The following is a 72,089-nucleotide window of genomic DNA, read 5'->3' on the forward strand; positions in this document are numbered from 1 at the left end:
TGTTTTCTTCCAAATTTGTGTGAGGCAAATTTTTGAGAGTAGAGTGATTCTTCTCTTGCTATTTAGTTTGTAGTTTGTTATTTTCGAAGGTATTTCGGAGTTACAAATATTCAAATTTCTTTCCCGTTCATTGGTGTTTCTAGAGGTTCTTCTTCTAGGGGTTTCGTAGGGAGCCGCTCAATCATTGGCGTTTTTGGTTACAGGTTAACCAAGGGTTCCATAGGGCAAATCTATCCTTTTATTATTATTATTATTATTATTATTATTATTATTTAACTAATTATATTTATTCTCGTTTTATTTCTAATTTATGTTTCTCTTGTGTCTAGATCCGGGATTTCCGCATCAAAATACCCCAAATTGCTTAATCTTGATAATTCTAATGTTTTACTTTTTGTTTCGTTGTAAATTTGCTTCCAATTTATTTTTAAAAAAATTAAATCGAAAGTAAGAGAATATCAAAATCTTTTATTCCTAAAACTTGTATTACATGGAGAAAAAAAGAAGATCAAATGTTGTACTCTTTATTTTGATGAGGTAGATTAAATCTTAAATCTAAGGTTTAGGTTTATTCATTTTGATCTAAGGTTAAAAACAATTTGGTTCTAAATGTTCTTATTTTAAGAGTTCTCAAGATAGTGCCACCATTAAATACATAAATATTTTCTAATAAAAAAAGTGAGCATTTGATATATTGACAATGCACTTTTTTTAATTCCATAGGTAGAGTTACAAATTTGTCACGTATCTAATTTCTTTTATATATTTATCTTTTACAAATTCTTTACTATACCGTACAGACACTTCTCATCATCCCAACCTACTTGTGGAATTTTTAAAATTCACTAGCAGTGTACCAAATCTTTTCTCTAAAAAAAAGGGAAATTTTTTGTCATTCTATTAATGACTTAATTGGTTAGTTATTAATAAGGACAGTAGTAGGTTGATTATTTGCTATTTTAGCAAAAATTGAATTTGTAAATTTTTTGGTAGCAAATAGCAATTAAGAATGCCTAAGAGAAACTATCATTTACATGCATAATACATATTGAATCATGAAGAAAGATACTCCAAAGGTGCGCGGGTGAATTTGCAAACTGATTCAGTATCAAATCATGGCTGTGAGCCAATTTCGCCATATTGTCCGCCAACTAGTTAACCACTCTATAAATGTGATTGAAGGAAACCTCTTAAGGCCTGCCACACAACGATTTTACATCTCAAACCAGTTGCAGACTCACAGGCTACTATTGCACCCTTGCTTTACTGTGACCAGTTGCACTGCCATGGTGCTGCCACATTCCATCTCAAGACAAAGGATACCTAAGCTCTACGCCACAGTGAGTCACCTGAAAACTCCCCATAGCTCTACTTCGAGTATGGAGCAAGAACCTAAGAACCAAGAACAACCCAACATCCAATTCCCAAACCGATCTCGCAGTAGGGATGGCAACGGGGCGGGGTGAAATTTTGCATGCCTCGACCCTGACCTAAAACTTAACCTATAACACCCCTATCCCGTCTCTATCACCGAATTAAGGTTATGGAATGTCACATTAAATAATGAAATAATTAACAACTAAAAACTTCTCAATATCAATTTAAATATAAACAATCAATTCATTTATTAAACAAGGCAAACATTCACTTAAAGAACTTAAACTGAGTTTAAAAGCCTAAATGTGAATTTCAAATACTTAATAGAATAAAATTTTAAATTTTAAGTAATTAGTGAAAATCCGTAATTGGTATTGATACTGAAACGATACCTTTATGAAAACCGGTACCAAATTACTATATTATTTTCATGTCAAAACCATGAGTATCGATATTTTATAAACAAGTATCGATACTTAAATAAAAATCAATATCATTTTGGCATTTTGTTTTTCTTAACACTTTTTCACAAAGCCAGGTATCGATGCCGAATGCCAAAATATCGATACCTCAGTTCAAAAAGGTAAAAATTTCAACTTTAAAAGTTTATTTCAAGCCAAACCACTTCTAGATACTACCACACAATTAAAATACATTCAAGGACACCAAAAACATGTCAAAATCATTCATCCTAAGTCTAACCAAAATACCATCAATAGGCACCACAATTTATACACTAAAATAACTCAAATTCAATATCACAGGTTCACATATTAAGCATATACCAAACATACCAAATAACCAATTTATTAACCTTCCATTCTACTATAGATTACCTACTTTCAAAAGGGCATGCATAAGTATCCAACATCATATATTTACACCATCATTTACAAACCAACAACTAATGACATTTAAACACAAATAGCTTGGCACGAACTCAAAACAAACCAAGTTGCCAAGATAACATTTAAGCCCTGTTACATGCCATTTATAACCATTAGCCAAAGTAATTAAAAACTACCAAAATGATGGATGGATAGTGTGATTGAGCTCTGACGAGATTCCAACCGATTGAGCTTTTCGATGATTTACAAAACAAAGAAAACAACTACATAAGCAACAAGTGCGCTTAGTAAGCTTGTATAAATGAAAATTAAACTTACTGAACATAATTCGATTAAACCAAACATAATTTCATTATATCATGAGCAAATTTTCCTTTCCTAAATACACCACCTCACAAGGTTAGTAGGTATATAGATAAGCATATAAATCCAACCAATTTGTGAAACATAACTCAATAAGCATTCAATATACATATCATCCATCATGTGTTCAAATAATACTCTTTCCATTTCAAGTATAAATACCAACATTTTCCATTTCATCTTATAATAACATAAATCTTTTCGTATACATACATACTCGGTTAAAACATTAATCACTCGTTGAACCAAATAGAATATCATTAGATACTTGGGAAATGCTCACACGAGCTATGAAATGGGTTTGCTCACATGAGCTGTGGGTCAAGATGATAAGCTACACGATGCTACTTACACGAGCTATGGAGAATCCACAACAAATGCAGGACCTCAACCATCGGTAGGACATCCAAGACCAACACCCGAAATTGTATAACTCCTAATGACATGTCATTTGTATCCTAAGTATTTGTACGATTCAAATGAGATATTTATTCATCCAAAACCTTTCATTTCTATCCATTATACCATTTCAATATACTTTCAAGAACTGTACATTTCCAAATATAACTTTTAATTTGATTAAATTTGCCATAATACCATAATATCACAAATTTTCAATTTAAACTATACATATCATTAATTTTCATTAACATTTCATCCAAATTAACAAATAAAATATTTAATCTTTATACGAACTTACTTGTCGCAAAAGCAACTTCTAACATGAACCAACGACTACTCCAATACTTTAGCCTTTCTGCGATTTGTGTCCGCTTAAGTTGTTTCTTGATCTAGATAAATATTTTTATTCAATTAATCTAATTCTAACACTTAAAATAATTAATTTAATCCTATATCTCATTTTTACTATAAATTTATAAAATTACCCCTAAAAATTTAACTTTGTACAATTTAGTCCTTAAACCCAAAACTCACAAATTAACACCATCAATGAAAAACCAAGCTAGCCAATTTTTCCTAAGGTCCAATACAACCCATTTCTTTCATCAATTCACCCTATTTTCATTAGATTTCACTATTTTCTCAAATAAGTCCCTAAACATTAAAATCATCAAAAATCACTTAACAAAATACTTATATTTAACTACCAACCTTAGTAATCTATCAACTAAATTCACAAACACTTCCAATTTATTCATGGAAAGTCCCTAAAATTTTAATAATTTTACGAATTGACCCCTGAGTTAGCTAGATTAAGCTAAAATGATAATAAAACATAAAAATCATTAAAAATGGAACTCAAAAACATATCATGCAAAGAAGAACACCATAGCCGAAAGCTTCACTTTTCACTTCTCTATGATGGTTTTCGGTTTGTAAAACAAAAAGAAAAGGAAGAAGATGAAGATGATACTATTTTTATCATCTTTTAATTTAATTTCAAATTACTTATTTACTAAATTAACCTTTTAAAATCATTAAAATTACATCAAAACCAATCCATATTTATCCACTAACTAAGGACATAGTATTTTTACCCATTAAGCCCATTAATTTTCCTTTCCATATCTATATAACTCATTTAACTAATAAGCATCAACTTTTATATTTTTACAATTTAATCATTAACTATTTAAACCTTAAAATTTGTTAGCCAAATTTTAATATAACCTTATAAATAATCGTAAATATTAAATAAATAATATTTACTAACTCGTTTGTCGGAATTGTGGTCCCGAAATCACTATTTCTAGCACTACTAAAAACGGGATGTTACATAACCAATCTGCCTCGACCCAAACTCTTAAGAAAAAATCCACCTCGAAGCCAAAATTAAATATATAGGAGACTTGACTCCGACCTGACCTAGCTTGAATTTAATATGATTTTTTTATTTTGAAGCAAGTAAGATTTTTTTTAGTTTAGCCTTAAACCTTAATATATTCATATATTTATTTAGTGACAGAAAAAACTTAATATATATACATCTATTAGGGGTATTTTTGTAAATATATTAAGGTAGATTTACCTCAAACCTGACCCCAACCCGATCCGAGTATTTTTTTAATTTCACCCGACTTGAACCCAATTTTTCAAAAAAAAAAAATCCAACCCTAACAAATCGGGTCAAAACCCATCAGATTTGAGCTTTTTTTTTTTATCATATTTATCTTGTAGCACACCGCCAATAATCCGCCTATCCCGCATCTCCTCTCATCAAACCATCACAAGTCAGCTTAACCCAACCATCCTTTAATGGCGCCCAGACCAACTCCTTTGATGCCCTTCAACCCTACTTTTCATTATACAACTGAGCCCCTTGTACATGCCTTGCACACAACATTATTTGAGAGTGAAACTTTATAATGAAAGTATATCAAGAAAATGAAATTTTGCTTGACCTGAAGTGTTCAACAAAGACAATTGTTCACATAATGACAATATAGATGATTATTATTGAGCATCCAATATAATCGAAATTATTTAGTATAATTTTTCATGTAGATTAAAGATCTTGAAAAGGAATACAAATGGTCATACAATAAAGATGGTTTTGAAGTATTGTTTCGTTTTTTTTTGTAGAAGAAATCTGTTTCTTTATATGTATTATGTTGGCAATAGTGAATGATACAAAACATCATATTTTATAAAGTTGTTAGTGATATCTAAAGCATGATAATAGAATAGAATTTTATTATTTTACCTTTAAATAAAAATTGGTACACATCAACAAAATTTATTATATTTGTTGAAGATTTATGTTAGTTTGAAAGATCAACTCAAAATCACCAAGAGGGGGTGAATTGACCTTTAAGAAAATGGTGAAAACAACGAATGAATGAGCAACAAAACAATGATTTATAGTGGTTCAACCCTAATTACCTACTCTATTACCTCAACTTTCCACAAAGGATTTTCTCAAATTCACTAATTTGATAACCTTTGAGGACAATGTTTTACCTTATAATCTCCCTTAAGATTTCTACGCAAAATCTTAAAATTGCAACTCCCTTAAGGTTTCTACCCAAACCTTAAGACTTAAACCTCTCAAAGAGTAAATACAAATAGCAAACTAAAAAGTAATCCTTACAAGATCAGAATGTTTGCCAATTAAACACACATAAACAATAATACACTTGAGCTAAATAATAACAATGAAAGCTCACAAGTGTGTACAAGAAAAATGTATGAAAGAATTAAGCACTAAGATTGTATTGGTTGATCTTTTGACTTGATGATCTCTCTTATTGTTGTAGGACCTTTGGAAGATGATATTTATACCATCTAATTCATTTCCAATAGTTGTGATTGTTGGAACCATGAATAGATTCATTGTGGATGAAAGCACTAGATCATTAAATTCACTTGCAACAAAGGGTATCAATACTTTTTCTATGAGTATCGATACTATTAGCATTTAATGCCTGATTCAATGACCGTTAAAGTTAGTTTACAATGATATTAAAGATAATTTACGATACATGGTAAAAGGTATCGATACTAAACTTTTTGTAATTGATTGATAACATAATATCAATTTGGTATCGATTTTAGAATGAGTATCGATATTTTGAAAACTATCAATACTTATAGACTTGTTTTAAAACAATTTTAACTTGATTGAAAATGTTTAACTCAATTGAAACCATTTTTACTTGATTTTATCATTTTGCTAATTTTTTTCAACATTAATTTTATTCAAAAACATTTTAATTTGTTATATCAAAACATGTTATCAAATAAAGCTAGGTATAACAATTTAAAATTGCTAAATAGTATTTAATGTATTCAAATTGAGTTATAAAATGTTCAAATGAGAGGAGTAAATGCATATGATACTTTTTTTTTCTTGAAGAGGTTTTATTTCATTGGACTTTTCCCACAAGGTTTTTATGAGATAAGTTTGCTAAAAGCGTATGGACATGAATAGTGTATTGTTTTTTTTATTACGATTTTTCCTAATAAAGTTTTAACAATATATATTTATTAATGGACATCCAACAAGAAAGGTTATAAATAATATTTTATTATGGATGTCCATAACTTTTGAAGTGATAACCTCTAATGGAGTAACCTTAAAGGATATATGAGATTAAAACCTATAATTCCAAAGATTTTTTTATAATGTAATTAAATATGTATTTACTCTTTGTAACTTGAGGTTTCTATTATGTCTATAAATAGAGAAATCTAAAAGTTTGTATATATACAAAAAGAAATAAAAAATTCTCTATTTTGCCTTTTTATTGTATTGTTTATTTCTACTGATATTTTCTTTTAAGATATGTTTAGTAGGGTGGGAAAATGAAGAGATAAAGAGAGAATAGAAAAGTAAAAAGAAAATAAACTGAGTATATTTAGTAGAAAAGAAAGTAAGATGGAAAAAAATAGAAGAAATTACCATTTTTCATCTTAACTCATAAAAAACAATACTTTAAAAATGGAATGATGAGGGGAGAGACGATGAGAGAGAAGCGTTTGTTAGTTCAAAATTACGCATTTTTCAAATCTTTTATTTTAATTCCTTTTATATTTCAACTCTACCTAACAATGAATGTTAAGAAAATTGCAAATTTTTCATTTTTCATTTTCTTATCAAGTACTTTATAAAAAGAAAATTTCCATTTTTTATCCTTCTACATTTAATTTTTTATTTTTCCTAACTTTTCTCATTCTACCAAACAAAGCATTCTTTGATTATTTCATAATAAAATATTTTTATGAAAGCCATTTATTATTACACCAAATTGTTTTTTTAATTGTATTTTATACCATTTGGGGGAAAAAAGCAAAAATGTTGAAATATTCAGATAAAATTTCGACCCAGCTTTTCCCCCATTATGCAACGTGGCAGATTTAAGAGGACAGTTCTCCGATGTAAAATCTAGTTTCACTCACAGCAGATAACGACCAGATTGAAAAAAAGGACAAAACCTTGGGTAAAAGGTGAAATTAAAAAAAAAAAGAAAGAAAAGAAAAGAAAACACGCACGAGAGTTATGTAGTTAAATGCCTTTTGCTCATCTCTATGAAATAAAAAAGGCTCTTCTTCGTTGCCGGATATCTGCTTGGGATTTAAATTCCCTGTTCTTTGTTTTCTCGAACATTTCTATTTAAAAATCTGATTTTGATTTATTAATATCAGAAGCAATGTTTTCTTCAAGCAAGATCAAATCCGTCGATTTCTACAGGTTCAGATCTCTCGTTTCTCTTTTTGATTCATCTCATTCTTTTGTTTTATTTTTTTTAAATTTATCTCATGATTGACTCAAAAGAATGGATCTGAGCATTTTTTAGAAAGACTTAAACTAATCTCTTTTTGCTACATTTGGATTGAAATTTCGTTTATTTGTTCGCTGGGAAATGAAAATAAATTGTTGCTTTCTAGCACTGGATTGTATTCGTTTCAATAGTTTTGGAGAAACTCTTGTTTGGTTGCTGAAAGATTGATAGTAATTTGGTGAATGAGCTGAAATTTTTCTTCTTCAATATTGTGTATTCATTTTTCCTATTGAGGTTTAAGCATACCGCATTCACTCCATCTGCTGAAATGCTTAGTTTTTCTTATTCGGAGTTTAAGTAAATTTTATAATGATAATTCTGCTTCTATAAAGTTCCTCTTTTTTATTTCTTTCATTTCTGTACAGGAAGATCCCTAGAGATTTGACAGAGGCATCATTATCTGGTGCAGGGCTATCCATTATAGCAGCACTTGCTATTATGTTTTTATTTGGAATGGTAGGCAGCCTTTCTTTTTACACTCCAACTTAAACTCGATCTGATTTGACGCGCTTGACTTGTAGTTTGTTTGATTTTTTCACCCCGAACAACAGTTATGGTCCAACATTCTTTATTCGTATTAGTTGTTGTCATTTCCTTGCCTTTTCTCTGATGATAATTATCAGATATATTTGTAATTTATTACTTCAAATTTTGCCTTGAAATGAAAGCATTTCTGTTTTCTTCTCCTACACCCATTTTAATCTGTTAAATTTCTTTTGCAGGAATTGAATGATTATTTAACAGTCAGCACGACAACATCTATTGTTGTTGACAATAGTTCTGATGGGGACTTTCTACGCATTGATTTCAACATCAGGTGCATTAATTTTCCGTAGCAATGTTCTCTTGGTTGTAATGTCTTTTCGTAGTTAAAGTCTTAAGCTTTATGTGGTATTACTTGCCATACAATCTTGTTATTGGATCTTGAAGTAAGACTATTTTTGGCATTTTCAGTGTTTGGTATGATTGATCACCCAAAAACCCATAATGACCTCCACCTAGTGATTAGATCAGCGAGAACTCGGTGATCTTTTGTGGCAATGATCTTTGATGACTTGAGTAATTAGATAACTTAGCTGGGTGGTAATTTAATTCCCATCCAAAAGAGGGTAGAACTTTTATCAACAAAGTAATATGTTACTATTACTCAATATGTACAGTTGAAATTTTTCATAATTTTTCATATTAGAAATTTTTAGTTTTCCAAAATGATAGTCATTATATCAATTTCAAAACCTGTGTATGTATATATATTCTGTTTTCTCTTTTTTTTTTTAAATAATATTGTAATGTCATATGCATAGGTGGCAAAATGATTACGAACTGGGAATCCCTCCAATTGTATCATAAAGTCAAAACCAAACAAAAAATGGTCCATGCCCAAAATAATTTGAGCTTGAGAATAATTAAGCCTAAGAAATCCCGAACCAAAAATTAATTGAGCCTGATCTGAACTGAGGCCAACCTGATTTTAAACCCGGATTTAATGCCAAAAATAAGAATGGTTGAATTGTAGTTAATTAATTCTTTTATAAAACAAAATCTTTAATTCTTAACTTTATTATAATATCTTTTTACTGATTTATCTAAGAAATTTAAATTTTAATATATGTATTAAAATAATATTTATATTGAAAATTGTATTTTTGATGTGTAACTTTAACCTCTTAAGTCTTATGTATTGATGAATCTACCATCTAAATAAGTATGTTAAATATTTATTGCTGACAGTTGTTTGTAGCAGTGGTTGGAACTCCTATCAGTCACTTAGATGATACAGGTTTTAACATTGTCATCCCTCTGCCAATATTGTATTAATAAAACAAATATTTATTGTCTAATTGTTAACAATTAGTTTAAAATTAAATCAACATTAAAATAATAAAATAAAAATAAGTAATTGATTTTTAATAAATGATAATTGTTTTTTCTTAGAATTTAAAGAATAAAATGGTGATTATTATTTTTAATTCTTCTAAAAGGGAATTTTTGAATGTAATTCATTGTTCTTAAATTTTAATATGATATATATTTTCTCTCATATATTTGCATATGTAATATGTTTAAATTGTTTGAATTAACATATTAAAAGTCAAGACTATTAACTTATTAGTTAGAAGCTTAAAACAATCATGCTACTATTTTCATATGAGATAATGAAATAAATAAAAAATGTGTAAGAAATGGAAAACTTAATTAGTATGAGATCTATTACATAACACAGATATAGTTATATTACCAATAGTTTACTGGCAAATGAACAATGGGATAACATTAGAAATTCCCCATGTAATAGGCTCCAACCTCTGTTGCAATATTTTTTACTTGACTACCAAATGAACAATAAGATAACATTTCATTGTGGTTCTTACGACACTTTGTGCTGCTTTCGAGCTTTCTATACAGGTTTCTTTCTTTTCAAAAGAAAAAATGTTGCGCTCAAATTGCTACATGTCAGTCAAGATTTATTTGGACATACTTTTGTGGATTTTCTTCAAAAATGTCATAGGTTGATATACTGTCAGTGATCTTAGTATGCATGTGACTTTTCGTTTCTGTAATACCCTTGAACATTGTTTGACCTTTATTTTTGGCTGACTGTTCCAAGTGATCTCCAGTTTTCCAGCGCTATCATGTGAATTTGCATCCGTTGACGTGAGTGACGTCTTGGGAACTGTAAGTTTCTATTGTCAGAAGTCTTCCATTTGCTGAATTTAATTGAACAAGAAAACCCATACTTCTATCTAGCTGTAAATATCTTAAACGGATGGTCCTTACCTTGCTTTGAAGTACTTTAATAGCTGCAAGCTTAGTAATGCACTTCAAATGCCTTCCATAGAAACTTATCTGACAATACTTTTATGCTGAAGAAACTGAAATAGACCGCACCAACTTCACCTGGATATTGTGTTAATATTTGCCTGTCAATATTGTTTTCATACTTCTTTCTTCAAGATGCCTGATTGCTTTTCCTGAAGGGCATTTACCATTATATTTGGTCCATATGACTAAATCTGTGTCTTCTATTTACAGAACAGGTTGAATGTAACAAAAACAATCCGAAAGTTTTCGATAGATCCACATTTAAGACCCACTGGTGCTGAGTTTCATTCCGGACCTCTTCCTCATTACATTAAGCATGGAGATGAAGTTGATGAAGAAACCAATGAAGGTTCTGTAGCATTAAATAGTGCTAGCTTTGACAAGCTTTCACATCAGTAAGTGGATTAATTCAAAGCTTCAAGCCATTTAATTTTGTGTTTATTATGTTCCCGCTATGGACCCTTTTTGCTAAATGCCAATTTTGGTGATACCTATATTTACTTGATTTGATTTTTTTTTTTTTTGAAGGTATCAAATTTTAGTTGTCAATTTTTATGCTCCTTGGTGCTACTGGAGTACTCGCCTGGTAATCTACTATTAGCATGCATGATTTGTCTTGAAGATACCTGCCGAAAGCATTATTTGTTTAGACCTTCAGCTGTGTAAAGTGGTCCCCATACATAACATTATACTGATATAGTTAAATCCTCTACTTTTAGTAATCCTTTTGTGACTTTATGTTCATTTATATTAATATCTCCTTTTTTTAGGATAAGTTTGCATTTTAATAGCCTTCTAATATACATTATAATGTGATATTTTCTCTAGTAGGAAGCTTGTGAGGTCCCGTATCTTAAATAAATGCATATTTGTCTCCATATTCTTAAAAAAATAGCATTTAGACTGAATTAATCCCTTGCTGCTAAGGAGTATGAAATCTTAGGTGGAACTGATAGTAATGATATGCTTTGAGCTGTTATGAGTTATGACTAGTATGTTTGCTCCTTTTTACCACTGAATGCTTGGAGTGGCTTCTTCACTTATCAGTAGCCTCACCATGTTTTTTTGGGTTTCAGAAAGCGTCATGGGAGAAAGCTGCCAAGATAATAAAACAGAGGTCTGAGAATACATCATTTCTCTTCCATGGAACAAATTTATAAATAGTTTCTTGATTTGGCAATGAATTTTGCATCCTTGCATTTTACAGATATGATCCAGAAGTAGATGGGCGTATTCTTCTGGCAAAGGTTGATTGTACTGAAGAAGTTGACTTGTGTAGGAGGTATTTCCTTATTTGATGTTCTATGACATATAAATTAACGCTTTCTTCGTTCGAGAATATCATTATATGTCATTATTTGACCACTAATGACATTGTTGCATTCTGATCTCTTCGATGTTTCAAATACATATCAATATTTATCACTGCATATATTTAAACTGGGCTTTCTTGCTTCTAGTATAGAATTATTTCCCAAATATTGCATCTTTTTCATAGCTTTACCACAAGTTTATTCTTTTCTCTTTCTCTTTTTTTTTTTTTTTTCTTCTTCTATATTAATTACTATTGTACTCACTTGTTCTGTCTTCTTCTTGACACACAGAAATCACATTCAAGGGTACCCATCCATTCGAATTTTTCGTAAAGGCAGTGATGTGAGGTAAAAGAGAGTTTTATTTTACATATCTACTCTATCCTTAATATCAATGACTTGATGTCCCTTCTCAACTTTTCCCCGTTGTTCCTCACTCCGAATTTTTTTTAATGTGGCTTGATACTTGACAATATTATATTTGCCAACAGCTGTTTGATCTGTTAGTAGAGTGTTGGACTTTTAGTTCTAGTTTTCAGGGGTCAAATCCTGGTAACATCAACTATTAATAAAAATATATTGTGTGCCAATTTGTTAAGCTTCCACTTTTCTTTGACCCTTGTTACTTTCTTTTAGGCTATTTAGTGCTGCTGAACTTTATGATATGTGCAATACAGATTCACATTGTTCTCTGACCTGTATATATTTCAGGGAGACCCACGGACACCACGAGCATGAATCTTATTATGGAGATCGTGATACAGACACTCTGGTTAAGGTATGAATAAATTCGTTTTGAATTGGCCATTTGAGTTTATAGATCAGTTACAGAAATCTTACAAGATAAAGATGCATGCATGACCTAATGCAGTTGTCTGTTTCTTCCAGACGATGGAAGATTTGGTTGATTCTATTCCACAGGAGGACAAGAAGATAGCTTTAGAGGATAAATCTAATGTTACAAAAAGACCAGCACCATTGTCGGGAGGATGCAGAATTGAGGGCTACGTGCGTGTAAAGAAGGTTATAATTATTATTTTAGATTAGTTTCTGACCGTTGGACTTATTTTGTTTATAATTAGTTTGTCCAATCAATTATGTTTACCTTGAGATTAATGAGCAGTTGAAAGTATTAAAATTTGAGTTGTACTTTGCAGGTTCCTGGCAACCTTATAATCTCTGCTCGATCAGGATCCCATTCTTTTGATGCTTCTAAAATGAACATGTCTCACGTCATAAGCCATCTTTCATTTGGTAAAACAGTTTCACCTCAGGTTTTGAATGATGTCAAGCGATTAATACCTTACCTTGGTAGGAGCCATGACAAGTTGAATGGTCGGTCATTCATCAATCACCGCGATTTAGATGCAAATGTTACTGTAAGTTTCCTCGTTCTTATGACCCTTTCTGTTCAATTGCTTATTTTACCTTTTAAGTTGGTCTTAACCATGAATGTTTTGTATGCTTCTTAGTCAAAACAATTGATGCTTTTACCTTGTGGCTGATTAAGATAGGTGTAGACGTAGATGTTGATTGACAATAAAGAATATTCTGTTCTAAAAATGTAATCAATTCTCAAATAAGAAATTAAGCTTTCCCGTACGGATTATTGTCATGTGTACAAGCTCATGACTCACAAGCCTCACCTTGCTTGATTGCATTTTCAGATAGAGCACTACCTTCAAGTAGTCAAAACAGAGGTCGTTACAACAAAGTCTTCTCATGACCATAGAATTATCGAGGAATATGAGTACACAGCGCACAGCAGTCTGGCACAGAGTGTGTACATACCTGTTGCGAAGTTTCATTTTGAGTTATCTCCGATGCAGGTTATTCTTTAAACTATATAAACTTATATTTACCTTCCATTCTTGTTTTCCATTAATTTGAGCGGATTTTTCTTCCATTTTTGTACTCAGGTTTTGGTAACAGAAGACTCAAAATCATTTTCACATTTTCTCACCAATGTCTGCGCTATAATTGGTGGTGTTTTCACGGTTAGTATCTTACTAATATCCCCATTAGAACATCATTTTCTTTTTTCGTTTCGAAACTTGCCTTGGATCAGTAAAATCTTCTCTATCAATTGCAGGTTGCTGGGATATTGGATTCAATTTTTCATAATACAATTAGGCTAATGAAAAAAGTAGAAATAGGCAAAAATTATTGATAGGCAGGCAAAAAGGAACTTGTTATTCTGTAGAGTTCTAATTAGTGAAGAGTTTTCCAAGGGAACACAAGTCCAAATGTAGCCCCTTTACATATAAAATGAAGCCCAAGAATTTTATTTCACCTTCATTCTAGTTGCTATAGTCGGAACTCGGAAGCTATGTTATCTGGACTTTCTTTTCCTCCTTAAGTATTTTTGTTTAATATCTATGTTTAAACATATATATCCGGGCATGAAAGTGAATTTTTTTCTCAAAAAATGAAAAATAAGTTTGAAGTATTCAGAATATCCATATCCGATAGGTCCGATGTCTCTCAATTTTGATTTTGAGCAAATTAGCCCTTTTTTTAAAAAAATTGGAGCAATTTAGTCTTTGTAAATTTCGAAGTAAACAATTAAAGACAATTAATCACAGTGTTAATGTTTTTTATTAATTATATATAATTTTGATTGGTATAATTCACTAGTTTAGCTCACAATATTTATATATTGTGTGTAAACGTTGACAAAATATATACATATTGTGGGTTAAATTTGTTAAATTTGTATCAAATGAAAGAATGTGTAAGTATCGTGAGCTAATTTTATTAAATTTGAGATCAAATTGATAAAATGTGTAAATTTTGAGTGTTAAATTTATTATTAAATTTATAAAAGAAAATAGGTACCATGAACGAAGTGATTTATGGTGGGTTTGGATGAGTGATTGGGTGCGGTGCGGTACGTTTAGCTTACTTTTTGTCTCACACTACAGTATTGCTATAGTATCTAATTTTACCGCCACCATTGTTTTTACACTAACCGCATATAAATGCATCGCCCATCCAAACTAACCCTTATTGCTTTGAAAATTTGATGTGAAAATTGAGAGAAATGGGTGAAATATTTTTACCTGTGGGACATTATTTGAATGTAAGGTGGAATGTGAGTATTGGGGGGTCTCTCTGGCAGCAGAACTTAGATTGAATTGTGACAATGGTGTGACTTATTTCGGCTAGTCAAGCACATTTACCTTGTGAGATATCATTCATTTTTATTGGAAAGTTTATATATTATAGTTGAGCTGGATAGTATCTTAGTGTAGAATTACTGGTATTATACTGCTAATGATTTTTTTTTTATGGAGGGGGTTAAAAGAAAAATAAAATATAGAGATGGAGACAAGAAAGCTGGTAAACCAAATCCACAGTATACAAATCCATTTATTTTGTATCACACCAACTCTATACAAAGTATCACATTCTTCCTTGATTATTTTAACAATCAATTTTCAAGAAAAAACCCAGTTGAACCCAGTGAACAGTATCTGATGAAAATCAAACAAAGAAGTGTTTTTTTTTTTCTAAAAATTCAAGAAAAAAAGAGGAAACAAATGGAATTCATAATTTAAATCTTTCAGAATCCTAAAAGAAGAGTTGAAGCTGCAAATACTGCTCCCATAGAAGCGGTAACACTCATGAATACTGCAGAAGCTGCATTTGGTGGTTTAGATTCATCACTTGGTGCTGGTGTAGGGTTCTCAACCGTTCCAGCTGGTGGAGACTCACCGGAAGGTGCCGGGGACGGCATTATATCGATTGAACTCGAAGGCGGAGGTGAAGAAGGGTTGGTTTCGTTCGCGGTCGAAGAACGGTTACTTCTATCGGCTAAAACGACCACCTCCAACTTTTCGTTCTTTTCACAGTTGTCTTTGTTTCCACTGATGAAATAGTAAGGCCCTGAATGACTCAAGGAGAAAACAGTGTGTCCATCGGTGTAGCTGGACAGTGGTGATTCCACACTGCAGTTTTTGTAGGCATCTTTATTCACTTGTAGCACTGAATCATCGTTTGGTGTGTAGGTAAACACTGTGCCATTGTCACACACAACAACGAAAGTTAGATGTATGCATGTTTATATGAACTAAACCCGAGTTTTTACAAATCACTTTAAAGTTGACAAGTGACCAAGAACTTACCAAGTGAGTCCCCAATCTGAAATCTGTTTTTTTCTGCCCATTGGTTGTAATTTTCAGCATTGGGGCCATTGTGAAGGCCCCAATTCACTGAGAAATCCCTTGCATAACCCTTCTGAATCATTAGCACCATGAAAGAAAGCCCCAACCCCAATACATTAAAAGCTTTTCTTTGATAATCTGATATCAAAATGGAGTTGGCCATTGCGAACCAAAGACTAATTGTTTCTTTGTACCAAAAAATGATGAAAAATGAAGTCTACAGAAGGGGTTGGCAACAATGGGTGGCAAGACAAGGCTTTTTGTAGGCTAACTTGCATGAAACCTTTACCAACTGTGGCAGAGAAGCTTTTGTGTCTTTTCCATATTCTTAACTTGTTCTTTGGATTTCTTGGCTTCTGGTGCAAAGCATAAATCTTCACCTTATTATAGTTTATAAGGTATCTACGTTACTTTGGATTCATTTAATAAAAATGAAGAGTCGAAATAACATAATGCTAACTCTCCCTTTTGAATCATTTTCATTACTTACTTTATCGAGGGTTTATGCTTTGCTTGATCTTAAACAAAGAATATTCATGTTTTTTTTCCTTGGGCAAAAACATTACCATCATGTATACATTAAGGGAGCTTGCATTCACATTACAGGAAATGTTTTTCCCAAGAACCATTGAATCCTAGTAATTTGTCTGAAGAAATGTATTTAAGCTTTGGGTTTATTTCAAAGTTCCTTCTGCCTCAAGCTATTCTTGAATTTTTAACCATTATGAAGAATTAGAATCAGAAAAAGAAACAATAATTTAAAAAAAAAACTTTAAAAAATGAAGAAAAAAAGAGAGAGAGAGAATCTTTTGAGACAGAGACAGGTATGCACATCTTAAATCTGTTTAAAAACTCAAAAGTATTGCTTCTGTGGAATTCCATTCCACATTTTTCATACGTCTAAAACTTCTCACAAAATTCGAAGTTTCATTCAGATTGTTAACACTAAAATTTTCTGTATATAATATATATATAATCTTTACAGCTAAAAATGATATATTGCATAATATAAAAACAGGTCAGATTTGAGCTTCAGACCCATATTTTAAATAAGTTTTATCTTTTTTGTCTTTTCGGGTCTAAATTTTTTTTTTTGTTTAAATCTTTCAAAACATTGAACAGATGATTTTGTGATTGAACGAATAACCCGACTTTTCAATTCCGCCCTCCTCTGTATATCCATCAACAATGCATCATTTGATTTCCCTGAAGTATCGAAAAGAAGTAATGTGATGGATGGGTTTAGTTCAAAGTGTTATTGAGTTAAAATCATAAAAGAAGACTTGCCAATGATCATGAATGGAAAGGATATGTGATGAGCAAGAAAGCAATGGCAGAGAAGAAGAGGAGAGGCATGGATGAAAGAAGAGTTGCAGCACTTGGTAAACTATCAGGCAACGCACATTCAGCTCCATTGAAGAAGACTTTAGAAGGGAAGCCATCACCTTTTCTTATGTTAATTGCTTCAGGTTTCTTCTTGGTGAATGAAATGACGGATTGTTGTTTCCCAGGCACTTTAGGCTTACTATCACTAGACCCATTTTTTATTTCAATTAAATATTCCAACCCTTTCAAGCCTTGGAAGAAGATGGTGTTCTTAGGGGAAACCAGTTTGGTCCCATTGAATGAATACACATCGTCGTACCCAGAGGCTGCCTTTTTTAATTCAACAGCAGCATACCAGTCTTTAAACTGTGTTTCTCCCCAGTTAAACAGTGTCATACGAGCAGTCCATCCAGCCTTATGATCGGAACTCACATGCCAGTTTATGCTAACCACACAATTATCAGGGCAAGGCATGGCTCTGGGCACCGGTTTTTTCTTCAGTTTTGCATACGCTTTGATCTTTGCCGTCCTGTTTACAGCAGGGAGTAAAAGCGCATCTGGTGGAAGCAACATCGCCCGAGAACTCGGATTGCATTTATCGGTTTGGCTGTCGTCACATCCGCAAGCGCACGTACTGCACGGAACCGCCCCGTTGCTGTAATAAGCCGTGAAGGAAACGCAGCACTTGGCTCTCTTCTTCTCCGGTTTGGTCATATTGCACACGACTTGCCAACTTGCTACCGCGTAGGTTTTGGCGCCGGTTCCGGTGGCTTCGGGGAATGCGGAGGGGTCGACTCGGACGGGAGCACTGCAATGGTAATGAGCACTGACTAAGCTAGTGATGTTCCATCTTTGGGGTGGATACAAGACGGTTTTGGGTGTATCAGGGGGTAGTTTGTACACCCTTAATTGAAATACAGCCCTTGCATTGTTTTCATCCATCACGGGTGACACTAGAGAGCCGTTTTTACAACAATTAGGAATATGGCCAATCTCGGTATCATTAGCTTTTTCAAGTGGCAAATCCGAAATTACAGGCCTTTTCTCACAGTTCATCACTTGACTGAAATCGAAGCCCTTGAGGTATTGGCCGGGTAAGCCGAAAATACAATCGGAGTACTCGATTCTCCGAGTGTAAGCTCCTCTCATGGAATGAATGAACTCGCCTCTCATCCATTCCCAAGTCAAGTTCCAGTTATCAAGCCGACTTAAGGTACCATCATTATCTATGGTTACTTGAGCCTCATAGCTCCCTTCATAAGATTTAAGAACATCATACATCAAGTTCACGTCTCCATATTGCCTAGGCGTGTACTTTCCCTTCGCAGACTGGTTCAGGCTCTTGTACTTTGGGTCCTTGTGGCAACATGTGGTCAAAAATGTACCTGTATAATCAAACAAAACAATTTAACAATCATGAAAATAACCAAAAATAATAAAAAGACTTACGGTATGTAGTAAGCGTAGGACATTTCCAGCCGTCGTTAGCGAGCCTGATGGACTTGGGGAGGGGAATTGCTTTTTCGTTCAATCCAAACATGGTACCGGTGAATTCAATCTCAGTCGACATCTTTGTTAAATCCCCAGCAGTATCAACGGAGGTCTTGAGATCCGTGTTGGGGTACCCTGATAAGGTTGCACCCTTTTCGACCTTCGCCGGAAAATCACCAGCACCGTCGACGAGGATGGCGTTCGTCGCCGACACCAATACCTCTCTGTGTTGAAACCTAATGAACATCTTCCATCCTTTTAACTCTTCTAACCCAGTATTCACTAGGGTAGCCTTGGATTTAAACGACCATGCTTGAGCTGTAACGTTTTTTACGTGGGGTAACTCTTTATTCCGTTCCGTGAATGTATACGTCAAGAATATACCGTTACATTTGTCTTGCCCCGGCGGATTTTTTTCCTTTGGCTCCTCTTCTTCATCATAGTCGTCATAGTCGTCCGGAGCACCGTAACATATCTGATTTCTTAAAGACAGAAATAGAAACGCAAGACATATGAGTTTCATCCATGGCATTTTCATGCCTGCTTTTCCTTAACCTTATCTTATGTTATTTTTTCCCGAGATGGAGGTGGAAACGGAGGGGGGAGCGCCGCGCAGCGACAACGCGGCAAAGAGGAGGGGAATTTCTGAGTGAAACCCTATGAAAATTAGGGATGGAAGGGTTATATGGAAGAAATAAATGGGAGATTAAGTGGAGCAAAATTCTCTTCCTCTAGTTTCAGCGGCTGCTTCGGACAAGATAATTAAATATTATGGTGGTTTCAATTCTTGTAGTAAGAATGTTTTTTAGTTTTTTTTGCTATTTTTACTTGTGGTTGATCAACTATGTCGTTTCTTCGGATTGTCCAAATTCGTTTCTTTTTTTACCCCCCAAAAATTGGGTTTTGATCTTAAATCGGATTAATGTGGTTTTATATTCTTGTTTGTCGAATTCTAATGAACACTGCACCACTCTCTTGCTTGTTGTCTCAACATATCCCATCTTCTTACAAACGTAGGGTTTCGTCTTAAGCTGGGGTTAATCATCTTAAACCCTAAACATTTTATTGTTTGAAGAACCTGTTATCATCTTTCCTTGTGCTCAGCCTATGAATTGCAATGTAATTAATCAAAATTTAATTGTTGATGTAAGAACAAACAAACTCATGAAAACTTTGCATGTATTATTGCTCAAAGAAGGTGGTCAAGAAAGAGAGATTAGGTTATTCCGGATTTTTTCTCCTACGTGGAAATTCAAAATTAATTAATAATAACATGAAAAAGAAAAAAATAGAATAGATTGTGAGTAAAATGAAATTTAAATACATAAATGCATATCATATTAAGAATACTAAATGCACTACTATAATTTATCAAGGTGTTGTGATCAATTTTGAGTTGGTGTCGAGTTAACTTATGACACCAACTCAATCAACAACATTATCAATATTAGAAATTCTATTACAAGCGTATGTGCGTGGAAACCACGTCTATAGAATACAAGGATGCGTTTAAAAATAAAATATAATAAATAATAAAACATATGGTTTGAAACTAATAATAACACATGCAATATGATAGAAAGTATAGATTGCAAATTAATATGAGAACTATTCAAATTAAAAGTGATGATTTATCATCCAATGAATACATTTCCATGGGACATGTTTCTCCCAAGGAGTATGTCCAATATGTTTCTCCCTCTAACAACTTTGTGTGGGGGCAAATAGTTCTGTTTGAAAAGCATCATTCGTGCCTCGAAGTCTACTGTTTATTTCCATACAAGTCTCTGGTTCTATCGTCTCTACTCAAATATCCAACAATCAAAGAGAACTATTTTTGGAGATGGCGACGGAGGCTACTACTGCATTCAAAGTGATAAACCAAGAGTTTGTGAAACTTGACCGATTTGATGGTTCAAACTTTAATTGTTGGAAGGACAAGATGTTGTTCCTTCTTACTGTCTTAAACGTGGCGTACGTTCTGGATCCAAACCTACAACCTGTGGAGGGTCCTGCTCCCAATGCAAAATTCGATGAAATTGTGAAAGTGGCTGAACTCAAGAAGAAACGCGAAGAAGATAATTTCACATGTCGAGGACACATCCTCAACACCTTGTCTGATCGATTGCATCATCTTTACATGTCGATGCAATCCCCTGTAGAAATATAGAAAGCTCTTGAAGAGAAATACAACACCGAGCGACAAGGTACTGATAAATTTTTAATGATGAAGTATTTCGAATTCAAAATGCTAGATAGTATCTTGATCATGGATCAAGTCCATGAATTACAAGTCCTTGTAAGCAGACCTCGTGACTTGAAAGTTTTTATTCTAAAATTGTTACAAGTCGGGGCTACCATCTTGAAGTTGCCCTCGTCTTGGAACAATTATCGGAAGAAACTTCTGCATATGGCAGAGGACTTCATTGTGGAGAAAATACTTAGGCATTTGTGTATTGAAGAGGAAACTCGGAAGCGTGATGTGGTGTATCTTCCCCAAAGTTCTAAAGTAAACCATGTGAGTGAGTCCAACAACTCTCGAAATGGTAAACGAAAGGCCACATCCGAGGCCAAGGAAGTGCAATACAAGAAGAAAAAGCTCGCAATTGTTATAATTGCAATAAGAAATGACACTATATTAAGGATTGCAAACTTCTCAAAAAGAAGCAAGATGCCACAACTTCCAAAGTCAATATGGTGGAAGGCATGGACTTAGTGGCCATGGTTACGGAAGGGATCAAGAGTTTGAAGATTGGTATGATTACTGAACTCAACATAGCCATGATTGATAAGTCTTGTAATTAGTGACTAGAATTCGGAGCTACTGTCCATGTGTGTAATGGCCGACAACACTTCAAGAGTTATGAACTTGTGGCAAACTGTGAAGTGCTTATGGGCAACTATTAATCGGTTAATATGCTCGATCAAGGGACGGTGGAACTCAACTTCACATCTGGAAAGAAATTGACTTTGACCAATATGTTGCATGTTCCCGATGTGAGAAAGAATTTAGTGTCCGCAAGTATTCTGTGTAACAAGGGGTTCAAGATTATTTTGAAATCCGATAAGTTTGTCTTGCTTAAAGGTGATATATATGTAGGAAAAGGATATTGTAACAAGGGTATGTTCAAGTTGAGCATTGATATGAATAAAATTAATTCTTCTGTTTATATTGTTGAATCTTACCTTTGTGGCATGCGCGTTTAGCACATTTTAATTTTAAAACTTTACAATATATGCAAAAGAATGGTTATATAAGTCTAAGTAATGATGAGTTTGTGGATAAATGTGAAATTTGTATTCAATAAAAAATGACTAAGAAGTTGTTTCCTAATAAGTGTGAAAGGAATTCACAAGTGTTAGATTTAATTCATTCGGATGTTTGTGAATTAAATGGAACACTAACAAGAGGTGGAAAACGATATTTTATCACTTTTATAGACGACTTCTCTAGATTTACTTATGTGTATATTATGAGAAATAAAGACGAGGCTTTTGATATGCTTAAACATTTGTTTAGTAAGAAAATCAAAGTGCTTCGTAGTGATAGATGTGGTGAATATTTTTCAAATGAATTTAATGTATTTTGTGAGGAATAGGGTGTGGTACATGAGTGTTCCGCCCCTTATACTCTGCAACAAAATGGTTTGGCGGAAAGAAAGAGCTGTACTTTAGTAGATATAGTTAACTCGATATTGTTAAATGCTAAACTTCCATATAATTTATGGGGTGAAACATTATTGACTGCGTGTTATATGCTTAACAGAATACCATCAAGAAAATTCAAAGTATCTCCATATGAGTTATGGAAGGGTAGGATGCCAAACTTAGATTATTTCAAAGTATGGGGGTGTTTGGCTTGCTATAGAGTTCCCGACCAACGGAGAACAAAGTTAGGTCCTAGAGCCATCAAGGGTGCATTCGTTGGATATGTCTAACACTCTAAGGCTTATCATGCTCATGACTTAGTGTCAAATACGATAATTGAAACAAGAGACGTATTCATAGAAAATAAGATTTTTAATAATTCAACATATTCGAAAAAATAATATCAACCAACGATCTGAAGTGATCAAACCAAAAGAAGTCTTTGTGATAATAAGGATACGGAGCCAAGGAAAAGTCAAAGAGTGAGAAAAGTAAAGGACTTTGGTCCTGATTTCATTTCTTCGCAATCTCTAGCATTCCTTGTTGAAGGAAATAGAGAATCTGTAATTAGGAAGATCCCCATAATGTTTAATGTGGATGGTGATCCACAATCCTATGGTGAAGCCATGAATTCTAGGGATGCAGCATTTTGGAAAGAGGCGATCAATGATAAAATGGATTCAATATTATCCAACAATACTTGGATTCTAGTTTATTTTCCTTAAGGATCGAAGCCTATCGGGTGTAAATGGGTGTTTAAAAGGAAGAATACTCCAACAGGGGGTTCTCCAACCTTTAAGGCTAGGTTGGTGGTTAAAGGATTTAGGCAAAAAGAAGGCCTAGATTATTTTGACACTTATGTACCAGTGGCTAGGATGACCTCCATTCGAATTCTTATAGCACTTGCATCTATCCATAAGTTACATGTACATCAAATGGATGTTAAGACGACTTTTTTAAATGGTGATCTCGAAGAGGAAGTCTACATGGAGCAACCAGGAGGTTTTGTGATTCTTGGGAATGAACATAAGGTGTGTAAATTGATCAAGTCAATATATGGTTTAAAACAAGCGCCTAAACAGTGGCATGAGAAATTTGACTCGATCATCTTGTCATATGGTTTTTGTAATGACCCAAAATTCACGAGCATCGAAAAAGTATATTATCGGGCCTCCGTCTTAGTAAACCGGGTCATAAATAATTATTAGAAGTAACTATGAGTTTAGTTGAGTGCTTAATTAGGTGACTTTAGTTTAATTAAGAGAAATTAAAAAAAATGACTAAATTGAATTAGGGGTAAAATTTGAATTATAGATTAATAGAAAATAAAAGAATTAAAATGGCAATCAAGCCATTAACAAGAAATGAGGTGGCATAAGTGATAAAAATCTTAGATTTTTTATGTTTTAAATATATTAATATATTATATTATATTATAATAATTATATTATATTATTATATATTAAATAAACTAAATAGATGACAAATGTATGGTAAAGATTAAAGACAAGTGGAACAGTAATAATTATATAGGTACACTTGTAATAAAAATAAATATATGCTTAAATAATAAGTAAAAGATTTTATAATATATTACTATTATTATTAGTTATAATAAAAGAAATAAAGTAAAGTAAGTAAAATAAAAGAAAAAGAAACAAAAGAAGAACAGAAAAGAAACAGAGAAAGAGACGAAAATAGGGGAAGAAAAAGGGAAAGAAAAGAAAAGGGGAAAATTGGGATTTTAAAGTTTCAAGTTTAATTGGTAAGCTAAATTTAGCCCTTTTATCTTAATTTTGATGTTTTAGAAGCCTTGGAATAAGGTTTTGATGAAACTAAGTTAATATTTTGAGAATTCATAGGTTTTTAAACATGATTCATGTTGAACAAGTTGTTAAATTAGGGTTTGGTTGATAGAATTTCTAGTTAGAATTGATACAAGAATTAAATTGTAAAATAGATTATAAGTTTTACATAGTTGGGATTAAGTTATAAGAAGTCTTAAATTAGGGTTTAATTATGAATATTGAATAGTTGAGTTAAATATGGCAAGAAATTAAGTAGAAAAGAAGTATGAAATAAGCTAGAAAAGTAAGTGAGCTTAGTTAGAATTAAATTGGGAATAAGTAAGAATTGAATAAAATTTAATTATTTTTATTTTTATAATTTAATGTTGTAATTAATAGTGAAATTAATTATTATTTTCGTAGCTAACAAGGAAAACGAGGCATCGGCACCCAAAGGAAAAGAAAAGATCGTTGAGGAGTAAACGCCTATTCCGAGTTTGTATTACTATAACTTAATCTATTTAATAAATGTTATATTGAAATGATATTCATGGGTCATTTAAGGTAAGGTAAGTAATAACATTTGAAATTAAGTAAGAATATGTGTGAATATTGAATTATATGTGAATTGAAATAATAGATGTTTTGAATTGATTGAATATTTGAAATTGTTGTGGAAATGAATTCGAAATTTGAAAAGTAAAATAATACCCTATTAACTAATCGGACTAGATTGGATACAAATGGCATGCCATAGGATTTGTGATGTGATGAGGAGATTTGTAGTTCGGCCGAGAAGATGATTATGTTATTATATGCTTCGGTTTATCCGAAGAGGCATTTAATGCCTTATTGGTGTGTTTGGGAGGATATGATATACTAGTGTGTTATGGAGGATTTATATTATTCCGGGTGTGTTTAGGTTGGATATTCTGGTGTGTTTGGGTGGAATCCGCGTATCTGTCAGAGTCCGAGCTTTGTTAATAGGGTAAATAATTGAAATGAAAATTTGAAAATGAGATTAATTGATTTGGCACTATTGAAAAGTACGAGAAAGAATGTATGAGTTAAATTATGAATTGAATTAGTATGTGAAATATATATATATATATATATATATATGAATTTAAGATTTATGAAGTGATATATAAATATGTATATTTAGTTTAAATGATTTATAAAGCTTATGGTTGATGTTTGTAATTTTATTATTATTAAATAGTTTGATTTATAGTAATACCACTGAGTATGAAATACTCAGCGTACGGTTGTTTCCGTGCGCAGGTCATTAGAGTTCAAGGTCCAGTTCAGCATCCAGAAAGATCTCGACTCCAACAAGAAAATTTTGGTGATGTACTTCTTTCTTTTGTTTAAATGGCATATACTAGGTGATTGTACATGAGTCGTATACATATATGTAAATATATATATGCTAAATGATCTTAGTTGTAAGTATATGGTTATGATCTTTTGGATGATAATAAAGTTTAAAGTTATAAATTAGTAGACTTAGTATTAAATCTTGAAATGGAATGAAAGATATAAAATCTTTATTTGAAGCATTGGTATTGGTTTGTTTTGGTTTTAAATTTGCAGGGGGTTTTATGTAAAAATAAGCAGAAATACTGTCAAAATTTTTCAAAAAAAAATTGAAATTTTTTTCGGAATGCTCGAACAAGTTTCGTTCTATTTTAATACATGTTTTGGGCTTCGAGTGTAACACCCCTTACCCGAGACCATCGCCGTAATTGAGCACGAGATGTCATCTAACTTAACTTACTAGTTCGGAGCATAAAAATTTGCTTTTAAAATTAATTTTACTGTTCACAACAAAACTGTTCACTTGTGCGACTGTTACTAATTTTAATTATAACTTCAGTTACGAAACTCAAAATTTAAATCTGTAAATTTTCTCTGAAACTAGACTCATATACCTCATTTCCATAAAATTTTCAGAATTTTTGACTTAGTCAATTAGTACAGTTTATTCATTAAACTCTCCCCTATTTCACAGCTCGACAGTTCTGACCTCTTGGCACTAAAAATCAATTATCCCATTTTACAGAATTCATATAATGTTATCATTTATTTCTTTTGAAAATAGACTCACCAAGGAATCTAGACATATAAATTATGACCCATAATTCTTTTTGTACAATTTATAATGATTTCCTAAAGTCAGAACAGGGGGCTTTAAAAACCATTCTGACCCTGTCTCACTCAAATTCAAATATCTCAAAATATAATTTTTCTTTGCCTACAAAGTTTATTTTATGTAAAAATAGACTTGATAAGATTTAATTCTATATCTCATTCACTCTCTAATTCCATTTCTACTATTTTTGGTGATTTTTCAAATTCACGTCACTGCTGCTGTCCAAAAACTGTTTCTTTGTATTAGTTACCATTTAAACATACATAACACCAAAACATATTCTTTACTAACCATTTCAATAGCTAATCTTAGCCGTATCATTTGAACATACTCAAAATGATTAAGACACTATATATGCCATAACTTTAAACATTTTGAAAACACATAATACCGAAATGGCTGTGATAGTGTGATACGAGCTCCGACGATCCCCAATTCGAGTAAGCTCAAAACACTATAAAACAAAGGAAAGGAAGAATGGTGTAAGCTACTAATAGCTTAGTAAGTTACATGTAAACTATAAATACTCATTTAACAATTAACATTTCTCTCATATAACTAATCAAACATTTCTTAGCAATTTCAATCACTTACACATACATAGTCTTACCAATTCACTTGCACATGCATTTATACACTTAACTTTAATCACATATGCTCATTCTTTCAATTGTACCTGCACATACACTTCATTTCATAATCACTTTAACTTATTATTAATCCCGTTGAACACTCAGAATATACACAGATACGTAGAGAATTAGCACATAAGTGCCACACTGATATGTAGCCAAAACTACCACTGATATGTAGCCAAAGCTACCACTGTAATGTAGCCGTAGCTACCACTGAAATGTAACCTAAGCTACCACTGGTCAATAACACTGGAAATGCCACGAGCCTGCTCACACAAGCTGTCAGGTGTCTGCAACACATGCTAGATCACCCAGCACCCGAGACTCACTGTAACACTGTAACACTGGTCTCTAGTGATATGTCACTTGTATCCCATTCTATTCCTAAGTTCAACCGGGAATTTACACTTAACATTTGATTTTAAACACTTTATCACTTGAATAATTCATGAACAATTTTCCTTCCACATTCAATATTAATTCACATATCGAATATAATTCACAATTTATATAAAAATATTGTTATTATTTACACATAACTTACCTCAGATGCAAAACGACTATTTTTGTAAATTAGTCGATAACATTCTCTTTTCCCCGATCACTTCCACTATTTCTTCTTTCTTGATCTATATTAACACAATTTAATGCATTTTATCAACATTCCATTCCAATACAATTCATACACAATATTTTGACAAACTTACATTTTTTTCCCTAACTTTTCAAAAATTCCACTTTTGTCCTAAAGCTCGTAAAAATAAAATTCACTAAATTCTTAAATTTCAAACCTCACTAAATCATATTTCATGCTCATAACAGCCTCAAATAAATGGTAGAAACATGAAATTCAAGCTTCAATAAGCATAAAAATACGAAAATAATTAAAAACGGGGCAAGAAATCAATTACAATTGAGCTTAGAAAAATCAAGAACCCTAGCTTATAGAACATGAAAGTTTCGACAGCAACTCTTTAATTTTGAAGAAGATGGACACTTATTTTCACTTTATTTTGTCTTTTATTCACCTTTGACAAAAATACCCTTGACCATTTACTTAGATATTTTTCTAGAATTACCCTTTTGTGTCCATAACACTAATTTATGGTCTATTTTACATAAACACTTCCAATTTCATGCAATAATTCAATTAAGTCATTTAATCATTAATTAGTCCCACTTAGCATTTTTCTCAATTTAGTCCTAAAAATTCAATTAGGCACTAAATCATTAAAATTTCCTATCCATATTTTCACACAATATTTCAATCAATCAGTAATTAATAAAAATTTATAAAATTAAACTATTTCACTTCGGATTTGTGGTTACGAAACCACTATTCCGATTAGGCCCTATTTCGGGCTATCACAATTCTCTCCCCTTAGGGATTTTCGTCCCCGAAAATCTTACCAGTGAATAAGTTGGGATACTGTTTCCTCATAGCCTCATTTGTTTCCCATGTTGCCTCTTCCACTCCATGTCGTTGCCATAACACTTTCACTAAAGCAATTTCTTTGTTTCTCAACTGTTTTACTTCTTGTGCTAAGATTTGAATCGGCTCTTCTTCGTATGTCATATCCGATCGAATTTCCACTTCAGTCAGTGAAATCACATGCGATGGGTCTGATCGATACCGCCTCAACATAGAAACATGAAACACATTATAAATTCTTTCCAATTCTGGTGGTAAAGACAATCGATAAGCCACTGGACTAATTCTTTCTATCACTTCAGATGGACCAATAAATCTTGGACTTAATTTACCTTTAAGGCCAAATCTCAAAATTTTCTTCCATGGAGACACTTTCAAAAATACATTATCACCCACTTGAAACTCAATCTCTTTTCTTTTTAAGTCTGCATACGACTTCTGTCGATCTGATGCAGCTTTCAAACAATCACGGATTATCTTCACTTTTTCTTCAGTTTCTTTTACCACATCGACTCCATGTAACTGATTTTCATTAAGTTCAGTCCAATATAACGGAGTCTGACACTTTCGTCCATACAACGCTTCATAAGGTGTCATTTTTATGCTCGATTGATAACTATCATTATATGCAAATTCTACCAAAGGTAAATATCTTTCCCAATTACATTCAAATTCCAATACACAACATCTCAACATGTCTTCGAGTATTTGAATTTCTCTTTCAGACTGTCCATCGGTTTGGGGATGGAATGCTGTACTAAAATTCAATTTAGTACCCAATGCCTCTTGTAATTTCTTCCAAAACTTTGAAGTAAGCCGTGGATCTCTATCACATATAATAGACATAGGCACACCATGTAATCAGACTATCTCAGAAATATACAATTCGGCTAACTTGTCAAGTGAAAAACTCATTCGCACAGGAATGAAATGAGCCGACTTAGTCAATCGATCAACTATCACCCAAATTGAGTCTTTCTTTTTCGGTGACAATGGCAATCCGAAAAAAAAATCCATAGTAATTATATCCCACTTCCACTCGGGCACCATAATAGGTTGAAGTAACCCTGAAGGTACTTGGTGTTCAGCTTTTACTCGTTGGCACACTAAACACTTTGTCACATACTCGGAGATATCCCGTTTCATACCCGACCACCAATATAATTTCTTCAAATCATTGTACATTTTTACACTACTAGGATGAACTGCCAAACGCTATCATGCGCTTCTTGCAAAATTTTCTAGATTAAATCAACATTTTTTGGAACACATATTCTGTCATGAAACATTAAACATTCATCTGAATCAATCCAAAAATCAGAATTATCGTCCATTGCACACTGAGTCTTTCTTCTTTGCAATTCATTATCCACTTTTTGAGCCTCACAAATTTCTTGAAGAAACAATGATCTAGCTTTTAACTCTGCAAACAATGATCCATCTTCAGTCAATGTTAATCTCGTATTCAAAGCTTTCAAAGAAAAGATAGAGTTTCTTCTCAAAGCATCGATAGACTTTCTGCTCAAAGCATCAGCAACTATATTGGCTTTTCCCGGATGATAATCTATCACAAGTTCATAATCTTTCAACAATTCCAACCATTTTCGTTACCGCAAATTCAGGTCTTTTTGTGTCATAACATATTTCAAACTTTTATAATCCCTATAAACACGACATTTCTCACCATATAAATAATGACGCCAAATCTTCAAAGCAAAGACAATAGCAGCCAACTCTAAATCATGGGTAGGATAATTTCGTTCATGCGGTTTCAATTGTCGAGAAGCATACGATATCACTTTTCCTTCTTGCATCAATACACATCCGAGCCCACTTAACGATGCCTCACTATAAACAAAAAATTCATTTCCTGACTCGGGTTGCACTAACACTGGTGCCTCAGTTAAACACTTCTTTAATTTCTCAAAAATTTGTTGACACTCCTCGGTCCATTCGAACTTAACATCTTTTTGCAACAATTTTGTCATCGGTGAAGCTATCATCGAAAAACCTTCTACAAATCGATGGTAATATCTAGCTAAGCCCAGAAAACTCCTAACTTCAGATACATTTCTTGGAGGCTTCCATTCAACTATTGCCGATATCTTATTCGGATCCACTCGGATGCCATCTCCCGAGACAATATATCCCAAAAATCCAACTTCATTGAGCCAAAATTCACTCTTGCTAAATTTAGCAAACAATTTCTTTTCTCGCAGAGTCTGTAGCACAATTTTTAAATGATCGGCATGCTCAGCTTCACTTCGGGAATAAATAAGAATATCATCTATAAACACCACAACAAATTTATCCAAATAGAGCCGGAAAATCCGATTCATAAAATCCATAAAAATAGCTAGAGCATTAGTCAGACCAAAAGGTATTACAAGAAACTCATAGTGGTCATATCGGGTTCTGAAAGTAGTCTTTGGCACATCTGTCTCTTTAACTCTCAATTGGTAATATCCGGATCTCAAATCAATTTTGGAAAACATTGTGGCATCCTTTAACTGATCAAACAAGTCATATATTCAGGGCAATGGATACTTATTCTTCACTGTCACTTTGTTAAGTTGACGATAATCAATACACAATCTCAATGTTCCATCCTTTTTCTTCACAAATAGCACGGGAGCACCCCACGGAGAATAACTTGGTTTTACGAATCCTTTATCCGTCAACTCTTGTAATTGCACTTTTAACTCTTTCAGATCAGTTGGTGCCATTCTGTAGGGAGCAATCGATATTGGAGCGGTACCTGGCATTATTTCAATACCAAACTCTACTTCTCTAATCGGAGGCAAACCTGGCAACTCTTCTGGAAACACATCTAAATATTCACATACCATTGGCACTGATTCGATCTTTATTTTAGACACTTTTGTATTCAACACATAAGCAAGATATGCTTCACAACCATTTTTCAAACATTTTTGAGCAGATATGGAAGAAATCACAATTGGCATCACATTTGACTTATCTGTTTCAACCCGAATAACTTTACCACTACTACACTTCAACTCAAGAATTTTCTGACTACAATCTATCTTAGCCTTATGTAATGTCAACCAATCTATTCCTAAAATAACATCAAATTCATCAAATGGCAACAACATCAAGTTGGCAGGGAAACACTGACCTTGTATAATCAAACGACAATTTTTGCATATTTTATCAATTATCACATGCTTGCCTAAAGGATTCGACACTTTAACCACATACTCAGTCAATTCAACACACAAATTCTTAGCAGACACTAAATTCATGCATACATACTAATGAGTAGAACCAGGATCAATCAATGCAAGAACATTAGTGTCGTAAAGAGAAAATACACCAGTGATCACTTCAGGGAAAGATGCTTCCTCTCTAGCTCGGATGGCATAAGCTCTCGCTGGAGCTCTCGTTTTGGATCTTACAATAGTGTCTTTTGTTACACATTTACCACTAGTTCCAGTCCCTACATTTCTCGGTGGTCTTCCTCTAGTAGTCACACTGCTCGATCTCACATTTTGAAACTTTTCTATCTCTTCTCTTTCTGGAAAATCTTTCACAAAATGATCTTGAGATCCACGTTTAAAACATGCTTGGCTGATTAAATAACATTCCCCCAAATGTCGTTTTCCACAATGTTGACATTTTGGTCTAGTAGGTTTAACACTACCTACACTTGTCATAGAAGTAGCTTAAGTTTTAGAACTTTAATATTGTTTTCCTCGATCTCTTTGAAAATTCACACTAGAAGCATTCGATTGAGTATTCATTTCTCTAGACTTCTTCGCTTGAGACTGAAATGACTTGCCCATTGATCTTTTTCTTGCATCTATTGCTTCACTTTCCACCTTTCTTTTCTCTTTGCTCAATTCTTCAACCTTGATAGCTCTTTCAACTAGTACCACTAACTCTTTAATTTCAAGAATTCCCACCAACAATTGGATATCCTCGTTTAATCCATCTTCAAACCTCTTGTACAATGTAGCTTCATTAGATACACACTCTTGGGCATACTTGCTTAATTTGACAAATTCTCGTTCATATTCGGCTACCGTCATGCGCCCTTGTTTCAATTCAAGAAACTCTTTTCTCTTTTGATCAATGAAACGCTGACTTACATACTTCTTCCGAAATTTCTCTTGAAAGAAATCCCATGTAACTTTCTCTTTAGGCACCACTGACACTAAATTTTTCCACCAATTATAAGTTGAATCCCTCAACAATGAGATAACACATTTGAGACTTTCTTCTAGAGTACAAGATAATTCATCCAACACCCTGATAGTATTTTCAAGCCAGAACTCTGCTCTTTCAGGATCATCATTTACATTAGCTCGGAACTCTTCGGCTCTATACTTTTGAATTTTTTCCACTGGAGGCTTTGACAATCTTAACACTTCAGTTTGTTGAGGAGCTATAGGAACAGCTTGAGGAACAGGAGGGGGAAAAAGAGGTTGAGCATTAGGATTAGTTTTAACAAACTCAGTATACCAATTGCTCATCATATAGAGAAAAGCTTCCCTAGCCTCATCCCCTTGACCCTGAGTCTCGGGTCGACTTTCAACTGGCGTCGTCCCTTGCGCGGAAGCAGGCGCATTACTTTGAGTATCATCAGCTGTATCTCGATTAGGATTCATTACTATAAAAAAACATTTTAAGATGTCAGGAGTCGTCACACTATCATTATTCAATTATGGCATGTATAGATAGTCTATTACACTCGCTACGTTAGCCCGAGAATCGACTAAACCGTAGCTCTGATACCACTAAATGTAACACCCCTTACCTGAGACCATCGCCGAAATTGAGCACGAGATGTCATCTAACTTAACTTACTAGTTCAGAGGATAAAAATTTGCGTTTAAAATTAATTTCACTGTTCACAACAAAACTATCCACTTGCGCGACTGTAACTATTTTAATTATCACGTGAGTTAAAAAACTAAAAATTTAAATCCGTAAATTTTCCCTTAAACTAGACTCATATATATTATTTCCATAAAATTTTCATAATTTTTTACTTAGCCAATTAGTACAATTTATTCATTAAAATCTCCCCTGTTTCACATCTTGACGGTTCTGACCTCTTGGTACTAAAAATAAATTATCTCATTGTATAGAATTCACATAATGTTATTGTTTATTTCTTTTGAAAATAGACTCACTAAGGAATCTATTCATATAAATTATGACCCATAATTATTTCTGTACAATTTATAATGATTTTCTAAAGTTAGAATAGGGACTTTAAAACCATTCTAACACTATCTCACTCAAATTCAAATATCTCAAAATATAAATTTCCTTTGCCTACACCGTTTATTTTATGTAAAATAGACTTGATAAGACTTAATTCTATATCTCATTCACTCTCTAATTCCATTTATACAATTTTTGGTGATTTTTCAAATTCATGTCACTACTGCTGTCCAAAAACTGCTTCTTTGTATTAGTTACCATTTAAACATACATAACACCAAAACATATTCTTTACTAACCATTTCAATAGCTAATCTTAGCCATATCATTTGAACATACTCAAAATGATTAAGACTCTATACATGCCATAACTTTAAACATTTTGAAAACACATAATACCGAGATGGCTGTGATAGTGTGATACGAGCTCCGACGATCCCCAATTCGAGCAAGCTCAAAACACTATAAAACAAAGGAAAGGAAGAATGGTGTAAGCTACTAATAGCTTAGTAAGTTACATGTAAACTATAAATACTCATTTAACAATTAACTAATCAAACATTTCTTAGCAATTTCAATCACTTACACATACATAATCTTACCAATTCACTTGCACATGCATTTATACACTTAACTTTAATCACATATGCTCATTCTTTCAATTGTACCTGCACATACCCTTCATTTCATATTCACTTTAACTCATTATTAATCTCATTGAACACTCGGAATATACACAGATACGTAGTGAATTAGCACATAAGTGCCACACCGATATGTAGCCAAAGCTACCACTAATATGTAGCCGAAGCTACCACTGTAATGTAGCCGTAGCTACCACTGAAATGTAGTCGAAGCTACCACTGATCAATAACACTGGAAATGTCCACGGGCCTGCTCACACAAGCTGTCAGGTATCTGCAACACATGCTAGATCACCCAGCACCCGGGACTCACTGTAACACTGTAACACTGGTCTCTAGTGACATGTCACTTGTATCCACTTCTATTCCTAAGTTCAACCGGGAATTTACACTTAACACTTGATTTTAAACACTTTATCACTTGAATAATTCATGAACAATTTTCCTTCCACATTCAATATTAATTCACATATCGAATATAATTCACAATTTATATAAAAATATTGTTATTATTTACACATAACTTACCTCGGATGCAAAACTACTATTTTTATAAATTAGTCGATAACCTTCTCTTTTCCCGATCACTTCCACTATTTCTTCTTTCTTGATCTATATTAACACAATTTAATGCATTTTATCAACATTCCATTCTGATACAATTCATACACAATATTTTGACAAACTTACATTTTTTCCCTAACTTTTCAAAATTTCACTTTTGTCCCAAAGCTCGTAAAAATAAAATTCACTAAATTCTTAAATTTCAAACCTCACTAAATCATATTTCATGCTCATAATAGCCCTCAATTTCACAAAATCACAATTTTATTCACACTTTACTTTCACAATTTAGTCCTTTTCAACATTTTCATCATAATTCTTCTAGTAAAACTTGTAATTAGCACTTCAAACATTTATTATCTAACATCACTCATCAAATTACAACTATATCATGAATGGGTCAATTGTTAAACTTTAATTTCATTTAAAATAAATGGTAGAAACATGAAATTCAAGCTTCAATAAGCATAAAAATACGAAAATAATTAAAAACGGGGCAAAAAATCACTTACAATTGAGCTTAGAAAAATCAAGAACCCTAGCTTATAGAACATGAAAGTTTCGGCAGCAACTCTTTAATTTTGAAGAAGATGGACACTTATTTTCACTTTATTTTGTCTTTTATTCACCTTTGACAAAAATACCCTTGACCATTTACTTAGATATTTTTCTAGAATTACCCTTTTGTGTCCATAACACTAATTTATGGTCTATTTTACATAAACACTTCCAATTTCATGCAATAATTCAATTAAGTCATTTAATCACTAATTAGACACACTTTGCATTTTTCTCAATTTAGTCCTAAAAATTCAATTAGGCACTAAATCATTAAAATTTCCTATCCATATTTTCACACAATATTTCAATCAATCATTAGTTAATAAAAATTTATAAAATTAAACTATTTCACTTCATATTTGTAATTACGAAACCACTATTCTGATTAGGCCCTATTTCAGGCTATCACACCGAGAGTTCATTATAGGGATTTAATTATTAAATTATACTATGAATGTTATTTTAATTTCAATTTATTAGTAAGTTTTCTGATAGGTCCGGTAATGCCTCGTAATCCTGTTCCGGCGACGGTTGGGGTTAGAGGTTGTTACAGTTTTTTACATAATAGTGCGGATAAATGTATTCACACTAAATTCACCGATAGATATGGTGTAATTGTTTGTCTCTATGTAAAATATTTGTTGATTTTTGGTACGAACATGGAAAGTGCTCGTGAGACCAGAGAGTATCTAGCCTCGAAATTTAAAATGAAAGATCTCAATAAGGTAGATACATTTCTAGGAATAAAGGTGAAAAAGCATGAAAATGGCTTTGCACTAAGTCAATCCCACTACATTGAGAAAGTATTGGAAAAGTTAAAACACTTGAAAATCAAGGATTCAAACACTCCATACGATTAGAACTTCAAGTTAAGTGAGAATAATGGAAGGGCTATATTGCAACTTGAGTACGCCAGCGCAATCGAAAGTCTAATGTTTGCAATGCATTGCACTAGACACGATATCGCATTTGCTATGTGCAAATTGGCTAGATTGACAAATTGTCCTCGTACCGATCATTGGAAAGTAATTTGTAGAATTTTTTGCTATCTTAAGAAAACAAAAAATTTGGGATTATTCTATAGTGATTATCTCGCAGTACTAGAAGGTTACTCTGATGCAAGTTGGATTCCAAGTCTAAGTGATAATAAGTCTACATCGGGATGGATTTTTACAATTGGAGGTGGAGCCATTAGTTGGGCCTCCAAGAAACAAACTTGCATTTCATATTCAACTATGGAGGCTGAATTTATAGCCTTAGCGGCTACTGGTAAGGAAGCGGAATGGCTAAGAGATCTTTTTCTAGATATAAAGTTGTGGCCACAACGTAGGTTCGCCATTTCCGCATATTGTAATAGTGAATCTACCATGTCTCGAGCGTACAATAAGGTGTACAATGGAAAGTTTAGACATATAAGTTTGAGACATAAGTATGTGAGACAATTGATTAAGGACGGTGTGATAACTGTTACCTATGTTAAGTCAATTGACAATTTAGCGGACCCATTGACAAAAGGTTTGTCAAGGGATTTGGTTAAGAGTACCACCGCTAAGATGGGATTAAAATCATTCTAATCACATCATTGATAATGGAAACCCTATCTTGTTATAGCCGAAAGTTAGTTTCAAGGTATAAAGGGTAATAACAAGTTATCGAATGACAACGTACACTAAGAATCAAGATTTAGTGTTTATATTTTAGGACGATGAGTTTTACTCTTAATGGATGGACATTAATTGTCATGAAATCCACCTATATGGACAAGAAGTGGTGCCGCTTCAACGAGATTTTCTTTATGGTTTTCTCTCGTACATGTTCATGAAACGGGATGAGCACATGGCCATAACGGTGCTAAAGCAAATTAAATTCTTACTCTAATACTTTACGATTATGTGTGAAATTTTTTCGATATTAACTTTAAGAGTGATGGTTCAAGCGACTAGCCACCATTCACTTTGTTGACACTCTGAGAGTTTGCACTAAAGGAAGGTTCAATCTGCGGACACCTTTCTTTATGCATAATCACTGTGTACTTATTTTCTGGAATTAGCAATCTAGTGGGGGATTGATGGAAAGTATAGATTGCAAATTAATATGAGCACTATTCAAATTAAAAGTGATGATTTATCATCTTACAAATTTAATTATTCATAAGCACTATTCAAATTAAAAGTGATGATTTATCCTCCAATAAATACATTTCCATAAGACATGTTCGTCCCAAGGAGTATGTCCAATATGAAGGGTTGTGGCTCTTCAAATTGTACCCATTGAGTGCATATAAATAGAGGCATTATGGTGCTCACAAAATATACAATTACAATCAATCTTATTTTCAGAAGATAGAGTAAGAATTAGGGAATTCCTCAATTTTTCTAATCAAAGGAAATTCAAAACTTCGTAGTATCCCGGGAGGACCTTTGTCTTAATCTTCTAACAACTTTGTGTGGGGGCAAATAGTTCTCTTTGGAAAGCATTATTCGTGCCTTGAAGTCTACTATTTGTTTCCATACAAGTCTCTGGTTCTATCGTCTCCACTCAAATATCCAACAACATATGTATGAAATTTAAATGAAAAGATTAGTTTAAATTGTGAGTAAAAAACTCAAATATGTAAATACATTAGATTACTAATAAATGCACTCCAATTGTTTAGCACTTTTAGAGCACGTAAAGAGTTATCGAAGAAAAAATCAACATTAGAATTTAAATTATGGCACATTCACTATGTTTGTGAAAAACAAAATTATATAATAAATATATTTGTAAAAAGTTGATAAGAAATAATATAGTTGAATGGTAAGATATAAATGTGTGTGAGATCTGAAGGAGACATGAGTTTAAATTTTGTTATATGTGTGTAGTTTTCTATTTTTCATATAAAATAAATATAATAAAAAGATATCCTCAAAATAAAATAATTTACTTTGTAATGTGATGATGACATTTTCATCTTTAACCAATTGAGATAAAATTAATATTTTATTAATGTAAATAATATCAGTTCAAATTCAATCTCATGCAAATTTTTAAAAATAAAAGACTAAAATACCCTTTAATAATATAACTTATTTAATTATAAGACATTTTCGTAATTTTCCTAATTGAGTCGGTCCGATTGACTTGAGACACCAACTTAAAAGAGATTTAAATAATACATATGAATATACAATTGATGGAGGTAATAAAGTAAGTATAATACAATTAAAATGCACATACTACATTAAAATTTAGGATTTATTAATATAAATAGCGTCAGCATACAAATTTTATTAATTTTTAAATAAAAACACTAAAATATATATATGTTATTTGAGTGAGGCACTCATATTTATATAAATATTGATGTATTTTCAAAAGAAAATATTAATTGTTGATTACCCCAAATACATTTATATGTGGCTTTATCTAGTTTTAAAAACTTGTACTATGACTCTGACTCTGTTTAATTCTGATCTTGTATTTTTCTATCTGTTCTTTAGTTTTAATCTCAATCATTTATTTTTATTTTTTAAGATAATCGAAATTGTAGAATTATAAAGAAAATAAAAATAAATATAAAGGAACAATAATTTTGATATGATTTCTTAAAACATAAAAATAGAATAAACTGGATTTTGCGTGGTTCACCATTTTCTATTGCATAAACATTTTAATGAAAAAAAATATTAATTTAATTATAGCATCATTCTTGGGATTAATATGAAATATCATCATGTCCAATCTTTTATCATTTTACTAGTCAATCCAACCAGTATCAAGCTTGTGATTGTAGAGATCCAGCTCGGCTAATTACATCTCTAATTACTACATCTCATTTTTCTTCACCCATACTAATTGCCAAAATAAGCACCAAACCACACAATATTTCAACACATATAAAGGTCTAATATAAGCAACATAGCCAAACAAACTTCCAAACATATCATAATCATCCACTGAACTGGAAAGCACATGTAACACAACGTGCATACTTTGTCATCCAACCAACATAAGATATGTCCTAATCAGATAGTATTTCCTGCTTCCACCGCGCAGGCTTAGAAACCGTGGATTTTGATGTTTTCCTTCTTCACTATGCCAGCCTGATCAATAACCAAAGTCAAAACGCAAATTTCCAACTTTACCACCACACTTTTTGCATAAACACGAGAAGCTTTCAAAAACACGCTTACGAATTACCTGAACAAGGAAGGTTGATACATTCTTACGCTGGTCACCTTGAAGTTGAATCACCTAAATACATACCGCAAAATAACAGACTAAAAAATTGGGTTCCAATAACAGATACAGGTAAGGTAAGGGGTTACGGGACACACCTGTCCTAATTCAGGGTCCTGGACCACGGTCCCATTGCAGCAAAACTCCTTCTTCAGGTCTTTAAGTATCTTGTTATAGCTGAATTCTTTCTTCAACCCCTGGACAGTTGTCAGGCTTTTGCGACCATTCCTTTGCTGAATACGAATATGCACATACTCCTTTGCACCCGCACCTGAGTCCTCAGCATTTGCATCAGCAAAGGGATCTAACACAACAAATACACACGTTATTAACAAGAACAAAGGTAAATATTTGGAAGTTAAGATCAAATCATACCAAAGGCAGTAGGAATTTGAACGTCAAGATCAGACATGAAACTTAGTTTGATTAAAGAGGCCTAACAAACCACAAGCTCAGACCTGAAAAATCGCAGATCAATACGATCATCAGATTCAACATAAACCCCTATCAAGAATAATAACAGTTTTCAGGCCAAACAAAAAGAAAAAGTAAGATTCAATTCGGCAATCAAAAAATAGTGGAGAATCTCAGTGCTTCTCATCAACTAATTAATCAATAAACAAAAACCTCACAAATCTCGCATAAACAAGAAGTAAATAAAAGAATTAGGCATCCAATAATTGTAAATTCAAAACCATAGGCTGTACAAAACACAAGAACCATATAAACCTAACAAGACGGAAACTTGCTCGCGATAACCAAGATTCGGCCTAGAAGATTAAAGTCTTTAAGTTTCGAATTAACGATTTGATCTTCTGACTTCCTCCAAGAAGTAGAATACGAAATAGAATTAAAATAAAATAAAAAAACAAAATGTTGAATCCATGCAAAATACTGCAACTTGATCACAGATATCATCAAAGAATCAACTAACAAGTTTATTAAAAAAAAAAAGCCCAAACATGAAAAGACTAAAGATTCACTATTTAAACTACGTATCTCAAAAATAAACAAAGAAAAGTCACCATGAATCATTAAATTTTGTACCCTTCACTTCAGACATAAATTTTCTCAATCCAAATTAATTATATACAAGTAGCATGCCATTTAAAGAAATAAATATAAAATCTGATCATATAATCAAAACCCAAGATCAGAAAAACCTAAGTTCAATCAACGACCGATAAAGAAACGATCTTTAACCCACAAAAGAAAGGGGGAAATCAATTGAAGAAAATACAGATGCAAAGTTACCTGATTCAAGGATTTTAGGGCTTCTTTTAGATGATTGAACTCCGGATTATCAAAAAATAATCAGAAAAGTTAGAAAAGCCCTAAAAACCTTTTCGTTGAGAATGGCGAGGAAATTATAAGGAAAGGGCTACACAATTATTTTATTAATTTTAAAAATAGAATTACATTTTTTTATTTATTTTCGGAAGTTGCACGCAACTTAATGTGATGGGAATCTGTAATCGTGAGATTATGACGAGGGAACAGGACTCGCTTGGGAAAACCTTTTGATGATAAACATGTAAACGTGGCGTTCGATGGAATCGAGCGTGAGTTTCAAGGTCAAGGGAAAAGTTGAAAACGGCGTGGTTTTTATTAATCATAAAATCAGCACGTGTAGGTGGTGGTGGTCGTTGTTTGGACATGGTTTAGGAGGGAACTAGATTCAATTTGGATAAGGTTGGAACATGATTCCAAATGACAGCCCACCAAACACACTGACAAATGCAGACTGCAGTGTTTTAACATCCGTAGGCCCAACTTTAAATTTGTTAAGATTCTTCTTTCTTTTAATTTGAAATTTTTTACTTTATCAAAAAGGGTAAACTACTCAATTTGTCACTTAATTTTTAGACACTTTCATTTTAGTCACTTCAAAATAAATCTTTTCAATTTTGCCACCTAATTTTTAGTGTGCTTTCATTTTAGTCATCCAACTATACATGTCAAATCATGTTTGCACTTTCATTTTAGTTACCCAGCTTCTAGGTCGCTTTCATTTTGGTTATCGAAAAAAATCTTTAAGTTTTGATCTAGGTAAAAAAAAACATTAAAGATTAAAGTGAAAAAGCGATAGAAACTAAAATAATGCATTAAAATTTAAACTCTTTCTAAATTTTAAATTTTTATTTTATATTTCCAAATTATCATTAAGGGAGTTAACTCAAATAACTTATATTTAATAATTGTCTATGAAACATAATTTTTTAATTATATAATGTTGAATATTCCATACTAAACTAAAAGCAAAAAAATAAATTCCTTAATTAAGTAATCAATTAATTCGGGTAAAGAAGTGATGAAAATAATTATGGGTTTTGTTTGGTATGGAAGATAAAATTAATTAATTAATTAAAATGATTTTTCTTTTCTTTTAGCTTAATACGGAGATTTAAGATCATATAATAAAAAAATTAGGTTTCATAGACAATTCTTAAAGATGAGTTGTTTGATTTGATTTTAATTTGGAAATATAAAATAAATTTTTAAATTTTAGAATGAGATTAAATTACTTAATTTTCAATATTGTAGTAACAAATCAATCAACACCATAAAGGGATAAATTTTTTTGGAATGATTTATTTAATTGATTTTAATTTAAAATTTCAATATTGAAATTTTTAAAACTTTTGTAATAAAGTAAATGAGTAGAATATAACAAATTTTTAATGCATTGTTTTATTTTCTTCCATTTTTTATTTTAATCTTTAAATTTTTTTACTGGATGATCAAAATAAAAATATAAATATGATGTGACATATACAAACAACTATTAAATGACTAAGATGATTGAGATAGACATCAATCCCTTTTATATTTTAAATTCTCTTTACTACATACTCTTGATTTCCTTATGATTTCATAGTCGATGCTAAAAAGTATTAAAATAATTGTATTTTAAATACAATTAATTTGTGAGCGATAAAAATTAGTAATACTTTTATATTAAAATTTTAAATTTTTCAATTTATACTTATTATAAATTCATTTGGTATCGAGTTTAACATTCTTTTTAATGTAGTATTTGTATTTTTTTGTCCAATATGGTATTTGTATTTAACAAAATTTTTATATATTTTGGTAAATGAGGGTAACAATATTAACTTTTTAGTGCTTAATTCGGGTTTAGAATTGATTTAATGAAAGCTTGTTGCTAATATTATTAATTTGAGTTTTAAGGTCGATTTGATGAAGTTAATTGCTAATATTATTAGTTAATTATGAATTTTCATTAAATCAACTCTAAAACCTAAATTAAACACTAAAATGTTAACAATGTTAGCTTCAGGTATCAAAATGTATAACTTTTGTTCAATACAAGTACTGCATTAGAAAAAAGTGTCCAACTTAAGTACAAAATTATGTATTAAGCCTTATAAATCCCCTAACTGAGTTATGTCGCGAGTTAACCAGTTATCAATTCAATTAGGGAAAGACAAAAATAATCTCATTTTTCAAAGTAAATTGTATTATTTTGATGGTGTTTTTGTTATTTTGTATCTTCTATATAGGAAAATAATAAAATATATATACATAGAATTTAAACTCCATGCTCTTTAGTTTTTTTTTTACAAATATAGTTGTATAAACTTTTTATAAATAGAGTTATTTCATAATTTTTTCATTGATATTGTAGATGTGTCATAATTTAGCATACCCTAAAACGTTTAATGTTTTATATTTTAAATAAAGTCTAAAATAAATTTATAAGATAAATATGTGATTATTTAGTGGGTATTGTTGATACTATGTACAACAAGAAGAGTCCAGAGGAGAGGGTAGTGATTGCTATGGAGGTCGGTTCATCTAATTAGGGCAGAGAGTTGGAGGTTATGAAGAGTAGTGGTGAAGATGATGTAAAACTTAAGGGCTAAAAAATGTTGAAGTGTAGGCTTATTATTCTTGAAGGGTTGATCCTTTTCTTCATTATTCTCAGAGGTATTTATAGGTAAAAGTCCCATGTATAACGGTGTTGACATGTTGGACTTGACATTTAATCATGACAGATTAAGCTTTGATGGGATGATGATGTCTATAACATGACAGATTTTATCATTCATTCTGATTTTGATGAGATAAAACAGTTAAGCTCACGTGATATCTAATGACCAATAACTTCTGTAATAAGGCCCAATTGGCCCAGACTATTTACAAAACAAAAAATGGGCCGTCCAGGCCCAATAGTCCAAAACCTAGCCCACCTAACATCCTAAACTTCCCAAACCCTAGCCCCATGTTCAGTTCAGCGCCGCGAGCCCCCACAACGTGCTCCGCCTCCGACAACTCCAATCGGCGCATGCTTCGGAGCCAACTCCCCCGCGCATCACGCCCCTCGCCGCCGTGAATCTCGCGCACGCACGTACCTGCAACAAGCGAAGGAGAGGAGCAAAAATCGGGCCAACCGAATAGATTTTTTTGGATTTATTTTTCTTTCCCATTTGCGGCTATAAAAGGCCAATATTTCCAGTGTAAAGGGGGGAACAAAGATTGTATCAAAATTATTAAAAAAACAGAGGAAAAAATCAATAAGAGCAAATCGATTATTCGTTTTTTTAAAGAGGGATGATCATTCTTTTATTTTTTTTTCATATATACATATATCTTATTTTTTTTCTATATAGTTTCTTTTTATTTTTATTTATTTTTGTTTAAAATATAAAGAAAAGGGACGAACATACCTTTTTTTCGACGGAATCGCTGAGTTGGCGCCCCTCTCCGTCGCGATCAGAGACCGGGGCGTCGACGGAGGCCGTGGTATGCCTCGATTGGCGGCGGCGGTATAAAAGAGGAACCCTAGCAGAGCTTCTCTGTTATTTTTTTTTCTTTTTTGAATCAAAGAGGAAAATGAAATTTTTTAAGGAAAATTTGGCATTTATAAGGGTTATGAAACGACGTCGTTTAGGACCTGCTTCAATGGCCTCAAAACAACATCGTATAGGCCGAAACCCGACGACCCGACCCATTTTCTCAGGATCCGCGTGTTTTTCTTTTAGTGGTCTATTTGCGCGTTTGGTCCCCCGATTTTTAAAAACGTGTCTAAATCAATTTTTTTTGTTTCATTTAAATTTGGACCGCATGCTTTATTTTTGTTATATTTCAGTCCTTTTAAAACGCAGTGCTTGCGGAGTTTGGGTAAATTTCCCTTTGGATCCCCCTCCTGTTTTGTGCATTTCGATTTGGCCCTTTCTAGTGTTTTCCATTTTTTTTAAATTTGGCCCTCAAACTCTTTTTCTTTTTTAGTTTGATCCTTAATCAATTTTTTAGTTCTTTTATATTATTTGGCATTGTGTATTAATATTATATTATTCACTATCGTTATTATTGTATATTTTCTATACATTTACATCTGCATATTTTATATCTGCATATTTAATATATATATATATATATTAAGTTTTTTTACATGCATACATATATTTCATTCGCACATTTTAAATTTCTTTGTATATAATTTTTACTTTTTTTATCTTAACTTTCACATGCTTTATATTTTATACATACTTACGCATTGTTATTTTGAAATATATATATACATAATTTTGTATTTTTATTTATTGAATTTCACATGTACATATTTTACATTTTCTTTTCATACCTTTTATATACATGTGTATATATATATATTATGCATTGGCATTTTATAGCATACATACATCTTTCATATTACACAGTCCACGCACATAGGCCTGCATTTTCTATAATATATATATATATATGTTCTTAGAATTATTATAAGGTTTTGTTGTTGTTCTATCTGGTGTATTTCATGTTTACATATATGTATACTTGTATATGCCTGTTTTAATATATGCATATATATGTTTTCAAATTTTATTTATGTTTCATACTTATATTTTGACAATACATATATACATGCATATTTTAAATTAAAGTGTTTATTTTATATTGTACATTTTTTTTAAAATATACTTTTGGGAAATATATTTTGGTTTATCAAAATCATCATATTTTACAAATTTCCAAAATATTTGGCATTCATGATTCTCGAGAAAAGATCGTGTCCTAACTTACTGGATCGCGATTATTTTTTGATGAATTTAGAAAGCCAAGTATTCGTTTTGCAATAAATTCTCAAATTTCAAATAAAAGCTTATTCTCGGGGATTTAAAATGTTGGGTCCTAACTTACTGGTCACGATATTTTGACTTCTAAATAAAATTTTCGAAACAAAAGGCAATATTTGGGTATTTTGAAGATTTAAAACATTGTGCCCTAACTCACTTTGGGTGTGGTGTTTTATTTCTTTGAAATAAGAATGTCTTATTATTTTGATTCATTCATGAAATAAAAGTTCCTTTTAAAATCTTTTCAAATTTTCGACACCGAGGCATTAAAAAATCAATTTGGTACCAATTTTGGGCGTTGAGGTGCTAATCCTTCCTCGTATGTGAATCGACTCCCGAACTTGTTTTCTCAAATTTTGCAGACCAAAATTATTTTTTTAAGGTGGGCCGATCGCACCTTAATAAAGGATCGGTGACGACTCCAATTTTTGTTTTTTTAAGTCGATAACTAAAATTTTTGTTTTTCAAGAAAAACGGTTTCGACAACTTCATATTCCCAATAAAAATTAAGTCATCTGTTATGCAGATAATCATGCCGAAAAGATGAATTAGAAGGTGACATTTCAATTATCTAATAACAAAATTATTATTCAAGCATTTTCTTGACTTACCACATGCCGTAACTTAGATAGGAATATAACATGTATATAAAATTATTCATTCAAACAATGTAGCAAAATCAAAGATAAAAAAGCTCATCGAAACAAATTCAAAGATTTGTGCCAAAGCCTTCTGCCACAACTGACAAAAACTTCATACAATCTTTAATTACAAAATTTTCTTATTTATAAAATAATTTAAATATAAGAAAATACTCGTAAAATAATTGAAAAATTAATTAAATTTTTAATGGAAAGCAACATTTGAATTATAAATTGTATTGAATTACATTTTCGAAATTTAATTTTTGTTAAAACCTTTGATGGACTATTAAGTGATGTCATAGCATTTAACGTAAAGTCTTATATGTAAAAATGATAATATTACATTTAATTATTATATGAGGATTTAATTGATTTTTAATTATCTTATGAAAGATCTTTAAAAGCTATTACATTTTATAAAAGCTTAAAATAATTGTTTAAAATTAGAAAAGAAACTAAAAATAAATATTATAAAATATTAACTTATTATAAAAAAATTATAGAAAAAATTAAAAGTTGTTTTGAATATAAAATTTATTAAAATGATAAAAAATGAAAATTTCATTTTCAAAAGTGATATAAATTATAAAATGATTATATATATATATGTTATTTTATAGGTTTGGAATTTTGTGTTTCAGAAGTAAGGAAATGTAATAGTGATTAGTGCGAATTAAGAGAATTGGGTGAGGATGAGTTTAATAATTGGATTGAGTGATGCGTAATTATTTTAGTTCGAGAGAAAAGTTAATTTTATAACATTTTGGTACGTCAAAAAGTAACAGTTTTCCTTTTAAGCTTTCCATATATTTTATAATTTTATAACATTTTAATTATATTTAGTAATTCTACATTTTAATAATTTTTATACGTAAATGCTAAAAATTATAAATTTATTAGAAAATAAATGAACTTTACCACATGTCAGTAGTTTTCACATCATCAATATATTTTAAAAGCTTAATAAAATGTAAATTTTAATGATTACTCTTAATCTGGTAAATATTGGCCACCTAAGACTACGACGGTGTTATTTAACCCACCCCAAAAGTAGTACAGACATGTCCGAATAAATAATTTAATAACTTAATAATAGATTATTAGCACCTTCATGTAAATTCGAACAAGAGAGAAACTTGAATGCAAAAACGAATTTATTCAAACCTAAAAAACAACTAAAAGCGTTTATAAAAAGCAATTATTTTTACTTGTACGCTTCCCCTGTGCCTAGTGGCCAGCTCACATCAGCATACGACCCACAAACATAACAAACTTAACACATCAACAATAACTGGACAGGTGTTCGGCACCACACTTAAAAGCCACCGCGGAGGCGAAGGACCAGGTGCAAAGTGGATTCCTTCTGGATGTTGTAATCTGCAAGGGTCCTCCCATCTTCAAGTTGCTTCCCAGCAAAAATCAGCCTCTGCTGGTCTGGTGGGATTCCTTCCTTATCCTGGATCTTGGCCTTAACATTATCAATCGTGTCTGAGCTCTCAACTTCCAGGGTGATGGTCTTTCCAGTCAGGGTCTTCACGAAAATTTGCATCCCACCACGGAGACGGAGAACCAAGTGGAGGGTGGACTCCTTCTGGATGTTGTAATCTGCAAGGGTCCTCCCATCCTCTAGCTGCTTTCCAGCAAATATCAGCCTCTGCTGGTCTGGAGGGATACCTTCCTTATCTTGAATTTTGGCCTTAACATTATCGATTGTGTCAGAGCTCTCAACTTCCAGGGTGATGGTCTTCCCGGTAAGTGTCTTCACAAAAATCTGCATACCACCACGAAGACGAAGCACCAAGTGGAGGGTGGACTCCTTCTGGATATTATAGTCAGCCAGGGTACGGCCATCCTCCAGTTGCTTACCAGCAAAAATCAGCCTCTGTTGGTCTGGGGGGATTCCCTCCTTGTCCTGAATTTTTGCCTTAACATTGTCAATGGTATCTGAACTCTCTACCTCCAATGTAATGGTCTTCCCAGTCAAAGTCTTAACAAAAATTTGCATTCCTCCACGGAGGCGAAGCACCAAGTGGAGTGTGGACTCCTTCTGGATGTTGTAATCAGCCAATGTGCGGCCATCCTCAAGTTGCTTACCAGCGAAGATCAGCCTTTGCTGGTCTGGGGGGATGCCTTCCTTGTCCTGAATCTTGGCCTTGACATTGTCAATCGTATCAGAACTCTCCACCTCCAATGTGATGGTCTTTCCGGTGAGGGTCTTGACAAAAATTTGCATACCACCCCTCAATCGGAGGACCAAATGGAGTGTGGATTCCTTCTGGATGTTGTAGTCAGCAAGGGTACGGCCATCCTCCAGTTGTTTACCAGCAAAGATAAGCCTCTGCTGGTCTGGTGGGATCCCTTCTTTGTCTTGGATCTTGGCCTTTACATTGTCGATGGTATCAGAACTTTCCACCTCAAGGGTGATGGTCTTCCCGGTGAGGGTCTTGACAAAAATTTGCATACCACCCCTCAATCGGAGGACCAAATGGAGTGTGGATTCCTTCTGGATGTTGTAGTCAGCAAGGGTACGGCCATCCTCCAGCTGTTTACCAGCAAAGATAAGCCTCTGTTGGTCTGGTGGGATCCCTTCCTTGTCTTGGATCTTGGTCTTTACATTGTCGATGGTATCAGAACTTTCCACCTCAAGGGTGATGGTCTTGCCAGTGAGGGTCTTGACGAAAATTTGCATCTATTTTGAATAAAAATAGAACACAAATAAGACTAAATAGATTGAAACAAGAATAACAAATATACTTCAACAACCAGGTCCACGAAAACAAAGCAATTCTGATACAAATTTTCTAGAAAATATACTAAATCTTATAAAGGGGGCCTTAATAGATCAGCAATTCATGCACGATCTAAAAATATTCAGCTTGTTCTAATGTATTAGAACCCAACTTCACCACGATTTCGTCAACAGTAGCGTCAAATTCGTAAGTTTCATTTAATAAATCGAAATAATTCGAAGTATATAAATTCGAAAGAGAAAAAACCGAAATCTACATGTCAAATTAAAGAATTAAGAGGTAAATTCATGTTCAGCAATTGCATATAAAGAAAATCTAGCACTGAAGGAGAAATCCCTAGCTTTAATTCATAACTTGCGATTCAATTTAAAGAAAACCCTAAAATCGAAAAGGAAACATAATCCCAAACTTAAATTTCATAAAATTCATTGGAAATTTCCAGAAATAAATAAATAAATTAAAAATTAAATCTACCAGAATCTCTTGAAAATAGAACACTAAAATAATGAAAGAAAATAAAGAAAATAATTACCTTGAAAGAGGAATTTCGAAGAAGGCTTCAAACTGATAATCCCAAGGCTCTATGAATTTGATATGTGAACAGCGAGGCTCAGATCTTAATTTATAGGCCGAATTAGCATATCAAATGACGAAAAAGGGCTTGATCATCAACCAATGGAATGAGACCACATTTCTTAAGTTATTTACTCTAGTTTGGCCTGCACGCCAGGATTACGATTGGATTCTTGTCGTGGAGTGTCCTAGTTTTAGATAATATCGAGAGATGGGTGTTCCAACCGAACACGCTACTTTTAAAGCGAGTCCAAAACACGCTCTTTTATTTATTTATTAATATAATGTTAAAAATTCGTAATTATTTGTAATAATATTCTCTCTAAAATACGAATTTTATATTCTTTATTTTAGAGTATAATATATTTTATTATAATATTCAAAAAACAAATTTTAGTTGAATTCATTTTGATATTTCTTTACTAGGCATTGAATGTGTCAATAAATATCTTACATAAAATAACTTGATATTAGTTGTGAATAGAGCCAAAATAAGAAATTAGGTAAAGCTAAAACTGGAAAAATAATAATTGTAAACTTTATTTAAAAGAAAATTTATAATCCTTTTTTAGACAATAAAGGGTTTTTTATAAAATATCTTAAAATTTTGAATAATTATAAAAATAATTTATTTGTTTTTATCATATACGTAAATGACCTAAAATAAATAGTAAAAGTTGGTGGAACCAAAAAGATTGACGCCACCTGTATAAATATAAGAGAAATACTGAGTTTTTTACAAAATTATTATAAAAAAGAATTAACCAAAATGTTATCCTTTTTTTTTATTTACCAAAATATTATAATTTTTTTATTTACCAAAATATACCCAAAAAAAACCTGACAACAGCCTGATCAGGCCAATCACATTGGCGGCACCAAAGGTGCCAAAGTGATTGGCCTGACCAAAGGTGCCAAAGAGATTAGCTTGACCGGACTAAAATGTAACTCTCTGCAGTTTCAAAGACCTGACATGCAAATTTACCATTTTAAATTTTGAAAGTGAATTGTTGCCGCTGTGCGTGAGAGGCGCACTAAAATTGAAATGTGGCTAATTGTCTTCTAAGCCCTCTTTATTTATTATTTTCTTTTTATTTCCCTTCAACTCACTTTTTTATTTAATAAACAAGCTCTCAACCTATTTTTGTAGTTAAATAAGCTCTTAATCTATGATTTTTACTCATAAAAGGCCTTTATTTTATTATTAAAGTAAATATATTTTACTTCTCCTAAATTTTTACTCATAAAAGTTCTTAATCTATGATTTTTACTCATAAATTTTACTTCTCCTTAAAAACATTTTTTCCTAAAAACATTTTTGAAACATTATTAAACTAAGCCTAAAAGCAATAGTTTATTAAAGTAAAATAGAGTTATTACTTTTAATAAACTTATTAAAGTAAAATAGAGTTATTACTTAATTAGAATTCTAAGTATCTTAATTATCACTTAACTAATATTATAAATTTTGGTAATTTGATGAGAATAGTTTATTAAAGTAAAATAGAGTTATTACTTAATTAGAATTCTAAGTATCTTAATTATCACTTAACTAATATTAGATTTAATTAAAAATTAATAGAAATACCGGGCATGCCTTATTGAAAACCGAAGTAATAATAAAACTGATCACCCATAAATGTAACCCAAATAGAAAAATAAATTATAATTATAAACTATTCTCATCAAATTTAGTAAATTTTTTATTTAATAAACTATTCTCATCAAATTACCAAAATAATACATAAAATGCGAATTAGTTTATTCTTTTTTAAATAGCTTTACTTTAGGTAATACTTTAATCATAAAATAAAGGGCTTTTATGAGTAAAAATCATAGATTAAGAGCTTATTTAACTACAAAAATAGGTTGAGAGCTTGTTTATTAAATAAAAAAGTGAGTTGAAGGGGAATAAAAAGAAAATAATAAATAAGGAGGGCTTAGAAGGCAATTAGCCACATTTCAATTTTAGTGCGCCCCACACGCACAGTAGCAGCAATTCACTTTCAAAATTTAAAATAGTAAATTTGCATGTCAAGTCCTTGAAACTGTAGAGAGTTACATTTTAGTCCGGTCAGGCCAATCTCTTTGGCACCTTTGGTCAGACCAATCACTTTGGCACCTTTGGTGCCGCCAATCACTTTGGCACCTTTGGTGCCGCCAATGTGATTGGCCTGATCAGGCTGTTGTCAGGTTTTTTTTACAGGTTTTTTTTGGTATATTTTGGTAAATAAAAAAATTATAATATTTTAGTAAATAAAAAAAGGGATAACATTTTGGTTATTTTTTATTTTTTATAATAATTTTATAAAAAACCCGAGAAATACTAGTATTTCTCAATAATTGGGGCTAAAAATAAATAATAGTGGTGAAGCCATAGAGAATAACGTCACCACCTTAATGTGTCAATGTTTATTTTTTAGTTTTTTTAAATGATATTTTATTTAGTGAGGCCATAGAGAATGGTAACACCAATGTCATGAGTCAAATTTTTTAAATGTATTTTTTAATTTAAAATTAAAATTGATATTTTATTTGGTAGAACTATATAGACTTGTGCCACAAGTGTCGATTTATTTTTTTTTAGTTTTTTTAGTTTAAAAGTGAAATTATTATTTTATTAGGTGATGCTTTAGAGAATGGCGCCACCACTATCCATAATTTTTTTGCACGATTTTTTAAATTATTTTTTTAAATAATAAAAATAAAAAAATTAGTGGTGCCATTGAGAATGGCGTGACCACCATAAAAATAAATTTTATTTATTTATTTTGGTGGAGTCATTCTCTTTGGCATGACTACTTTGGTTGTGCTACATATATAGATCTTGTTGACATTCTTGTAACAGTTGAACTGGAATAGAAGAAAAGAGAGAAATTGTTGTGTTTAGTAGGAGAGTTTAGAAATTGTGGTGAAGATGAATAACTCGGTGTTTTTGGTGTACGTTTTTTTTATGGTGAAATTGTAGAATGTAATGTCAATTGTGTATTTCAAGGTCGGCAGAGAGTAGGGTTGCGATTCAATAAAACTGTGAAGCTGGAAGAAACGAAAAGAAAGATCAATACGGAAATAGCTATTCGTTGTGGAATGGCGATGTCTAAATTATTTTACAAGTTGTCAATCTCTACAAATCTGTTAAAATTTTGTAAGATGCAACTGTTAGATGATGATGACTTGGGCGCTATGATGGAAATATAGTGGTCAACTGGGAATGAGAACCCCAACTAGTTGAGTTATTTGCTAAGTTAGCCGACTTAAAGCTAGTTGAGAATGTTAGTCTAATAAGTCAACATCGCAAGTTTGACTTTGATATTAATGTCAGATGGACAGATCAGTCAAACTGCAGAGGGACATCGTAGATGCCCAAAATTCCAAATTATTGTGGGAGTTCGTATAACAACCCTGTCCTGGTGCACGTCTACAAATACATTCGAAGGTGATAGGCACTGATGCAAACATCGAAGAAGGGTCCAATAATGATGAAGATTCTAATCACGACATTGAAAATTTTAGAGACCCTAATCTTGATGAGATTCTGGACGATGCTTAAGGCCTAGAAGAGGTTGAAGATGTTCACACCCCTTCTTTCAGTAACCCGAGTTGTGGCATTATTTTATAGAATGACCCTGGGGGCGACATGTTGAGCCCCTACTCATATATTGCCATCAAATTCGTAGTTGGAAGAGTTGTTCGTTGGGCAACGGTTTGAGAACAAAGTGGATTGCATGTTTGCCATCAAACAGTACAACATGAAACTGGCCTAGGGTTGAGGACGACGACAACCTAACTTTATAAATAGGATCTTAAACACTTGTTTAGGGACAGTTTGGATATTCTCAGTTCCCTATAATTTAGTTTTCAAGTTTTTTCCTTTCTTCTAGGGTTTACATTTCTTTTAAGTTCTTTTATGTTTGTGTTCTTCGAAGAACTTGCTTTGTAAATGCAATCAAATGTTTGAGAATTATTGCACTTCATCAATCGAATACAAACATGATTCTCTAAACTGTATTTTTGATTTATTCTTTATGTCTATCGTTATTGTCAAGTTTAAGATGTTTATAGATTCTATGAGAAACTAATCATCTTATTGGGGATTAGTCTTGAAAAGAGTTATATTTCATGCATTTAGTTTTAGGTAATTGCCTGTATTTAGGTACATTTAGTTGCATTTTAGGACATCTCATTAGTATTCTTTTTGTTTTAACATTACATTAGGAGCTAGGGCTTTACTTAAATGTTAGTAATTTTTAATTGTTTGTGGAAAGGTTGTGTGTGATGGTGGATTGGTAGCTTACCAATATGAATGCCATGGCAATGCCAGGACGATGTCCATTCAGCATTCAAAGAGAATCGATCTTACATTCAGTTGAACTTGTACCAGATATAACTACCTGAAAAATAGGGAAGAAAATTATGGACTGTTGGATTTACCCTAGGGAAAACGACTATAAAAGCCAAAAGAGGAAAACCTAAAGGGGACGGACAACCAAAGGGAATATCCTTAAGCAGAAAAATAAATGGTAGTGGCTGAGTAGAGACGACTAGAGGAAGACAAATGTAGTCCCTCTCAGCCACCACAAGACACTGCATCGCTAGAGTATGGGCTGGATAAACGGAAGCTATCTCCCGATGTTCTTCCATTTTTTCTTAATTACTCATCGTAAATTGATTTGATGAAAACGATGTTGAATGATACTTTGGATCTGAATTAGATTGAGTATGGCTTTGCCAATGCATTACTTTCAGTAAGGGCAGATTCTTAGTAATCTCGACCTTCTAAATCAGCATAGTAGACCCTCTATCCTTTGCCGTAGTATCTTCGCCATAACATTTTTAGTTGTTTACTTGTTTGTTTGCATATTATTCACATAATTATTCTCGAATTTGCCATTGCATTCTTACTATTGTGTTGCCATATCATTTTCCATTATTTATCAATTATTCATATTACACATATCATTATTCCTTCAAATTATTGCTACATTCTTATCATTATTTTCGTTATAACATTAATCATACTTCATTATAATAACTCAACCATTTTATACCTAACCAATCCCTACGGAAATGATCTCACTTATCACTTTATTACTTGAATTGGCGTGTATACTTGCATAATTTGCATATCATTTCACACGCGACAATTAGCGAGTGAATGTGTGATTAACTAATTATTATGCAGGGTTTTTTTAGCGAATCAGTTGTTTGAGAGAAAAAAAACTTAAACCCTAGGATTAACGACCCTAGGAAGTCATTTAAGTGAGAATTAACCTAAAATTGGTATGGCATATCCGTGAACACCTTAGCCCTGAACCAATCTGGACATTGAGGTCGAAAGATAAGTAGTTCTTTCTGACTTGTTAGTTTAGTGGAAGGTTGAGAGATCTTGCTAGGGTAACGACTAGTTGATTGAATAGAAATCTGAAATAAAAATTAGTTATGATCACCAAAGCGAGCTAATCATCCATGTCTAGATTTGATTAAGTTTATAAATTGAGTTTTCTAAAGTCTACTTTATTTAAGTGTATTTTATTTCTTCATTTATAAAAATCCAAAAATTCTTCTTTATGTTTCATCGTACTATAATTTATTTAAGCTACTAATTAATTCTATTTGTGTTTAGGTTAACGTTAATTTAGTACTCGCTTCCTTTGGGTACGATCCTCAGAGTACTTGCCTACTTTGTTGTAAAAACTATATTACAACTTGATCCATATACTTGTGGACACTGCCTCAATTCTTTATCTTTTGTTGCAGTATTCCTACTCTAGACGTTAGTACATCTGAAGACAGTCAACGACTATTGGCAAAGAAGGCGTTGAGAAAATATGAGTCAATGTGGAGATTTCTAGAGTGTGCCTCCCATTTCTGAACCCTTTCAGACACTTACTGCAACCCATATCGCAACACGAGGACGTTAAAAATGCAACACCTCCAACAGGCGACGATGTCGTGATAAGGAGGTTTTTGACATCACAACAACGTGACATCACGATGAGGAGTTTCCTCATGTCACGACGTCGTGACAAGGCGATTCGGGATGTTGCGACGTGTTCCCACATAAATCGAGCTTTTTTTCTAGTTAAACACTACTATTTTTTCCCAGTTAAACTCTAATTATTCTAGGATATTTTAGCCATATATTCACACGAATTTCAACCTATAGCTTTATAACCCTGGAATTGATATCTTCATCACATTAAGATTAAAAGAAGATTAAGAGAGCTTAAAAAAAATTCATGTTGTAGTCAGAGGGTTTAGGGTTTGTTTCTTTTTGGGTTATCTCTATCTTCTACTCGTTCAGATTATTTTTCGTTTTAGTGAATTTTTCTTTGCCCATGGTTTTTATCCTCTTCGAAGGAGTTTTTTACGTAAAATATTTGTGTTCGATCTCTCTACCTTTTTCTATTTCGTTATTTATATGGGTCGGTCCCCAACACATCATATCCTACGATATGATACCATTTGAGAGTTTGTCCATGGTTTTTATCCTCTTCGGAGGAGTTTTTCACGTAAAATATTTGTGTTCGATCTTCTTTACCTTTTTCTATTTCACTGTTTATACGAGTTGATCCCAACACATCATATCCTACAATATGATACCATTTAAGAGAATGAAGTCAGACACAAGCATCAAAGACAACTTGTGAGCTTTTTAATTTGAAATATTCAAAGTTTCAAAATGTGATTAAGAGAACATTTGTTGTTCTAAAAAAAGATCTCTCATATTCACAATCACATCAGTATAGCATAAAAAATAGGTTGGATCGTACTAGCATATTGTTGACTTCATAACTTTATTTGTAAGTGCAATTGATATTATCCATACTTTGAAGAGTACATGAAGGAGATCTTAATAATCTTAATGATAAAAATTCAAATTTAGATTAGGATGATGAAAAACTCGGTTAAAGACCAATAGATGATGATAAGAAGTACTTGTTAAATCTAGACCAATAGGTGTTTATTTTTCTTCTTATTTTTAGTAGTAATGTATTATCAATTACTTTCTTATACTAATATATTACATATAATGATTTGATTTAAATTTTTGTTACTCATTTAGAAATTTTTTATTGTATTGTTAATTTTTATAGTAATTATTATTTTAAAAGATAAAATATATTTGTGTAATTACAATTTGTATTTCCAAACATAATATAAAGAATTACAGTTCTTTGTAATTATAAGAGAATGTAATTACTACCCTAGTAATTGCATTTATCCAATTATTATATATTGTCCAAATAGACCTTAAACGTTAAAGGGTAAACTACCAAAATAGTCACTTTTGTTTACCTAAGGTTACATTGTAGTCACTTACGTTATCATGTTGTAACATTTTAGTCACTGAACTGTTAATTTCTGTTAACGGTGTACCAGTAATCTGAAGTGGCACATTAAATCATCATCTCAAACAAAAAAAGAATAGGTTAAATTATATAACTGGTTACCATATTTTTTCGTTTTGAGTAATTTAATTTTGTTCTTTTATGTTCTTTTAATTTTTTCCCTTTATTTTTATTTCTTTTCTGCTTCTCTCTTTGTTTTCCTCCCTTCTCCATTTCTTTTAATATAGTTTTTTCTATGTTTTCCATTTGTTAAAACTTTTTTATGTTCATGAAAAAAGAAAAGGTGAAAGCTTAAACCAAAATAAAACTTGCTTCGCATATTCTCATCCCACAATGTCAAACCCTCATCATTCATCACCGCTTTAACAAACCAATTTGGATCTCTCAATGACCTAGTCCACAAGCTCACCTCAGTCAAATACGTCGCCAGTCGTAACTTATGGCAGTTCACCCTCAAGAAAGTTTCTTGAGCCCATTCCCTCAACCTCCTAACCAACCCCCATGACCACCTTATCTATCTTACCTACAAGATTCTTGTCCTCTTGAAATTACGTTGTTTCACAGATTCTTCAAACGAGCTGTACACTCTCAATAACTAAAACAAACATCATACGAAACTTACTCTCAACTTTACCCAAACCAGTTTGGTTCCATGCTTGGCTTCCAATCAAGCTTACTTGGGAATATCCAAGAAGGTTTAGACTAATTTTATTGTTTACTTAATTCTATTCGCCAGAAAATAAAAGACAAAGAAATGAATAATTTCCACAATTCTGTAAAAATTTGGAAACAGAAAAAATTGTTTTGAATATAAAGAATTCAATTTATGTTTATATTTGATTAATGATATGGTTTTTTGTATTGAATAGTTAGATCCAATTTTAGTTTCAAAATTAGGTTATATTCAAATCGAGATTTGATTAAGAATGATTGATATTCAGTTTTGAATGAAATTCAATTTAGGAATCATGTGAAAGAAACAATGACTTGGTTTATTTGGTGGGCAAAAATTATGTTTCTATAGTGAAAAATATGAGAATTCTTTTGAATATAACCAAATTTTGAATATAGCCATTTTCTTATGCATTCTTTGCTCTCCTAATTTCTTAGAAGCTTCCTGCCATCCTCCTTACAAAAAAATTTAGAATTTTCTGGTTCATTTCATTTTCACATGAAAGTTGTCGTAAAAGGGTAACTTCTTGCCAATATAAATGTTCGTATTGTTGATGTAACTCAACTACTTTTTCTTGCACTGAAATATTAAATTCACTTTGAATTGGTTTTGCTATGATATCACTTTGGCAAAGAATAAAAATTAGGTAGTCGATTGAGTTTTAACTCGATTAGTATTGATATTGTTGTCAATGTAGGAGGATGTGCGTTTGAGTGTGCTGAAACATATTATCCTCCTATTTAAGGGTTGGGGAGGAAGTACGAATAGTTCTAGATATTGTATAAAAAATGTATTTTTAATATATAAAATTAATAATAAAGAGTTGATAGGAATGATAAAAAAAACATTAGGGAATAAAAGAGTTTTATTTTATTTTTATTTTTATCAACAATCAAGTAACTATTTTGGATGAGAATGATGCTCCATTTTGAGCGAAGGCAAAAATTATTTAAGGGGTTGAATTAAATTATATATTTTTACGATAATAAAAATGTAATTCCTTCATTTTAGTAGGTTGTATCTTTATAATTTTTAAAGAATTAAACCAAATTTTTATCATTTGAGGATAAAATGAAATTTTATTATTACTAATTTAAAATTTTATAAATTATAAAAAAATTTAAATAAAAAATTTTCCATTTTAAGGCCTGGTCCAATGTGTGTCCCCTAGCTACATTATTAACGCCTGAAGGGTGGTAAGAATGTACGAGGTATATATATATATAGCTATATGAGGGCCCTTACTTACTGTTTAGGTGAAGGTTTTGAAAAAGAAGTAGATTTCTTTTGCATTTAATTTTAAGAGGAATTATAATTTTAAATTGTATTTAAAAGCGGATCAAAGATTCAATTATTTAATACGTGGTAATATTATAATGTTGAGCAAAATTTAGATTTGTGATCGAAAGGATTAGATTGTTTTTTTATGGGAATAAATTATATTTGCTCATAACTTGGGATACTTGTACAGGTTTGAATGTTTGTCTGAAAAATAGGAGGGTTTGGATAAAATACGAGCCCTAAAAAATGAGTTTAAGTAAAATTTAAGGCTCGTTTTCTATATAGGTTGGGCCTTGTACAATATTTTTTGACCCGATCTTGGCCTGACCCAAATAAATTATGTTATAAAAATATTATATTAATTATTTTTGTTAAATAATTATATATATTAAATTACTAATCCAATAACAATTAAACTCATTACCCGAATCTAAAAAGATTTACCCAACTAAATAACCCAAACCAAAATATAAAATTTTAAAAATTATATTTAATATAATAAAATGTTTATTATATTTATTTGTGTTTTAAGATAAATAATTTTAATGTGTTAGAAAAAATTATTTTAGCATTTTTTAGTGCATTTAGTGTATTATACATATATTTTTAAAAAACATTTTTAAATAAAAATTAATATAAAAAATTAAATATGAGCGGGCTAGGTCGAGCCTAAATTTACTTTTCTTAAATTGGGCTAGACTTGGACAAAAAAGTAAACATATTTTTTAGGCCAAACCCGAACTTGGAAAATTAATTTACATACTTTGGATGGGCCCACCCAAAACTAACCCGGCCATGACACCTCTAGCATAAATGTGGTGAAGATTTTGTACTGTTTTAAATAAATGTGTTGTTTTAAATACTCTTTTATGGATACATAAACCTGATATTTTGGTGTTGATGGAAACGAGAGTGGGTCGAAGAAAAGTTAATGATATTATACGAAGAACTAGCTTTGATTTCTCATATAGGGTTGAAGCAAAGGGATTCTCAGAGGGTATTTGGCTTATTTGGAGTGAGAATACCATGGTTCCTTGGGGGTGACTTCAATGTTATTATCTCCCGTGAAGAAAGAAAATGAGGTGCAAGGAATCGAATTGGTATTTATCATTTATTTCGAGACTTTTTATTCGATAATGGATTGTAAGACAAGGGATTCAAAGGACCTTCATTCACTTGTCGGGGCTTTCTTCTTCAAAGATTGGACTGATTCACCTGTAATGCAGATTGGTTGGAGACGTTTTCGAATTCTTCTGTGGCTCACCTCTAGTGTATTGGTTTGGACCATAGACCAATATGCCTATCTACTAGGATACGTGAGATGCCCAATAAAAGAAGGCATTTTCGCTTTCTTGCTTCTTGGTTAGAGCATGAACAGTTTGCTTTAGTTTTGAATGATTCTTAGACTATGGACGATGATGTGGTGGTGAACATAAATAACTTCATCTCTAAAGTTAAGGCTTGGAATTGTAGCTTTTTTGGTCATATTGGTAGAAAGAAAAAAGGTTCTCATGGCTAGACTTAAGGAGATTGAGGAGAAGCTTGATAAGTACCCTTCAGTTTTTCTTCTTAACTTAGAGAAACAACTTCGATCTGAACTTGAGGAACTTGATAAGGCCTTTAGGTAGGTATAATTTTATGCAACCATTGGATGAAGTTCCACGATTGCTGCACAATGAGAAATTTGCTATGGCTTGGCCTCGCCTAGTTTAGTTATGGTTTTATCCTTGTACCAAAAAAAAGTTGATAAAACCTTTGTGGAACCTGATATGACTTATTAATAAGGAAATCTAGTCATGTGACTAAGAATATTAATTAATATGATATTAATAAACATCTTTGGTGTTCTTTAATTTTATTGGATATATCAGATACTTTTCAATGGTCAAAATTCAATTTTAAGAAGCCTGTGTGTTGGCCTGATGGCCATGGTGTTCATCGTTCCAGGTGTGGCCTAGTTTAGAGTTGCGCTAGCCGCATTGCTGTTAGGGCTTTTCCCTCCTCTTGTAATTCATCAAAAAGAAAAAGATTAAATTGTAATCTAAACGGGGTGAGATTGTAATGGTAAGCAAAACTTGGGGTTGTGAATGAAAAAAATATATTTCTTTTTTGGGGAATAAATATGGTGAGGGAATATACATGTAATATTATAATGTTGACAAAAAATAAACATTATAATTGTTGCAATCAACAAGAAACATTTTCCTTAAGGTAAAATTTTGTGAATTTTCTACTTTGAGTATTCTTTCCCTTTCTTTTATGATCATACCTAAAACTAGGGGAGGCAGTAGTCACCGGGTAATTCTGAGCTATCCACTGCATTAGCATTTTGTGAGGGTTCCTATCGAAGCTAATTTCTATGCCTGTATTACGAAGACGGAGGAAATGTTTCGAGCCCAAGAAGTGTGAGGAATTAAAATCCCCAATTTTGCGTATGATTTTTCAGTTCTTGTGGGCTCGCATCGTTTGAGCAACACCAGTGACAACAGTTTTCTGATTCCCCTCCACATAATAGAAGCTGAGTTTCATTTGCTTCTTTATTGTTTCTTCTACCACCTACTTGAAGATTATGAGACTACACCTGGCCAGTTGTCTGTGTTCTGCTGGTGGATCGTGGTAGCCTATTTTGTCGACCATTGTTGACGCGATGAGGTACCACTATTCGCTATTTTTCAAAACATGTACCAATTAAAGGCCCACAACCAAAGAAGGTCATCAGGTCTCTTCAGGGTTGCTAGATGCTTTGTTTTCTCTAGTGCTTCCTTCGCTAGCTTTGTTGTTGTCATCTTTGTTAGCAGGAGCAACGCTGGTTTCAATTGGATCTTCATCCAAGTAAAAATATTTAGAATTTCTCCAATTTTAACGCAAACTCTTCCTATGTAGCTCCAAAAGGGAAGTGAATATCAAATCCCAATTGGTCACCAGCAACGTCCTAGAGAGCATCGAATTTAACCCTGCGTGCATCAAAATGCCCACCAGCAACTTGAGCATACAACAAAATATTGGCTTTCAGTTCAGGCAAAAAGTTGTTAAAATTTTGAAGAGTTTCTTTCTTAAAACCTTCTAAAGCTTCAGCGTGCCTCTGTTTTAAGCCCGCCATAGCAGCCTTTTGCTCTTCAGCCATCTTGTTCATAGTGGCATGATGCTCTTTAGCCATCTTCTTCATAGCAACATCCATGCTCTCTTTTCCTGCTCTTTCAGGTGTGACCTTCCTAGATAATTTCTCTGCCATTCCCTTAGCGACCACCAGACGTTTAGCTAAGTCCTTATTCTTTCCCCGCATGTCTAGGTTTTCTTCTTTTAGCTTGGGATAGAGCTCGTGGGCTCTCTCTAGGGTTCGTAAAGTATTCTGGTAAGAGTCATCAAGCTTCCTCTTGCTGACTTCAGCTCTGCTTATGCTTTCCTTGATACCCAAACCAACAATGCTAGCCTCAACCAAGAGAAATTGTAAGGAAAGAGCTAGTTCTTGTAGAGAAGGCTTCTTCACAACACTAGATGAACCACCCAAACATATACACTCCTTAGTTACTTCTAGCAGAGAGATCATCAGATGGTTGGTGACATTATTGAGACTATAAGGGAACTCTCTCGTGCTCATGTGTTCTCACCAAAGGAATAGTTGGCCATTCTCGTGCTCGTGCTCATTTGAAGGCCCCTCCATGGTTAGGGGATAAAAAGAAGGATCAACAGGGGGTGAGTTAACAGGAACAACAGATGATGAACTTACATGGACAATTGCAGGTGAGCTCACAGGAGCAACAGAGGGTGAGCTCACAATAGGGGAAACATGAGTGGGGACTACAATAACAAAAGGCCCAGCGTGGTCTGTCCTCTTTTATAACACCTCTAACCCGTCTCCGTCACCAAAATAGGGTTATGGAGTATTACAATACAATTTAGAATATTTATTATCAAGTAGCATCAAATTTTTTAATTAATTATCAACATTTCTATTATCATGTAATTTAAAGTGAAACATACACTCATGAACCTAAATTCGGGTCTACAAGGCATTAAAAATAGTTTAGAAATAATCGAGGACTAATTAGAAACAAATTAGAAAATTTAGGAAAAATGTGAGATTTTTCAAAATAGAGGTCACATGGTCGAGTGTCCAGGCCGTGTGATAGAGCCCAGACTGTGTGGCTCAGTACATGGTCGTGTGGCTATTTCACATGCTCGTGTGACTATTTCACACGCCTGTGTATGCTGACCGTGTACCTCACTGTGCCCCTATAATATAAGGTTACACGACCGTGTGGCCAGACCGTGTAACTCACTGTGCATGTGTAGCTTAGGGTCATACGGTCATGTCGCCAAGCTGTGTAACTCTCTGTGTCCGTGTGGACCAACCTACACTAAAAACAAATAAAGCACATGTGTGCATCCAAAATTGGCCCAAAACTTGTCATTTTCACTCCTAAATGCTTAGGTATCTAAACCAACTTACCAACAGATGATCACAAGGCCTCAAAACACATTCAAGAATAACTAAAAAATGCCAAATCAATCAATCGAAGATCTAACCAATAAGTCATCAAGGACACCACAATTCAATCACTTAAAATTTCATTACCTAGTTAGACTTCCAAGCTATGAAGACTTAATCTCAACTAGCATACATTAATATAACCAAGCTTACCAATTGACTCACACAACTACATTCACTTGTGTCATAGTTGGAATCATGCATACATATATCAAGGAGTTGTAAAACACATCAAAATCATAAGCAAAACAAGTTATACAACATAAGCAATTATGCGTCTTTACAATCAAACTTAAATCCTCCTATTACATGCCATATAAGCCAAGTTGTATTCAAAATCTACCAAGAGGATCCTCGGATAGTGTGATTTCTTCAAGTTGATCCAATCTCCTGATTTCCACAAAACAGTAATCTACAAAGAAAGAAACAAGGACATAAGTAAGCTTTCAAAAGCTAAGTAAGTTCGAAGGTTAAAACAATAAAGCTTACCGAATTAAACAAATCAATTCTAAGTACAAGTTTAATAATCAAACTTCTTGTCAACACAGTCACAACAGGTGAGTCAATGCTCAACAAGAATATAAATCAAATTTTTTTTTACATTTCAATAGCATTTAATTATCACTAAAACATTACCGAAGAACGTTATACGAATATGAATACACTGTTAACCATCCAATAACACGCCAAACGCTCATACGAGCTAATTCAACCGATAACACACCTCGGCACTAAGTGCATAGCTCGTAGGCTAACATCCGCCCTCGATAACGCACTAGAAAACATTGTAAAATAACACGATAGTCCGCAACAAATGCAGGGCCTCGATATATTTAGTGTACAGGAGATATATAAGAATCATCATCACATCTCACCAATCCCATACTACGCGTAAAATAACCTATTGGCATGCCAATCATACTCTATCCTACGTTCATCCGGCTCAAGATATTTCATCAGTACTCAATGTAATAACGATTCATTACTTCCATTCTCAATTACAAGAATTGCTACATTATTCAACACTCAATAATTAAATTCACATGACGCACATTTAAATTGTATTAAAATTAAACCAAATGAACTTACTAGACTAAATTGCAGCAATAACGAAAGTACATGGGCTATTCTGTAACTTTTTCTTTTCCTTGATTTTCAACTTATTCTTGTTCTAAAATAATAATTTCATTCAATTAACTAATTCCAACCGAAAAATTAACTCATTTTATGCAATTAAGTCCTTTTAGACATTTTTACAAAATTACCCCCAATATTTCATTTTTACGCAATTTAGTCCCTAAGTCCAAAACATGCAATTAAACCATTTTCAACTTAAACTCAGCTTAGCTGAACCATTTAGGAGCTCATTACAGCCCATATTTTCTATTAATTCAATCAAGTACAAGCAATTTTACTAGTTTACATTTTAGTCCTTAAATGTCAAAATCATCAAAAACTACTTTACAAAATAGTCTTATCTAACAACCAAGCTCAACAATTTACCATAAAAATTCAAGGATAACTCAATTCATCAATGGCATAATCCCTAACATTTGAAAATTTTACAAGTTAGTCCCTGGGTTAGCTAGATCAAGCTACAACAAGCTCAAAAACATAAAAATTACTAAAAACGGGCAAGGTTTACTCACCAAAGCGAAGGGCCAAAGGTTGAATGAAGTTTTCTCTAATGTCTTCTAGGGTTTTCAGTTTTAGAAGGATAAATGAATAAGATGGAAATGTTTTCCTATTTAATTTTGTTATAAAATCATTTTTTACTAATTTAGAATTTTACCCTTAATTAACATATACAATTTTGGCTAAGTATAAGCCAAAACCGTCCACTAACTTCTCTAATGGTATAATTATGATTTAATACCCTTATTCTATAATTTCCATTATCACTTGATACATTTAACTAATAGAAACTAACTTTTACGACTTTTATGATTTAGTCATTTTACTTAATTAACTATCTAAACAATAAAATTTCTTAACCAAAATTCAATACGACGTTAATGACCTTGTGAAATTTTAAATAATTAATACACGGACTGACACGTCAGATTTGTGGTCATAAAACCACTATTTCTGACACCACTGAAAAACGATATGTTATATCTTTTTTCTACATTGTTCTAATCTTGTACTGTCTTCCTCCTCCTTGTTGCTTACCACAACATTAGCAACCCCGTATTAGTCCTACGGTTCTTATGCATATCTAACATAAAAGCTTGCACATCTATGTATTCATCGATTTCGTACTATAAACTAGTAGACTCCTCTTAACTGTTTTCACTATCGTAAGCTGTGCCTGCGCCACAAACAATTCTAAAATCAACAGTTGCAGTAAACAAGTTAGGGTTCGCTCCACTTTCCACTGAAGGTAGTGAGAACCAATGTAACACCCCTTATCCGAGACCGTTGTCGAAGTCGAGCACGAGGCATTACCTAACTTAACTTACTAGTTCGAAGCATAAAAATTTTCTTTTAAAATTAATTCACTCACGTTCATTCAATATGTCCCTAAAAATGAATCTCGAGACCCTAAATCATGCAATAGAAATGGTTTGGGTTCAAACCGGGAACACTAATAATTTTCCGAATACTAAAACAAATCAAAACAATTCATTTCACTATTCATAATAAAACTGTCCACCTGCGCAATAGTCACTAATTTACTTATAACTCAAGTTAAGAAACTCAAAATTTAGATCCGTAAATTTTCCATAAAACTAGACTCATATATATTCTTACCATAAAATTTTCAGAATTTTTTGTTCATCCAATTAGTATAGTTTATTCTTTAAAGTCTACCCTGTTTCATTGTTTGACAGCTCTGACCTCTCTTCACTGAAAATTAATTATCTCATTTTAAAAAATTCAGATAACATTTTTGTTGGTTTCTATTGAAAATATACTCACTAAGAAATCTATACATATAAATTATAACTTCCAATTCTTTCTATAAAATTTTAATGATTTTCTAAAGTCAAAATAGGGATTTCAAAACTATTCTAAACCTGTCTCACTAAAATTCAAATATCTAAAATATACAACTCTTTTACTTACTATATTTCTTTCATGTTAAAATAGACTCATTCAGATTTAATTTCATATCTTACTTAGCTTCTAATTCAATTTCCACCATTTTTGGTGATTTTTCAAAATCATGTCAATGCTGTTGTCCAAAAACCGTTTTAGTGGAAAATGTTGATAACTAAGATTATAACACCTTCACTTTCTTTCAATTAAACCCTTTACATGCCATATAAACCTTAAGATGCACAATAAAATTTACCGAAGTAATCTGGATAGTGTGCCCTGATGTGTTGATCCGATCCACCGATTTCACATCAATCTACAAAGAACATTAACCACACATGAGTAAACTTATGTAAGCTTAGTAAGTTCATAGGCATAGAAAATAATTCTTACCGAACATCTTATAACAATTATACAATATATAATTCACTAATTCTTCCTTTTCTTAATCAATTTAGGAAATGGTTACGGAATTGAGTACTTCGTTTTTTAAAATGCCATAGTATAACTATGATCTTGCACATAATCATATATCACACACCGAAGCCATAGCCCAGCCATGGTCTTACATGGAAGCATATATCACACCGATGTCATATCCCGGATATGGTCTTTTACGGAAATCATATATCACATATTTCCATGGTCCAACCATGGTCTTTTCTATCAATGCGTATGAGTCACTGAACGAAAGTACTCAGTCCAATGTTCCACTAAATTAGAACTTTTATTCAAACATTTATATTTTTACAATTATCTCAGTTTAATAACATTCATTTAAAATAACATACCATAGCATTCATGAAATTTCAAAGTATAATACAACATTTCCTGCCAACCACAATCTCAAACAATGAATTTACTCAATTGAGATCAATATCAAATATCAACTTATATTCAAATACTTGTCAAATTAAGGATCATCTTATGGATTTGAGTACATCGTTTGCCCGGTGCCATGATTTGCTTGAATATTTTACAATGCTATAACTCAGTATGGTTTCCTTCATTGAAATACCATACCTACTTTTCACAACTCAGTATGGTTTTCCTCACTGAAACACCATACCTACTTTTCATAACTCAGTATGGTTTTCTTCACTGAAACACCATACCTAATTTTCACAATTTGCCATGGATTCACCATGGGCTTATTCGTCAATTCATCACTGATTACAGAACGTATGTACTCAATCCTGCGTATCCCCTAATTTAAACTAACAATCTCATTTTTTTTTCTTATTTTTACCATAATCATAATTCAACAAAAATATACGAATTGATACAATATATCATTCCCACATTAACAATTAATCATAAAAAATTAGCCGTATGAACTTACCTGGGCCAATTTGTAGGATTTGTAAAAGTTCAGAGATTATTTTGATACTTTCTCTTTTCCGCATTTATCTTCAGATTCTCGATCTATAATATAAATTTTTCCATTCATTAGAATCTAACTCAATACTATTTCACTTTAAAATTTATGCCCTTAAATTTTCAAAATTGCACTTTTACCCCAAAACTTACAATTTTTACAATCTAGTCCCTACTCAATTAACACTTTAATTGAACTAATTTTTCCTCAAATAACAATTTACCTAATAATTTTAGGCTATTATACAGCCTTTTATATTAATAATTTCAGTACAAAACCCCAATTCCTAGTTTTTTCACAATTAAGTCCTAAAATCATTTTCTACTAAAATCACTTAATAAAATCATAATATAATAAAATTAAATCTTCAAATCTATGATAATTCATCATAAAATTCTAGTACTCACTCATGGTAACTTTCAAAATCATTCATAGAATCAAGAACAAATGAATTCAATAGTTGGACTTAATTGTAAAAGTCACAAAACATGAAAAATTACAAAGAAAAAGCAAGAATTGAACTTACATGATGAAAAATATGAAAAACCAGCTTGAAAACTCTCTCCTATGGCATTTTAGCTGAAGAAAAATGATGATATCTCTAGATTTTTCAATTTTGTCTTTATTTTATATGTTTAATTTGCAAAATTCCAATTTTGCCCTTATTTCTCCTTATTTTCTTGCTGATTTTCTTGCCCAAACCTTCCAGCCCATATATTTTAGGCCTAATTTCCTTTTAAATCCCTCCTTATTAATCACTTAAACTATTTAATCACAATTTAACAAATTTTACACTATTTTCAATTTAGTCATTTTTAATTAATTGACTATCCGAACGTTAAAATTTTCTAACGAAAATTTTATACTAACTCAATGACACTCCATAAATATTTATAAAATTATTTATGACTCGAATTATGAATTCGAGTTCTCGATACCTCGTTTTAGACCCAATTTACCAATTAAATTCTTTTTAAATCACAGAATTCACTAATTCAAAAATTCTTTTAAATTCACACTTGACCCATAAATATTAATTTATTAAATTTTCAAGCTTACTTTTCAGATTTAGTGATCCCAAATCACTATTTTCGATACCATTAAAAATTAGGCTATTACAACAAAGGACGAAACCTCAATTTACAATAACTATAGAAGTAATTTCTTGGTTCTTCTTTGTATCCCAACAACATCAGTCTTAGGTCATCTTTGGCCCCATGTCGTGAATACCTTAGACTGCACCCCAACAACATCAACTACTTCATTATTATCACCCGGTCTCCATTTGTTGGGGTTAGAGTTTTCCTAACAGAATCAGTTAATATTCCTCTCGGTTAGGACATCTTCCAAATTTAGAACGTGACCCTTGCGAAGCCTCTCAAATTGCACCCAACCCCCTCCAGTCGTAATGCTTCGCTGAATTAAGCACATTCCCTTACTTGGTGATGACCACTCAGTGGGAAAACTGAAGCCATCGATGAGCTTACATTTAACCCTAATATATTTGCCCCCAATTCAAACGGAGGTTAGACCACTTGTTGGAAATGATAGATACCATATCTTTGCGAGGGGTGAAGTAGTAGAGACCTAATGACCTCCCTCGGTTATGGCCTTCAATTGGTATAGGTTTTAGAAAATAGTGAGTAGTGGTACCTCATTGCTTCGACAACAGTCGACAAAATAGGCCATCACGATCTACTAGGAGAACCTAAACAACTGGCCAGGTGTGATTCCATAATCATCAAGTATGTGGCAAAAGAAACAATGAAGAGGCAAATGAAACCCAGCCTCTATTACGTGGAGGGGAAGCAGAAAATTGTTGTCACTGGTGTCGCTCAGACGATGCAAGCCCACAGGAACTAAAAATCATACGCGAAATTGGGGATTTTAATCCCTCGTACTTTTAGGGCTTGAAACATTTCTTTCGTCTTTATAGTATAGGCGTAGAAATTAGCCTCGACAACAACCCTGGTCACACGTTGTTGTAGTGGGTAGCTTGAAATTACCCAACGACTACTACCTCCTCTAGTTCTAGGTATAATCGTAATAGAAAGGGAAAGAATACTCAAAGTAAAAAATTCACAGAAGTTTACCTTAAGGAAAATGCTTCTTGTTTATTGTAGCAATTGAAAATGTTTAAAACAATAATTTTTAGGGCTTCATAACCTCTCTTTTTAAATATTTTTTTCCTTTTTACTTTAACGATTCGAATAACCAAGGACGAAGGAATGATTAAATCTGAACGGGTATAATCCCCTCATAAACGTGGCGAGGTAAATGTTAGGCACCAGTGACCAACGCGTGTTTGGTAAGTCATCCAAATTTAAAACATTGGTTCTAAAAAGCGCCACTTTATAACCCTTCTTAGAACCACCAGGGGGACTATATTGTTATGGTATTTTCGATTGCTAGCTCAAAAATCGAATATAACTCGGGCTACTGACCAGCGACCTGAGTTTGGACCCCACCAAGTGGATATGTTAAGGGCATGCAGATAGAGCTTGCGAGCCAAGTTTGCATGTCCCTAGGTGCTCGCAAGCAAAATGTGCGAAATTGAACACCTGGACTAGCGAACACGTGTTAAGTCTAGGATAACATACGCGTCAACATGCATGGAGCCTACCTAGGACGTCAATTCCATGAACATTAATCATGTCATATAAATACCCGATTCTCTTCACCAAGAGGACACACAGTAAAACACTTAACACATCTTAATATAATTTTTTTTAAAAAAAATACACTTTTACAGTAGGTTTTTATTATTCACTAGCATTTATGTCTCGCTTACACATAGGGATTTATAATCTTTCCATAATTTATTTGATATTAATATATTCTAAATTTTTAATTATGAAAATTAAATTTATGATAATAATTTAATGTTAATTAAGTTTATTAAAATTATTTTTGATGGGACAATCATTTTTTTGTGTGAAAAAGACAATCAAACTATATTAAACAGTCATAATTGGAAAATTTAAAAATCTAGCTATCTCAACAACTGATGCTATCTCTTCTAGAATTTTTGCAAATACTTGCAAAGCTAAATTTCTCTCTGAAACCATTTTGGCTAATTTGTTCGCAACTTGATTTCTCCCTCTGGGAATATGATTGATCTCCCATTGCTCCATAGCTTGTAATATGATATGAATCCTTCTAACCAAGGCTGAAGGTAATTCAATTATGTGGATGCCTTGAAGAGCTTTGACCACCTCCAAATTGTTTGTATGAAGGAAAACCTTCTTACATCTCTCTTTTTGAACAAAGGTGAGACCATCTAAAATTACCCACAATTCAACATCGAAAACTGAACAAAATTACAAATATCGATTGTATCCAGCAATCCATTGTCCATCTTGCTTATATGCCACCCCTCCGGTAGCAACCCACCCTGCATTCAACATAACGACACCATCAGTAAATAAATGAATCCAATTACCTATTGGATTAAGATTGCGATCAAATTTGCGCAGTCCAAAAGAGTATTGCTTAAACACTCCAAAGTATTGTTTGGCCCAACTTAACGAAGACTTGATGGTCTCAACAGAGTTCCATGATATTTTTTGAAAGATAAAGATATTCTTATTTTTCCATATGGGCCTAGTGATTAAATCGAATAAATCGAACCAACGAACCCCTACATTAGGCAACCAAGTTGAAGAGCCCAAATTGGTTTCCATCCACTTGAAGAGATTACTAGAAAAAACCAATTTTGCATACTAGCATGGACAACCATTTTAAATACATGATTTAAAGAAAAAATGTAAAAAAAAAAAACTTCTTAAAGGGGTTATTTTTAGATATTAAATGAAACTTTAGATAAACTTACAAAATAACTAGTTTAATATTTTTTTAAGAAAATACAACCAAATTATGTATAGATTAAATATAATTTAACAGATATCAATTAACAAGGTTGCCAATTAGACTTTATTTATTAAATTTAAAAAATAGATGGACTAAAAGTAAGTAAAAAGATTAACATTTTAAAATTAAGTCAATAGACTAAATTTTAA

At 32.3% G+C, this 72,089-nt stretch overlaps 6 protein-coding genes across 7 annotated transcripts; 1 reads left to right on the top strand and 5 right to left on the bottom strand.

Moving 5' to 3' along the window:
* The first annotated feature begins 7,555 nt into the window (after positions 1-7,555).
* LOC105784066 (protein disulfide-isomerase 5-3) lies at positions 7,556-14,259 on the top strand. 2 transcript variants are annotated; one of them, XM_012609849.2, is made up of 15 exons: positions 7,556-7,740; positions 8,197-8,287; positions 8,554-8,648; positions 10,450-10,507; positions 10,865-11,049; positions 11,183-11,240; positions 11,731-11,771; positions 11,862-11,936; positions 12,259-12,315; positions 12,679-12,745; positions 12,856-12,990; positions 13,125-13,346; positions 13,635-13,796; positions 13,887-13,964; positions 14,060-14,259. In XM_012609849.2, exons 1-15 carry the CDS (start codon positions 7,700-7,702, stop codon positions 14,135-14,137), a joined length of 1,443 nt encoding a protein of 480 aa, XP_012465303.2. In that variant the 5' UTR covers positions 7,556-7,699; the 3' UTR covers positions 14,138-14,259. The 2 variants fall into 2 exon arrangements, with proteins under 2 accessions (XP_012465303.2, XP_052481996.1); XM_052626036.1 differs by lacking the exon at positions 7,556-7,740 and adding an exon at positions 10,238-10,340 and having other exon boundaries at positions 8,201-8,287.
* A 1,051-nt stretch (positions 14,260-15,310) lies between these two features.
* Positions 15,311-16,376, bottom strand: LOC105784464 (early nodulin-like protein 3). The gene is made up of 2 exons (XM_012610352.2): positions 16,095-16,376; positions 15,311-15,984 (listed from the first exon to the last, which is right to left on the bottom strand). The coding sequence occupies exons 1-2, from the start codon at positions 16,294-16,296 to the stop codon at positions 15,533-15,535; spliced, it is 654 nt and encodes a 217-aa protein (XP_012465806.1). The 5' UTR covers positions 16,297-16,376; the 3' UTR covers positions 15,311-15,532.
* Positions 16,377-17,223: 847 nt separating this feature from the next.
* LOC105781104 (COBRA-like protein 10) lies at positions 17,224-19,488 on the bottom strand. The gene is made up of 2 exons (XM_052626324.1): positions 18,909-19,488; positions 17,224-18,844 (listed from the first exon to the last, which is right to left on the bottom strand). The coding sequence occupies exons 1-2, from the start codon at positions 19,486-19,488 to the stop codon at positions 17,427-17,429; spliced, it is 1,998 nt and encodes a 665-aa protein (XP_052482284.1). The 3' UTR covers positions 17,224-17,426.
* Positions 19,489-32,308: 12,820 nt separating this feature from the next.
* LOC105781616 (uncharacterized) lies at positions 32,309-33,238 on the bottom strand. Its single transcript, XM_012606138.2, has one exon. It carries the CDS (start codon positions 33,236-33,238, stop codon positions 32,309-32,311), a length of 930 nt encoding a protein of 309 aa, XP_012461592.2.
* A 5,999-nt stretch (positions 33,239-39,237) lies between these two features.
* LOC105782286 (protein translation factor SUI1 homolog 2) lies at positions 39,238-41,211 on the bottom strand. The gene is made up of 5 exons (XM_012606929.2): positions 41,045-41,211; positions 40,166-40,248; positions 39,889-40,094; positions 39,752-39,805; positions 39,238-39,654 (listed from the first exon to the last, which is right to left on the bottom strand). The coding sequence occupies exons 2-5, from the start codon at positions 40,200-40,202 to the stop codon at positions 39,610-39,612; spliced, it is 342 nt and encodes a 113-aa protein (XP_012462383.1). The 5' UTR covers positions 40,203-40,248; positions 41,045-41,211; the 3' UTR covers positions 39,238-39,609.
* Positions 41,212-47,668: 6,457 nt separating this feature from the next.
* Positions 47,669-49,974, bottom strand: LOC105782285 (polyubiquitin). The gene is made up of 2 exons (XM_012606928.2): positions 49,815-49,974; positions 47,669-49,221 (listed from the first exon to the last, which is right to left on the bottom strand). The coding sequence occupies exon 2, from the start codon at positions 49,219-49,221 to the stop codon at positions 47,848-47,850; it is 1,374 nt and encodes a 457-aa protein (XP_012462382.1). The 5' UTR covers positions 49,815-49,974; the 3' UTR covers positions 47,669-47,847.
* Positions 49,975-72,089: the final 22,115 nt, after the last annotated feature.

The sequence above is a fragment of the Gossypium raimondii genome, chromosome 13 (assembly GCF_025698545.1).
Source record: "Gossypium raimondii isolate GPD5lz chromosome 13, ASM2569854v1, whole genome shotgun sequence".
Classification (NCBI taxonomy): Eukaryota; Viridiplantae; Streptophyta; class Magnoliopsida; order Malvales; family Malvaceae; genus Gossypium; species Gossypium raimondii.

What these genes read in the sequence shown, in the direction of transcription:
- LOC105784066 (XM_012609849.2), top strand. Translation starts at nt 7,700, where the DNA reads ATGTTTTCTTCAAGCAAGATCAAATCCGTCGATTTCTACAG. An exon ending in AAATCCGTCGATTTCTACAG is followed by an intron (nt 7,741 to 8,196) that starts GTTCAGATCTCT and finishes ATTTCTGTACAG; the next exon opens with GAAGATCCCTAGAGATTTGA. An exon ending in TGAGTGACGTCTTGGGAACT is followed by an intron (nt 10,508 to 10,864) that starts GTAAGTTTCTAT and finishes TTCTATTTACAG; the next exon opens with AACAGGTTGAATGTAACAAA.
- LOC105784464 (XM_012610352.2), bottom strand. Translation starts at nt 16,296, where the DNA reads ATGGCCAACTCCATTTTGATATCAGATTATCAAAGAAAAGCTTTTAAT. An exon ending in TCAGATTGGGGACTCACTTG is followed by an intron (nt 15,985 to 16,094) that starts GTAAGTTCTTGG and finishes ACAATGGCACAG; the next exon opens with TGTTTACCTACACACCAAAC.
- LOC105781104 (XM_052626324.1), bottom strand. Translation starts at nt 19,488, where the DNA reads ATGAAAATGCCATGGATGAAACTCATATGTCTTGCGTTTCTATTTCTG. An exon ending in TCCTACGCTTACTACATACC is followed by an intron (nt 18,845 to 18,908) that starts GTAAGTCTTTTT and finishes TTGATTATACAG; the next exon opens with GTACATTTTTGACCACATGT.
- LOC105781616 (XM_012606138.2), bottom strand. Translation starts at nt 33,238, where the DNA reads ATGAATCCTAATCGAGATACAGCTGATGATACTCAAAGTAATGCGCCT.
- LOC105782286 (XM_012606929.2), bottom strand. Translation starts at nt 40,202, where the DNA reads ATGTCTGATCTTGACGTTCAAATTCCTACTGCCTTTG. An exon ending in AGGACCCTGAATTAGGACAG is followed by an intron (nt 39,806 to 39,888) that starts GTGTGTCCCGTA and finishes GTATGTATTTAG; the next exon opens with GTGATTCAACTTCAAGGTGA. An exon ending in TATCAACCTTCCTTGTTCAG is followed by an intron (nt 39,655 to 39,751) that starts GTAATTCGTAAG and finishes GTTATTGATCAG; the next exon opens with GCTGGCATAGTGAAGAAGGA.
- LOC105782285 (XM_012606928.2), bottom strand. Translation starts at nt 49,221, where the DNA reads ATGCAAATTTTCGTCAAGACCCTCACTGGCAAGACCATCACCCTTGAG.